Source organism: Lolium rigidum, chromosome 7, assembly GCF_022539505.1.
Source record: "Lolium rigidum isolate FL_2022 chromosome 7, APGP_CSIRO_Lrig_0.1, whole genome shotgun sequence".
NCBI lineage: Eukaryota > Viridiplantae > Streptophyta > Magnoliopsida > Poales > Poaceae > Lolium > Lolium rigidum.
The window spans coordinates 307,468,667-307,540,755 of record NC_061514.1 but is presented as its reverse complement, the minus strand read 5'-3'; the positions used below and the strand labels follow the sequence as shown (position 1 = coordinate 307,540,755).

The following is a 72,089-nucleotide window of genomic DNA, read 5'->3' as shown; positions in this document are numbered from 1 at the left end:
ATTGAGGGTTCGTGTAATCCTACGCAATGTGTTCATCATCCAACAAGAGTGTAGAGTATGCATTTATACGTTACGTTATGCGATCAATGTTGAGAGTGTCCACTAGTGAAAGTCTAATCCCTAGGCCTTGTTCCTAAATACTGCTATCACTGCTTGTTTCTTGTTTCTATCGTGTTACTATCTGCTGCAATATCACCACCATCAACTACACGCCGGCAAGCTATTTTTCGGCACCGTTGCTACTTGCTCATACTTATTCATACCACCTGTATTTCACTATCTCTTCGCCGAACTAGTGCACCTATTAGGTGTGTTGGGGACACAAGAGACTTCTTGCTTTGTGGTTGCAGGGTTGCATGAGAGGGATATCTTTGACCTCTTCCTCCCCTGAGTTCGATAAACCTTGGGTATCCACTTAAGGGAAAACTTGCTGCTGTTCTACAAACCTCTGCTCTTGGAGGCCCAACACTGTCTACAGGAAAGGGGGGGAACGTAGACATCAGACGCATACGGAGACAAGAGTAGAGCACATACCTACCAACCCTGGCAGTCGCATATTCCAGTCGCATCCTCCTCTCTCGTATTTCCTCTCTTACTACGGCGGTCGCGGCGGCGCGGATCTAACCGTGCTTGCGGTGGCGTGCGGCGGCGCGGATCTAACCGTGCGTGCGGCGGCGTGCGGCGGCGCGGATCTAACCGTGCGTGCGGCGGCGTGCGGCGGCGCGGATCTAACCGTGCATGCGGCGGCGCGGATCTAACCGTGCGTGCGCCGTGGATCTAAGAGTGCCGGTGAGGATCTAACTGTCAGAAATAGTTGAAATGTCTCTCTCTGTCTCACTTTCGATTCTATTCTCATATCTGTTGAATGATGAAGAACACCAAGACGGCGGCCGTGCCGACAGTGGTCATCGATGCCACGAACATTGAAGCCATCGCCTACAACATCGCTTCGACGGCACAGACCCAACCTTCAATATCGGAGCCTGTTGATGTCTCACTTCCGGTGCCGAGAGTGCGAATCGATGCCAAGACGATTGAAGTCATCGTCTACAACCGCGCTGCAAAGCCGCCGATCCAGCCCTCCGCAGATCCGTCGCTGATGAAGTACACCAAGACAGCGGCGGTTCCGACACTGGTCATCGATGCCACGAACATTGAAGCCATCGCCGATAACATCGCTTCAACGTTTGATGGCGCAGATGACCACCCCTCAGCCGCCCATCGTCCCGGCCTTTCTTTCCCATCGCTGCGCGGCCGTGTTCGACGCTGCAAATTGGGATAAATTATGATAAATTTGTATTTTTCAATTTCCAATTGGGATAAAATTGTTCGAACTACTACCTCCGTCTCAAAAAAAGCTTCTCCACGTTCTTGATGTGTCCATGTACATCCGTATGTATGATTTGAATTCTATCCCAACTTGATTGGGAAGATATTGATATGTATTTGATCCGGAGGCTGGTACATGCTTTCACTTTTGGGATCCCTTCACTTTTATAAAATGTTCATGCATGCTAAAATTATCGTGCGCATTACTTAGCACAAGTAGGAAATTGTACACCAAAATACGAGTGCTTAGAGCCACAACAAAATACGGTGGTTAGAGCCATCTACTGAATAACAATTCTATACTAAATCGTCTACCAGAACCACATAACTGCTAGGACAGGGATGACACCTAATAAAACTGCACAGATGAATTTACTTTTCTCCTCTCCCATCACTTTAAGTTCATGTTCTAGATTTTCTACCACTTGATCAAATACGGCAAGATCTGTCAACTCTCAACTTCTCCTTGCGAATAAGCTCTGAATTCTTCTTTTCTTCCTCCACAATACGCTTCAGCTCGAATATCATCAGGTTTTTACGGGCCAATTCATCACCTAAATTGGCCACCTTCTCCTCCAAATCCATCCTCCGGCTACACCACTCGGGTTGATTCATCTTGGTATGCAATGTACCATGGATCATCGGCTTGCACTGGCTAATCGTAACAATAATGGAAAAAAGAACAAGCTGAAATCACCCCAACGAGGCCATGACGGAACTTCAAATTCAACGGTAGTACAAAGAGCTGAAGCTAGATACCCGCACTTCCGACGAGGTAGGAGAAGTAGAACGTGGCCACGACATGATCGAATCCCCACCCTCGCCGGTGTACCCGCTACGACCGGACATTGAGGACTATTTCGTACCCGCAAACTCCAATAAATTACGGGAACCGAATCGATTAGGGGCGGAGGAGGCGGAAGCGGAGGTCTTACCAAGCTATACCAATTGGTGCGCGGAACAAATCCCGGTCGTCGTGGGCGGCGGATCCGCTTGCGGCGGACTTTCCTGCGGTGGGTACAATGCGTGCGGACGAAACAAGTCGCTGGAGCCGTGGTTGACGTGCAGCGCAGCGGTTCGTCCGACGCCGCCGGGAGACGAGCCGGCGGCGCGACGAGGCGCCGGCGATGGCCGCTCCGTCCGACGGTGGCGAACGAGCTGCCAGCGGTTCTCCGGTCTAGCTTAAGAATAATTAATTAGCGAACTTGTTGCTTCTCTCTATGATATTCTCTAAAGACATATATCAGAGCGGCAATATGTGTCTTTTCCTGAAAAATAGACGACCCCACTGGTCATTGGCTGCGGAGGCCCCACAGAGCGGCAATATATGATTTTCTCTAAATAAATAGACGACCCCACTGGTCATTGGCTGCGGCAGCCCCACAGAGCGGCAATATATGTCTTTTCCTGAAAAATAGACGACCCCACTGGGTCATTGGCTGCGGAGGCCCCACGGAGCGGCAATATATGAGTTTCTCTAAATAAATAGACGACCCCACTGGTCATTGGCTGCGACAGCCCCACAGAGCGGCAATATATGTCTTTTCCTGAAAAATATACGACCCCACTGATCATTGGCTGGGGCAGCCCTATAGAGCAGCCCCATTTGTCATTGGCAGCACCGCATATAAAATCATGAAATAAAATGGCCCACACGTCAGCGATATATGGATGGCTGCTCCGACGTGTCTCCTGACCCTACCCGTCAGCACGAGACGGTCAGGGAGGAGCTGCCCCTGTGCGGCCCCACCCGGTCAGACTAACGGTCAAGGCCTCTGACCTGACGGCTACCGGCCATTCCAGCACTTGTGCGTGTTTCAAACTAGAGGAGGGGAAAACTGAGGAAAAACTAAGAGATTGGGGAAAACTGAGTACAACTAACGAACCAGGGGCACGAAAATAGAAATCCCTAGTTTTTAAGGCTATTTTCCCATGAGCTATATATTGCAAAGACAAGGAATGAAATTTTAAAGGTAGCACTCAAGCAATTTACTTTGGAATGGCAGAGAAATACCACATAGTAGGTAGGTATGGTGGATGATACGCGTACAGCACGCGTCCGTTGGGAACCCCAAGTGGAAGGTGTGATGCGTACATCAGCAAGTTTCCCTCAGTAAGAAACCAAGGTTTATCGAACCAGTAGGAGATGAAGGCCACGTGAAGGTTGTTGGTGAAGGAGTGTAGTGCGGCGCAACACCAGGGATTCCGGCGCCAATGTGGAACCTGCACAACACAATCAAAATACTTTGCCCCAACTTAACAGTGAGGTTGTCAATCTCACCGCCTTGATGTAAACAAAGGATTAAATGTATAGTGTGGAGAATGATGTTTGTTTGCAAAGAATAGTAGAGAACAGTGATTGCAGTAGATTGTATTAAGATGTAAAAGAATAGACCGGGGTCCACAGTTCACTAGTGGTGTCTCTCCCATAAGATAAATAGCATGTTGGGTGAACAAATTGCAGTTGGGCAATTGACAAATAGAGAGGACATAACAATGCACATACATATCATGATGACTACTATGAGATTTAATCAGGGCATTACGACAAAGTACATAGACCGCTATCCAGCATGCATCTATGCCTAAAAGGTCCACCTTCGGGTTAGCATCCGCACCCCTTCCAGGTATTAAGTTGCAAACAACGAGACAATTGCATTAAGTATGGTGCGTAATGTAATCAACACAAATATCCTTAGACAAAGCATTGATGTTTTATCCCTAGTGGCAACAGCACATCCACAACCTTAGAACTTTCTCATCATCGTCCCAGATTCAATGGAGGCATGAACCCACTATCGAGCATAAATACTCCCTCTTGGAGTCACAAGTATCAACTTGGCAAGAGCCTCTACTAGCAACGGAGAGCATGCAAGAACATAAACAACACATATATGATAGATTGATAATCAACTTGACATAGTATTCAATATTCATCGGATCCCAACAAACACAACATGTAGCATTACAAATAGATGATCTTGATCATGATAGGCAGCTCACAAGATCTAAACATGATAGCACAATGAGGAGAATACAACCATCTAGCTACTGCTATGGACCCATAGTCCAAGGATGAACTACTCACGCATCAATCCAGAGGCGGGCATGGTGATGTAGAGCCCTCCGGTGATGATTCCCCTCTCCGGCAGGGTGCCGGAGGCGATCTCCTGAATCCCCCAAGATGGGATTGGCGGCGGCAGCGTCTCTGGAACTTTTTCCGTATCGTGGCTCTCGGTAATAGGGTTTTCGTGACGGAGAGTTTAAGTAGGCGGAAGGGCAGAGTCGGGGGGCGCTCGAGGGGCCCACACCATAGGGCGGCGCGGGCCCCTCCTTGGCCGCGTCGCCTTGTGGTGTGATACGTCTCCGACGTATCGATAATTTCTTATGTTCCATGCCACATTATTGATGATATCTACATGTGTGGTGACCCGGCATACCACTGCATGGTGTAGTATGCAAGTCTGATATAACACCAATGAAACACCGTTCCACTAGTATTATATCGCTCAGAGTGGTACAACAGAAACATATGCGGGTCCAAGGCATGTCTATAGAATTACAACATTGACTCTGTTACATAAGATCATCATAGCCTCCTACTTTACAATGAGGTAAAACTGCAAATAAACTCCAGAAGAACGACTCATAGTCTAGTCCTATCACGAACTCTATTTGTAGAGTATTTAACTATCTATAGGGGCTATGAATAGATTCTAGCTAAATAGGAGCTAGGTTTAGGAAGCTAGTTCCCTTCTATGGCTAAACTAGGTTTTCTCCTTGTTGGATGCGGTATTTGACTCCTCTGACAAGGTTCCAGTCTCTTGAAGTAGTTGTTGACTCCTCGGCCTTCGAGTTGAACTGTAGATCCTCCTTCGATGCCTCCATATCTAAGCAGGGGATTTAAGAGTGGGATGAGTACGAGCGTACTCAACAAGTTCATTATAGGAAAGAGGTGTTTAATGCACTAGCTACGGCATTAGACCAGAAAGTCTAATACCAATGCAGGTTTTCATAACCATTTCTTCAAAAGGTTGCTTTTATTCGGAAGAACTATGTCCGTCAGCCTTCACCGGTTTACTAGAACTTCATGGAGCTCCTTTCCGGCCGCGTTCGCAGTTCCATATCCCGGAACGGGGAGTGACGGAGTCACGGTTCTTTACACTCGCGGAGGTGTGTTGCTTTACCCATAAGAGATCTTAACCTTGGTGCCAACCGAGCTATAGTTCTCGTCCACACTTCCTTTGGTGTGAGGCCCGGTATAAGGTCTAGCCAATCATGTTCCTCCGCTACCTCGAACACCCACCCTTTGTTGCATGCCCCGACCCTGGGTCCTCGCCGGTCCCATTATTCCCGTAATTTCGGGGTGGACCCCGACCACGACGACGATCCGGGATCGAACCAAACTCCTTCGCCGGTAGCCGCAACCCATCATAGACCACATTACCGTGGGGAATTAGAATGGGATCCCCACCCTCAAGTTGTTCCGCAAGCGCAAGCTGCTACGGTATGCACGGCATAACCGTGGGGACTTAGAATGGGTTCCCCACCCTCAAGTTGCTCCGCAAGATACAAGCCGCTACGGTAAGCGCATCCGTTGATGAACGAGAGGTGGAAACACTTTTGACTACTACGTCCCACTCCGGATCTTATGGTTAACACGGATATTACGGCACAAGAATCACTGGCGACATTTGTTGTTTAATCCTAGATGGATATAAACCCTTGCAATGGAACCTCCACCATATCAACACAATCCATGGTTCCATTGCCCACCACATAGTCATATTCATAGTTATGAAAATAGTGGTTTTGGTTTTTATGCAATAGTGATAAACATAGTACTTTGCAAGTAATTTGATAGAAATACTCAAATGGCATGAGCAAGTGATGAACTTGCCTTTCTTGGCTGCAAGAATATGCAGACAAGGTCTTCGATACGCAATATCTCCAAATTCTGAAATAGCATCATCGTCTGGTAAGGACGATGTTTAAAAGATTGGCAATGATGCAATAATGCATAAGTATGAGATGCAATCGCTTTAAGCGTGACCTAATCCCGATGATTTAGGTTCGGTGAGTTGTAATGATTGGTTCAGGGTGTGTTGCACTTTTAGAGTGATTCACACACAAGGTTTTTATTCAGGTAGGATTACTTGGTATCATGGACAGATAGATAATAAAGCATAGTAATCAATTGAGCACACAAAGAATGATATTTGGCATAATGTTATCATGTAAAGAACAGTTGTCAGTTTTAGTACTAAATGGCATGGTTAATGATTAATTATCATATACTTCAAAAGAATAACTTTTTAAGAACATGTTCTTTAATAAAGAACAAGTATGATAATTAGATTGGTGGTGTTCTATGGTTGTCTATGGTTTCATTTAGTTTCTGGAGTAAGTATTAGATGGATCCCAACAAAGTTGGATTCATCAACATCTAGGGCTTGTAGGGTTAGGATAAGCCTAGACATCCTAAGCATTTCATTATACATGGTTGTTGTCTAGGTTGGTTTATCTTGCTAATGATAGCTGGCTAGGTTTTATAGGTCCTTATAAGTAGGGTTGATGATGATTTCTTATTTTCTTCAAAAGAATAACTTTTGAAGAACATACTTCTTAAGTAATAAGAAGTATATCAATTAGGGTTGAGGTGGTCTAGGTTTTACTGTTGGTTCTATTAAGTAAGGAATAATTGGCTCCATAAATAGGATGGTTCATAAGTATCTCACACTAGTAGGGTTTAGTGGAACAGGGTCATGTAAAGTAAAATAGTAGGTATGGTTGCTGTTAGGGTTCATCACAATGGTGTGATGCTAAATAGGAATGAATAAGGATGATGGTTTTGACAGTAGAGGCTAGGGTTTGAACTTGGTTGATCCTACTTGATCAACTAGGTTTATTGATCTGCATACATGGAATACTAATTTGCTAGTGATAGGGTTCTACATTTTATGTGGACACAGGTATGTCTTTTAGTTGCTAATGGTGGCTCTATGATTTGAATTAAAGTACCATGATCATCTGTTCTACCTTGGGTTTAGGTTAGAAGCAAATTAGGGTTCACATGTAATAATGGAACTAGGTTCTAAATGTATTTAGGGTTTAGGGTTTCACATGAAATGTTGAGTTCCTGGTTTTATTACTTATGAAATTAGGGTTTTCTAAATACCCTAAAGTTCTTGAATTAATAACTTCACTTTAGGGTTGAAGTTATTAATAACTTTGAAATAAAATTAATATTGGATTTGGCATTTTATTATTTTCAATGAATTAATAATTAGGTAATTATTATTTTAGGGTTTTTAATCCTCCTGATAAGGATTTAATAAGTTAATAGAAAAGGAAAATTAATTTTAATGTTTTCCTTATTTCCTTACTGGTTTTTATTTATTTTATGAATTTTTCCTGATTATTGAATTTTAATTGAATTTAGAATTAAAATTAAAGGCTTAAATAACAAGTATTAAATAATTGAATTTTTGTTAAAAATAAAAATTTCATATTATATTTTTATTAAATAGACTTTACTTTTATAAGAATTTTGATGTCTTATTTTTATTTTTCTAAGTTAATATGATTTTTCTATAATTATTGGAAGTTGCAGTAATTTCCTGGATTTAAAACTAAATGCTAAATGCTAAAGCTACCCGAGACAGAGTCTACCCACAACCACTGACCAGTGGGCCATTGCCACGGTGGCTGCCACATGGTGCCGATGTGGCAACCATGTGCATCACCGGCGGCCAGTGGTGGTCGCCGCCGGCGAGTCTGGGTTCGCGTGGGGCTGTGTTTAGGCTCAATCGAACAAGGGCTTCAAGATGAACAGACTGATGGTGGCGCCGCCCCCCAATGGTCGCCGGAGCGACGGCGGCGGTGATGCCCGACGGCGGCGCTCACAGGCGAACGGTGCTACGACGATGCAACGGAAATTAGGGGGAGCTAAGGTGCTCAGGAGACTCAGTGGCTCACCGCGAGCAGAGTGGAGGCGACGACATGGTCGGAGGAGCTCTGGATCGCCGGAATCGACTGCTCTGGCCGTCGGAGGGAATGAGCTCGACGGCGAGGCTATAGCTCGCCCCTGTCCGATTCCTTTTGCCCCGAGAGCATGTCGAGGACGGCGGAGACGATGGTGTGCTCAGCTTAGCTCGGGGGTGCTCCAATCGCCGGCGGTAATGGTGACCGGCGCAGCTAGGGTTTCGGGTGTGGGGAATTTTTTAGGAGAAGAGGAAGAATTCGGCGCTCGTTTTCGTCCTGGAGCTTTTATACTGCGTTGGGGAGGGCCTCGTCACGTCGTCGTTCAAGGAGAGATCGCCAGCGAGAGGAGAAGAACGAGCACGTCTTCGTGCTGGCGCCCATGCGAAGGAAGGGGATGAGGACGATCTCGTCCCCGAGATTTTTAGACGAAGGGGTATCGGGCTGGTTTGGGCCATGGTTTGGAGATGGGCCATGGGCTGCTCCTGGGCTGCCACGGCCAGGCTGCTGCTGGGCTCCTTCGGCTGACCAGGTCCAGGTAAGCTTCTCTCTTTTCTTTATTTATTTTCTGTTTTTCTTTTTCTTCTTATTTTCTGTTTTGTATTTGCCCATTTGAATTCATATTTGAATTCTGTTATTTTTTGCAGGTGTCTCAATTATGTTAATTCCATTTGGATGTTGTGAAATGACTATTACACCCATAATCCATTTGAAACAAGTATTTTATAAAGCATTATATTACATACTTGTGTTTTATTCAAAATAGCAAATGAGCATGACTTTATATCCTCATTTTATTTTTATGTTTTTCTTGTGGATCAATCTATTTGAAGTATTAGAGTTGGTAAGTCCAGCTCAAGGTATTTTAGAGTTTATCCTTAGGACTTGTTATTTTATTTAAGAAGTTGGTTGTACACATATGATTTTATGTGAGTATCAATCTGTTAGGGTTTTTATGATGTCTATTACAACCCCCTTATTAAAGATAATATTAACATTATATTTGAAAGGATCTAAGTAGATATTGGTTCCATCATAATTGATCTTGGTTACAAAGATAAATGGTTGTCAACCACACCTGGTTTTAATCATAGGACTTTAGCATTAGGTGGCTCTTATGTTTTATAATTGAGACATTGTATTTAATTAATGAACCATCAGGGTTCTAGTGATAATTACCTAATGGCAATTGGTTTGAATCTCAATTATGGTCTAGGTTTATATTGTGATCACCATAGTGATACTCAAACTAGGGTTGAGGTTTAATTTTAATTTGTAGAAGTGAGATGGCATCATATTGCAATTGCTATGGTTTAATCTCCCCTAACCATGATAATATGGTTACTTGCTTCATATTTTATGTGCTTCTCTAATCACTAAGGATTTGAGAATGTGCTCTATCTTATTCCATTGGATTTCTGTTATTAACCTCAATTCATCATTTAAGTAACTACATTGGTTATAGTTCTTTTTATAGTTAACTTTGGTCATATGGGTATATGGTTTCTCCACTATATAAGGTATGGAGTTTTACTCTAGGTATTTGTTAGGTACTTTATTTAAGGAATAAATGGAATATAGATGTGATAGAGTTCTACTTATCAATGATGATATAATCATCTGGTTATATGGATAGTTCTCTCCCTCAAATTCAAGTGTTGCCTCAACTAGCTTGAGTGTAACACCATAGCTTGAGCTCTCTTATATAGGAATGGATTATTCTAGGGTTTATGGTATGTTCACAAGATCTCTTTAGGTATCTAGGCTAAGATTCTATTTAACTAACTTAGTTGGATTAATCTCATTCTTACTTTATCAATTCATGGATATAATCTTGTTTCACTTGATATTAGGTTAGCTCACCACTCCAAGAGGAAATGGTTTGCAACCTAATACTTTAGTTTAAGATTTGTTCTTGATTCTTAATTAGGTAAATCTAGAATTGGTAAGAATGGTCTCTCTCATTTGGGAAGGTCTTTAATACTAACCTGAGGTTAGGCTCCATAGAGATTGATGTGATCATCAATATCTATGTTTAACATAAATGGTTCATCTCTCTAGGAATTGTCTTGGATAATATCCTAGGGTTTCTCTTAGAAATGATGATTTGAATACTTGGATGTATATCCAAGGTTTTGCTCCAGGTTTGTTAATGCTTCTCTAATAATTACTATAGAACACTCACCTCTCTAAGTTTGATGTGTAATAACTTGGAATGGAGAAGAATATCTATTTCTGGAGTGGATCTTCTTCCAATGTTGAGGTGGAGTGAATACCATGAGGTTTCATGGTAGGGTTATGGATTAGTTTAAGACATGGAAAAGATAAGTCAAGAATGGTTTCTCCATTTTATTGTTACTTGGTTTGTAATTGAATAGATATTCATATGCTATGGCAAGGATTACTATATTATATTCTTTTATAAGATCAAGCAATTATGAATTGAGTAAAGTGTTGTTGTGTTGATTATTAGTTCCATTTGATCTAACCCCTTAGATCAAATCATCTCTACCCAAAACAAGGTTTAACCAAAGTCACATTGAGGTTTATAGCGCTTGACTTGATGAGCTACTTCAATTCCACCAAGGTCAAGTGAAACTTCAGTTAGTGTGACTGTTTTACTTTAAAGCGCGAAAATTCCCCAGATTTTCTATGCATGAATGCAATGCACACATTTGTTTCCTCTATTTTTGTAACCCCATTACCTAGGATATTACAACATGTTTTATGCATACTTTATGTCATATTTATGCATTTTTCGGCACTAACCTATTAACGAGATGCCGAAGAGCCAGTTGCTGTTTTCTGCTGTTTTTGGTTTCAGAAATCCTAGTAAGGAAATATTCTCGGAATTGGACGAAATCAACGCCCAGGGGCCTATTTTTCCACGAAGCTTCCAGAAGACCGGAGGACTTACGAAGTGGGGCCACGAGGCGCCGCCACAACAGGGCGGCGCGGCCCAGGCCTTGGCCGCGTGGCCCTGGTGTGTGGGGCCCTCGTGTGGCCCCCTGACCTGCCCTTCCGCCTACATATAGTCTTCGTCGCGAAACCCCCAGTACCGAGAGCCACGATACGGAAAACCTTACTGAGACGCCGCCGCCAATCCCATCTCGGGGGATTCAGGAGATCGCCTCCGGTACCTCGTGGGAGAGGGGAATCATCTCCCGGGGGACTCTTCACCGCCATGATCGCCTCCGGAGTGATGAGTGAGTAGTTCACCCCTGGACTATGGGTCCATAGCGGTAGCTAGATGGTCGTCTTCTCCTTATGTGCTTCATTGTCGGATCTTGTGAGCTGCCTAACATGATCAAGATCATCTATCCGTAATGCTATATGTTGTGTTTGTCGGGATCCGATGGATAGAGAATACTATGTTATGTTGATTATCAATCTATTACCTATGTGTTGTTTATGATCTTGCATGCTCTCCGTTATTAGTAGAGGCTCGGCCAAGTTTTTACTCTTAACTCCAAGAGGGAGTATTTATGCTCGATAGTGGGTTCATGCCTCCATTAAATGCTGGGACGAGTGATAGAAAGTTCTAAGGTTGTGGATGTCTTGTTGCCACTAGGGATAAAACATTGATGCTATGTCCGAGGATGTAATTATTGATTACATTACGCACCATACTTAATGCAATTGTCTGTTGTTTGCAACTTAATACTGGAAGGGGTTCGGATGATAACCTGAAGGTGGACTTTTTAGGCATAGATGCATGCTGGATAGCGGTCTATGTACTTTGTCGTAATGCCCAATTAAATCTCACTATACTCATAATATCATAGATGTGCATGGTCATGCCCTCTCTATTTGTCAATTGCCCGACTGTAATTTGTTCACCCAACATGCTATTTATCTTATGGGAGAGACACCTCTAGTGAACTGTGGACCCCGGTCCTATTCTTTACATCTGAAATACAATCTACTGCAATACTTGTTCTACTGTTTTCTGCAAACAATCATCATCCACACTATACATCTAATCCTTTGTTACAGCAAGCCGGTGAGATTGACAACCTCACTGGTTTCGTTGGGGCAAAGTACTTTGGTTGTGTTGTGCGGGTTCCACGTTGGCGCCGGAATCCCGGTGTTGCGCCGCACTACATCCCGCCGCCATCAACCTTCGACGTGCTTCTTGGCTCCTACTGGTTCGATAAACCTTGGTTTCTTACTGAGGGAAAACTTGCTGCTGTGCGCATCATACCTTCCTCTTGGGGTTCCCAACGAACGTGTGTATTACACGCCATCAAGCTCTTTTTCTGGCGCCGTTGCCGGGGAGATCAAGACACGCTGCAAGGGGAGTCTCCACAATCCAATCTCTTTACTTTGTTTTTGTCTTGCTTTATTTTATTTACTTTCTTGTTTGCTGCATTATATCAAAACACAAAAAAATTAGTTGCTAGTTTTACTTTATTTATTGTCTTGTTCTCTATATCAAAAACACAAAAAAAATTAGTTACTTGCATTTACTTTATTTACTTTTTGTTTATTTCATCATGTTTCCTCCTAAGTACACTCTAAAAGACATACCGGTAGGACGTGGGTCTATAATTGGAAGAGATAATATAGAAGATTTTTTCACTCATGTTAGTACCACTCGAAGATTTTGAAGATAGACACTTGGTAGAACTTGCTCCTACTTATGAAATTGCTCGCTGCTTCTTTAGTTCACATGTTGGAAACTAAATTTGTTAATCTTAATCCTATAATCCAACACATGTTTCTCACACTTGGTGATATGGAAGAAGGGGAAAAGAAAGATTTTGTTTTAGAAACCCTTCTTAAAGAATTTGGTGGTGTAGCAAGAGAGGCTAGAAAGGTCTTTATCAAATACAATATGTTTGGCTCTTATACCAATTTTGTTAGTATCCTTGAAAAGATGGATATGGAGAGAGTAAGTTACACTAATAATATTAATGATGGTGGGGAGATTAAGACAACAATACCTTGTAAGCTCCTGGGAATGAATGACGCTCTAGAAAATAACTATGGTTGGCTTGTTCCTGAAAATTTGTTTGACGAGGATAGCAAGCCTAAGAATAATGAAAAGGGAGCCTCTGAAACTCACATAGATAAGATAAAATGCATAGTTGAGAAAACTCCCAACACCTATGTTGATGCTTCGTCTCTTGATAACACTTGATATACACTTTCTACGCCTAGCTGAAAGGCGTTAAAGAAAAGCGCTTATGGGAGACAACCCATGTTTTTACTACAGTACTTTTATTTTATATTTGAGTCTTGGAAGTTGTTACTACTGTAGCAACCTCTCCTTATCTTAGTTTTGTGCATTGTTGTGCCAAGTAAAGTCGTTGATAGTAAGGTTCATACTAGATTTGGATTACTGCGCAGAAACAGATTTCTTTGCTGTCACGAATTTCGACCTAATTCTCTGTAGGTAACTCCGAAAATTATGCCAATTTACGTGAGTGATCCTCAGATATGTACGCAACTTTCATTCAATTTCGGCATTTTCATTTGAGCAAGTCTGGTGCCACTTTAAAATTCGTCTTTACGAACTGTTCTGTTTTGACAGATTCTGCCTTTTATTTCGCATTGCCTCTTTTGCTATGTTGGATGAATTTCTTTGTTCCATTAATGTCCAGTATCTTTGTGCAATGTACAGAAGTGTTAAGAATGATTATGTCACCTCTGAAAATGTAATTTTTTACTGTGCACTAACCCTCTAATGAGTTGTTTCGAGTTTGGTGTGGAGGAAGTTTTCAAGGATCAAGAGAGGGAGATGATACAATATGATCAAGGAGAGTGAAAGCTCTAAGATTGGGGATGCCCGGTGGTTCACCCTCGCATATTTTAAGAAGACTCAAGCGTCTAAGCTTGGGGATGCCCAAGGCATCCCCTTCTTCATCGACAACATTATCAGGTTCCTCCCCTGAAACTATATTTTTATTCCATCACATCTTATGTGCTTTGCTTGGAGCGTCGGTTTGTTTTTGTTTTTGTTTTTGTTTTTATTTGAATAAAATGGATCCTAGCATTCATTGTGTGGGAGAGAGACACGCTCCGCTGTTGCATATGGACAAATATGTCCTTAGGCTTTACTCATAGTATTCATGGCGAAGGTTGAATCTTCTTCGTTAAATTGTTATATGGTTGGAATCGGGAAATGCTACATGTAGTAATTCTAAAATGTCTTGAATAATTTGATACTTGGCAATTTTTGTGCTCATGTTTAAGCTCTTGCATCATATACTTTGCACCTATTAATGAAGAAATACATAGAGCTTGCTAAAATTTGGTTTGCATAATTGGTCTCTCTAAAGTCTAGATAATTTCTAGAATTGAGTTTTGAACAACAAGGAAGACGGTGTAGAGTCTTATAATGTTTACAATATGTCTTTTATGTAAGTTTTGCTGCACCGGTTCATCCTTGTGTTTGTTTCAAATAACTTTGCTAGCCTAAACCTTGTATCGAGAGGGAATACTTCTCATGCATCCAAAATCCTTGAGCCAACCACTATGCCATTTGTGTCCACCATACCTACCTACTACATGGTATTTCTCCGCCATTCCAAAGTAAATTGCTTGAGTGATACCTTTAAAATTTCCATTCTTTACCTTTGCAATATATAGCTCATGGGACAAATAGCTTAAAAACTATTGTGGTATTGAATTTGTGCTTATGCATTTTATCTCTTATTAAGTTGCTTGCTGTGCGATAACCATGTTCCTGGGGACGCCATCAACTACTCTTTGTTGAATATCATGTGAGTTGCTATGCATGTCCGTCTTGTCTGAAGTAAGGGAGATTTACCACTCATTTAATGGTTAGAGCATGCATAATGTTAGAGAAGAACATTGGGCCGCTGACTAAAGCCATGAATCATGGTGGAAGTTTCAGTTTTGGACATACATCCTCAATCTCATATGAGAACATTAATTGTTGCTACATGCTTATGCATTAAAGAGGAGTCCATTATCTGTTGTCTATGTTGTCCGGTATGGATGTCTAAGTTGAGAATAATCAAAAGCGAGGAATCCAAATGCGAGCTTTCTCCTTAGACCTTTGTACAGGCGGCATAGAGGTACCCCTTTGTGACACTTGGTTAAAACATGTGTATTGCGATGATAATCCCGGTAATCCAAGCTAATTAGGACAAGGTGCGGGCACTATTAGTACACTATGCATGAGGCTTGCAACTTGTAAGATATAATTTACATAACACATATGCTTTATTACTACCGTTGACAAAATTGTTTCTTGTTTTCAAAACCAAAGCTCTAGCACAAATATAGCAATCAATGCTTCCTCTGCGAAGGGCCTTTCTTTTACTTTTATGTTGAGTCAGTTCACCTATCTCTTTCCACCTCAAGAAGCAAACACTTGTGTGAACTGTGCATTGATTCCTACATACTTGCATATTGCACTTGTTATATTACTTACATTGACAATATCCATGAGATATACATGTTATAAGTTGAAAGCAACCGCTGAAAGTCAATCTTCCTTTGTGTTGCTTCAATACCTTTACTTTGATTTATTGCTTTATGAGTTAACTCTTATGCAAGACTTATTGATGCTTGTCTTGAAAGTACTATTCATGAAAAGTCTTTGCTTTGTGATTCATTTGTTTACTCATGTCATTACCATTGTTTTGATCGTTGCATTCATTACATATGCTTACAATAGTATGATCAAGGTTATGATGGCATGTCACTCCAGAAATTATCTTTGTTATCGTTTACCTGCTCGGGACGAGCGAGAACTAAGCTTGGGGATGCTGATACGTCTCCGACGTATCGATAATTTCTTATGTTCCATGCCACATTATTGATGATATCTACATGTTTTATGCATACTTTATGTCATATTTATGCATTTTCCGGCACTAACCTATTAACGAGATGCCGAAGAGCCGATTCTTTGTTTTCTGCTGTTTTTGGTTTCGAAATCCTAGTAAGGAAATATTCTCGGAATTGGACGAAATCAACGCCCGAGGGCCTATTTTTCCACGAAGCTTCCGGAAGACCGGAGGACTTACGAAGTGGGGCCACGAGGCGCCGCCACAACAGGGCGGCGCGGCCCGGGCCTTGGCCGCGCGGCCCGGTGTGTGGGGCCCTCGTGTGCCCCCCGACCTGCCCTTCCGCCTACATATAGTCTTCGTCGCGAAACCCCCGGTACCGAGAGCCACGATACGGAAAACCTTGCGAGACGCCGCCGCCGCCAATCCCATCTCGGGGGATTCAGGAGATCGCCTCCGACACCCTGCCGGAGAGGGGAATCATCTCCCGGAGGACTCTTCACCGCCATGATCGCCTCCAGAGTGATGAGTGAGTAGTTCACCCCTGAACTATGGGTCCATAGCAGTAGCTAGATGGTCGTCTTCTCCTTATGTGCTTCATTGTCGGATCTTGTGAGCTGCCTAACATGATCAAGATCATCTATCTGTAATGCTATATGTTGTGTTTGTCGGGATCCGATGGATAGAGAATACTATGTTATGTTGATTATCAATCTATTACCTATGTGTTGTTTATGATCTTGCATGCTCTCCGTTATTAGTAGAGGCTCGGCCAAGTTTTTACTCTTAACTCCAAGAGGGAGTATTTATGCTCGATAGTGGGTTCATGCCTCCATTAAATGCGGGACGGTGATAGAAAGTTCTAAGGTTGTGGATGTCTTGTTGCCACTAGGGATAAAACATTGATGCTATGTCCGAGGATGTAGTTATTGATTACATTACGCACCATACTTAATGCAATTGTCTCGTTGTTTGCAACTTAATACTGGAAGGGGTTCGGATGATAACTCGAAGGTGGACTTTTTAGGCATAGATGCATGTCTGGATAGCGGTCTATGTACTTTGTCGTAATGCCCAATTAAATCTCACTATACTCATCATATCATGGATGTGCATGGTCATGCCCTCTCTATTTGTCAATTGCCCGACCGTAATTTGTTCACCCAACATGCTATTTATCTTATGGGAGAGACACCTCTAGTGAACTGTGGACCCCGGTCCTATTCTTTACATCCGAAATACAATCTATCGCAATACTTGTTCTACTCGTTTTACGCAAACAATCATCATCCACACTATACATCTAATCCTTTGTTACAGCAAGCCGGTGAGATTGACAACCTCACTTGTTTCGTTGGGGCAAAATACTTTGGTTGTGTTGTGCAGGTTCCACGTTGGCGCCGGAATCCCTGGTGTTGCGCCGCACTACATCCCGCCGCCATCAACCTTCGACGTGCTTCTTGGCTCCTACTGGTTCGATAAACCTTGGTTTCTTACTGAGGGAAAACTTGCTGCTGTGCGCATCATACCTTCCTCTTGGGGTTCCCAACGAACGTGTGTATTACACGCCATCATGGTGTCGCCACCTCGTGGCCCCACTTCGTATCTCCTTTGATCTTCTGGAAACTCCGTGGAAAAATAAGACCCTGGGCGTTAATTTCGTCCAATTCCGAGAATATTTTCTTTGTAGGATTTCTGAAACCAAAAACATCACAAAAACAGGAACTGGCGCTTCGGCATCTCGTTAGTAGGTTAGTGCCGGAAAATGCATATAAATGATGTAAAGTGTGTATAAAACATGTGAGTATTGTCATAAAACTAGCATGGAACATAAGAAATTATAGATACGTTTGAGACGTATCAAGCATCCCCAAGCTTAGTTCCTACTCGCCCTCGAGTAGGTAAACGATAACAAGGATAATTTCTGAAGTGACATGCTGCTATCATAATCTTGATCAATATTATTGTGTAAAGCATATGAGGTGAATGAAGTGATTCAAAGCAATGGTAAAGACAATGATTAAACAACTGAATCATATAGCAAAGACTTTTCATTAATAGTACTTTCAAGACAAGCATTAATAAGTCTTGCATAGGAGTTAACTCATGAAGCAATAAATTCTTAGTAGAAAGTTTTGAAGCAACACAAAGGAAGATATAAGTTTCAGCAGTTGCTCTCAACTTCAATATGTATATCTCATGGATAATTGTCAACACAAAGTAATATGATGAATGCAAATAAGCAAGTATGTAGGAATCAATGCACACAGTTGACACAAGTGTTTGCTTCTAAGATAGAAAGAAGTAGGTAAACCGACTCAACATAAAGTAAAAGAATGGCCCTTCGCAGAGGGAAGCATGGATTACTATTTTTGTGCTAGAGCTTTTATTTTGAAAACATAGAAACAATTTTGTCAACGGTAGTAATAATTCATATGTGTTATGCAGAAGACATCTTATAAGTTGCAAGCCTCATGCATAGAATACCAATAGTGCTCGCACCTTGTCCTAATTAGCTTGGATTTACATGGATTATCATTGCATAACATATGTTTCAACCAAGTGTCACAAAGGGGTACCTCTATGCCGCTCGTACAAAGGTCCAAGGAGATAGATCGCATTTGATTTCTCGTTTTTGATAGATCTCAACTAAGGACATCCATACCGGGACAACATAGAAAACAAATAATGGACTCCTCTTTAATGCATAAGCATTCAACAACAGATAATATTCTCATAAGAGATTGAGGATTAGTGTCCAAACTGAAACTTCCACCATGATTCATGGCTTTAGTTAGCGGCCCAATGTTCTTCTCTAACAATATGCATACTCAAACCATTTGATCATGATAAATCGCCCTTACTTCGGACAAGACGAACATGCATAGCAACTCACATGATATTCAACAAAGGTGTAACGAGTTGATGGCGTCCCCAGAAACATGGTTACCGCTCAACAAGCAACTTATAAGAAATAAGATACATAGCAACATATTCAATACCACAATAGTTTTTAAGCTATTTTCCCATGAGCTATATATTGCAAAGACAAAGAATGAAATTTTAAAGGTAGCACTCAAGCAATTTACTTTGGAATGACAGAGAAATACCACATAGTAGGTAGGTATGGTGGACACAAATGACATAGGTTTTGGCTCAAGGTTTTGGATGCACGAGAAGTAACCCCTCTCAGTACAAGGCTTTGGCTAGCAAGGTTGTTTGAAGCAAACACAAGTACGAACCGGTACAGCAAAACTTACATAAGAACATATTGCAAGCATTATAAGACTTTACACTATCTTCCTTGTTGTTCAAACACTTCACCAGAAAATATCTAGACTTTAGAGAGACCAATCATGCAAACCAAATTTCAACAAGCTCTATGGTAGTTCTTCATTAATAGGTGCAAAGTACATGATGCAAGAGCTTAAACATGATCTATTTGAGCACAACAATTGCCAAGTATCAAATTATTCAAGACAATATACCAATTACCACATGAAGCATTTTCTGTTTCCAACCAAATAACAATGAACGAAGCAGTTTCAACCTTCGCCATGAACATTAAAAGTAAAGCTAAGAACACCTGTGTTCATATGAAACAGCGGAGCGTGTATTCCTCCCACACAAAGAATGCTAGGATCCGATTTTATTTAAACAAAAACAAAAACAAAAGCAAATGGACGCTCCAAGCTAGTAAAGCACATAAGATGTGACTGAATAAAAATATAGTTTCACTAGAGGTGACCTGATAAGTTGTCGATGAAGAAGGGGATGCCTTGGGTATCCCCAAGCTTAGATGCTTGAGTCTTCTTGAAATATGCAGGGATGAACCACGGGGGCATCCCCAAGCTTAGACTTTTCACTCTTCTTGATCATATTGTATCATCCTCCTCTCTTGATCCTTGAAAACTTCCTCCACACCAAACTCAAAACAAACTCATTAGAGGGTTAGTGCATAATCAAAAATTCACATATTCAGGGGTGACATAATCATTCTTAACACTTCTGGACATTGCCCAAAGCTACTGAAAGTTAATGGAACAAAGAAATCCATTTAACATAGCAAAAGAGGCAATGCGAAATAAAAGGCAGAATCTGTCAAAACACAACGGTCGTAAAGACGAATTTTTAGGGGCACTTAACAGGCTCAGATGAAAAAGCTCAAATTGAATGAAAGTTGTGTACATATCCGAGGATCACGCATGTAAATTGGCAGATTTTTCCGAGTTACCTACGGAGAGTTCTACTCAAATTCGTGACAGATAGAAATACGTTTACGTGCAAGCAATCCAAATCTAGTATCAACCTTACTATCAAAGACTTTACTTGGCACAACAATGCAATAAAATAAAGATAAGGAGAGGTTGCTACAGTAGTAACAACTTCCAAGACTCAAATATAAAACAAAACAGTAATAAAAGCATACATGGGTTATCTCCCAAGAAGTGCTTTTCTTTAACGCCTTTCAGCTAGGCGCAGAAAGTGTGAATCAAGTATTATCGAGAGATGAAGCATCAACATCATAATTTGTTCTAATAATAGAATCAAAAGGTAACTTCATTCTCTTTCTAGGGAAGTGTTCCATACCTTTCTTAAGAGGAAATTGATACTTAATATTCCCTTCCTTCATATCAATAATAGCACCAACAGTTCGAAGAAAAGGTTTTCCCAAAATAATGGGACAAGATGCATTGCATTTAATATTCAAGACAACAAAATCAACAGGGACAAGGTTATTGTTAACCGTAATGCGAACATTATCAATCCTCCCCAAAGGTTTCTTTATAGAATTATCAGCAAGATTAACATCCAAATAACAATTTTTCAATGGTGGCATGTCAAGCATATTATAGAGTTTCTTAGGCATAACAGAAATACTTGCACCAAGATCACATAAAGCATTACAATCAAAATCATTAACCTTTATCTTAATGATGGGCTCCCAACCATCTTCCAACTTCCTAGGAGTAGAAGTTTCAAGTTTTAATTTCTCTTCTCTAGCTTTTATAAGAGCATTTGTAATATGTTTTGTAAAGGCCAAATTTATAGCACTAGCATTAGGACTTCTAGCAAGTTTTTGTAAGAACTTAATAACTTCAGAGATATGACAATCATCAAAATCTAACCATTATGATCTACAGCAATGGGATCATTGTCCCCAATATTTTGAAAAATTTCAGCAGTTTTGTCACAAACAGTTTCAGCAGTTTCAGCAGTTTCAGACAATTTTGCACGCTTTGCACTAGGAGTAGAAACATTGGCAACACCAATTATTTTACCATTGATAGTAGGAGGTTTAGCAACATGTGAAGCATCAACATTACTAGTGGTGGTAATAGTCCAAACTTTAGCTACATTATTCTCTTTAGCAAATTTTTCTTCTCTTTCCCACCTAGCATGCAATTCAGCCATCAATATAATATTTTCATTAATTCAAACTTGTATGGCGTTTGCTGTAGCAAATGACTTAATATCTTTATCTTCATTAGGCATAACTTTAAATTTTAAAAGATCAACATCAGCAGCAAGACTATCAACCTTAGAAGCAAGAATATCAATTTTACCAAGGTTTTCCTCAACGATTTGTTAAAAGCGGTTTGTGTACTAATAAATTCTTTAAGCATGGCTTCAAGACCAGAGGGTACACTCCTATTATTGTTGTAAGAATTACCATAAGAATTACCATAACCATTACCATTATTAGAAGGATATGGCCTGTAGTTGTTACCAGAATTATTCCTATAAGCATTGTTGTTGAAATTATTATTTTTAATGAAGTTCACATCAACATGTTCTTCTTGAGCAACCAATGAAGCTAAAGGAACATTATTTGGATCAACATTAGATCTACCATTCACAAGCATAGACATAATAGCATCAATCTTATCACTCAAGGAGGAGGTTTATTCAACATAATTTACCTTCTTACCTTGTGGAGCCCTCTCGGTGTGCCATTCAGAGTAGTTGATCATCATATTATCAAGAAGCTTTGTTGCCGCCCCCAAGGTGATGGACATAAAGGTACCTCCAGCAGCTGAATCCAATAGGTTCCGCGAAGAAAATTTTAATCCTGCATAGAAGGTTTGGATGATCATCCAAGTAGTTAGTCCATGGGTAGGGCAATTCTTTACCAAAGATTTCATTCTTTCCCATGCTTGAGCAACATGTTCATTATCCAATTGCTTAAAATTCATTATGCTACTTCTCAAAGATATAATTTTAGCAGGAGGATAATATCTACCAATGAAAGCATCTTTACATTTAGTCCATGAATCAATACTATTCTTAGGCAAAGATAGCAACCAATTTTTAGCTCTTCCCCTTAAGGAGAAAGGAAACAATTTCAATTTTATAATGTCACCATCTACATCCTTATACTTTTGCATTTCACAAAGTTCAACAAAATTATTAAGATGGGAAGCAGCATCATCAGAACTAACACCGAGAAAATTGCTCTCTCATAACAAGATTTAGTAAAGCGAGGTTTAATTTCAAAAAATTCTGCTGTAGTAGCAGGTGGAGCAATAGGTGTGCATAGGAAATCATTATTATTTGTGCTAGTGAAGTCACACAACTTAGTATTCTCAAGAGTACCCATTTTAGCAGTAGTAAATAAAGCAAACTAAATAAAGTAAATGCAAGTAACTATTTTTTTTTGTGTTTTTAATATAGAGAACGCAAACAAGACAGTAAATAAAGTAAAACTAGTAACTAATTTTTTTTGTATTTTTGATATAGAGAACAATCAAAGCAGTAAATAAAATAAAGTAAAGCAAGACAAAAACAAAATAAAGAGATTGGAAGTGGGAGACTCCCCTTGCAGCGTGTCTTGATCTCCTCGGCAACGACGCCACAAAAAATCCTTGCTGACGTGCAGTTGACACGCGTCCGTTGGGAACCCCAAGAGGAAGGTGTGATGCGTACAGCAGTAAGTTTTCCCTCATAAAGAAACCAAGGTTTATCGAACCAGTAGGAGTCAAGGAACACGTGAAGGTTGTTGGTGACGAAGTGTAGTGCGGCGCAACACTAGGGATTCCGGCGCCAACGTGGAACCTGCACAACACAATCACAATACTTTGCCCCAACGTAACAGTGAGGTTATCAATCTCACCGGCTTGCTGTAAACAAATGATTAAACGTATGGTGTGGAAAATGATGTTTGTTTGCGAAGAAGAGTAAAGAACAGAGTTTGCAGTAGATTGTATTTCGGATATAAAAGAATGGACCGGGGTCCACAGTTCACTAGTGGTGTCTCTCCCATAAGATAAATAGCATGTTGGGTGAACAAATTACAGTTGGGCAATTGACAAATAGAGAGGGCATAATAATGCACATACATATCACGATGATTACGATGAGATTTAATCAGGGCATTACGACAAAGTACATAGACCGCTATCCAGCATGCATCTATGCCTAAAAAGTCCACCTTCGAGTTAGCATCCGCACCCCTTCCGAGTATTAAGTTGCAAACAACGGACAATTGCATTAAGTATGGTGCGTAATGTAATGAACACAAATATCCCGAGACAAAGCATTGATGTTTTATCCCTAGTGGCAACAAGCACATCCACAACCTTAGAACTTTCCATCACTCGTCCCAGATTCAATGGAGGCATGAACCCACTATCGAGCATAAATACTCCCTCTTGGAGTTACAAGTATCAACTTGGCCAGAGCCTCTACTAGCAACGGAGAGCATGCAAGAACATAAACAACACATATATGATTGATAATCAACTTGACATAGTATTCCATATTCATCGGATCCCAACAAACACAACATGTAGCATTACATATAGATGATCTTGATCATGATAGGCAGCTCACAAGATCTAACATGATAGCACAATGAGGAGAAGACTACCATCTAGCTACTGCTATGGACCCATAGTCCAGGGGTGAACTACTCACACATCAATCCGGAGGCGATCATGGTGATGAAGAGTCCTCCGGGAGATGATTCCCCTCTCCGGCAAGGTGCCGGAGGCGATCTCCTGAATCCCCCGAGATGGGATTGGCGGCGGCGTCTCTGGAAGGTTTTCCGTATCGTGGCTCTCGGTACTGGGGTTTTCGCGATGAAGACTATAAATAGGCGGAAGGGCAGAGTCGGAGGGCTGACGAGGGGCCCACACCATAGGGCGGCGCGGGCCCCTCCTCGGCCGCGCCGGCCTATGGTCCGGCCACCTCGTGGCCCCACTTCGTATCCCCTTCGGTCTTCCGGAAGCTTCGTGGAAAAATAAGACCCCGGGCGTTGATTTCGTCCAATTCCGAAAATATTTCCTTTGTAGGATTTCTCGAAACCAAAAACGGCGAAAACAAGAATCGACTCTTCGGCATCTCGTCAATAGGTTAGTGCCGGAAAATGCATAATAATTACATAAAGTGTGTATAAAACATGTGAGTATCATCATAAAAGTAGCATGGAACATAAGAAATTATAGATACATTTGAGACGTATCAGGGTTATCTCCCAAGAAGTGCTTTCTTTATAACCATTAAGATGGGCTTAGTGATTTTAATGATGCTCGCGCAAGAAATAAGAGTTGAAGCAAAAGAGAGCATCAAAAGCAAATAAGAAACACTTTAAAGTCTAACCCACTTCCTATGAAAAGGAATCTTGTAAATAAACAAGTCATGTAAGCATAATGCAACAAGCATAGGAAGGCAACACAAGGGCAATTTCAAGATTCTCAACATAAAGAGGGGAAACTTAATATTATTAAGATGCATATAACCATGTTTCCCTCTCTCATAATAACTTTCAGTAGCATCATGAACAAACTCAACAATATATATAACTATCACATAAAGCATTCTTATTCACATGCATAAAAGTATCATTACTCTCCACATAAGCATAATCAATTTTATTAGTAATAGTGGGAGTAAAACTATCACAACCATCATTGTAATTATCATAAATTGCAGGCATGGTATAATCATAATAAACTTTATCCTCCATAGTAGGTGGCACCAAAATACCACTATCATTATAATCATCATAAATGGGAGGCAAAGTATCATCAAAGAAAATTTCTCCTCAAAACTTGGGGGACTAAAAATATCACAACCAGCTTCCCCAAGCTTAAATTCTTCCACAACATTAGCAATAATAGTATTCAAAGAGTTCATGCTAATAACATTGCTACAACTATTTTGCAAACAAATTTCCATGGGTTTTTTAATTCTCTCTTCAAACACATCATGTCCTAATTCAATATAAAGTTCATAAAGATCTCTAATTTTGTTGTTGTTTTCCATTAAGCCTAACTAGTGAAAATAAAAACAAGAAACAAAAAGATATAATTGCAGGATCTAAAGGAAATAGCTTCGAGCACTCACACACCAAGCAACGGTGATAGGAAATAGCTTAGTAGTCCGAGGATGTGAATACCTTTTACCTTACCTCCCAGCAACGGCGCCGGAAAATAGCTTGATGTCTACGCACGCTTCTATTCATGTAGACGAGTGTTGGGCCTCCAAGAGCGAGAGGTTTGTAGAACAGCATCAAGTTTCCCTTAAGTGAATCACCCAAGGTTTATCGAACTCAGGGAGGTAGAGGTCAGAGATATCCCTCTCAAGCAACCCTGCAATTAAGATACAAGAAGTCTCTTGTGTCTCCAACACCTAATACACTTGTCAGATGTATAGGTGCACTAGTTCGGCAAAGAGATAGTGAAATACAAGTATAATGTATGATGTAAGTAGTAATTGCAATCTGAAATAAAGATGGCAGCAAGCAAACATGTAACAGAACTTGTTGGAAACGGTGTTTCAATGCTTAGAAACAAGGCCTAGGGACCATACTTTCACTAGTGGACACTCTCAACATTGATCACATAACTGAATAAATAAATGCTACTTTCTACACTCTCTTGTTGGATAACAAACACCATTCATCGTGTAGGGCTACAAAAGCACACCTCAAGCCGGAGTAAACAAGCTCCACAACATCCGGAGTTCATATTAGAGTAACCACTAGAGTGCATAATAGACCGTTGCAATTTAGACCGAGTACTAACATAGCATACACACTCTGTCAACAATAGCTATGAAAGGGGGAATAGATCGCATCAATACTATCATAGTAATAGTTAACTTCATAATCTACAAGAGATTACAAGCATAACCTACGCCAAGTACTACATGATGCACACACTGTCAACATTACACCATGGAGGAGGAATAGACTACTTTAATAACATCACTAGAGTAGCACATAGATTAATAGTGATACAAAGCTCATGATCACATAAAGATCACACCATGGGAGAGAGAGATTAACCACATAGCTACCGGTAGAGCCCTCAGCCTCGGGGGAGAACTACTCCCTCCTCATCATGGGAGACAGCAACGGCGATGAACATGGCGGTGATGTCGATGGAGATGACTCCGGGGGCAATTCCCCGTCCCGGCGGCTTGCCGGAACAGAGACTTCTGTCCCCCGAAATAGAGTTTTGCGATGGCGGCGGCGCCCCTGGAGTCTTTCTGGAGTTTCATCAATTGTTGTAGGGTTTTCACGCCACGAGAGATTATATAGGCGAAGAGGCGGCGCAAGGGGGTGCCTGGAGGGCCCACCCCATAGGGTGGCGCGCCCCCCTCCTAGGCCGCGCCCCAGTGTGGTGTGGGGGCCCTGGGCCTCCTCTCCGGCTCTCCTTCGGTGTTCTGGTCCGTCTCGGTGAAATAAGATGTTTGGCTTTTGTTTCATCGAATTCCGAGAATATTGCCCGAACAGCCTTTCCGGAACCAAAAACAGCAGAAAACAGAAGCGGCACTTCGGTATCTTGTTAATAGGTTAGTTCCGGAAAATGCATCAAAACGATATAAAGTATGAATAAAACATGTAGGTATTGTCATAAAACTAGCATGGAACATAAGAAATTATAGATACGTTGGAGACGTATCAGACTACTCCGACGAACAAGAAGACGACGAAGAAGAAGAAGAAGAAGAAGAAGAAGAAGAAGAAAAGGAGGAGGAGGAGGAAGAACATGAAGAAGAAGATGATGAATATTATGATGAAGGAGAACAAGATCACGAGCACGTCACCAACGCTGAAGACAAGGGGAAGATTCCCCCACCTCTTATACCTCTAGCTGTTGTGAGAGTTGTGCTTCCTCCAAAGGGGATGAAGCGCAACACTCTCATAAGAAATGGTGGAAGTGTCCCTAGAAATTGCCTGGCCTCCATAAATCTTGTTGCTAATCTTCATCACAGGGAAAACTCGAGGGTTCCGGCCAAGGATCTTCTAGGAGAGGGCGATCATCATCTTCGCAAGAAAGAGAGAGGATCAACCTTGGAGTGTAAGCCTAGCAAGGAAAAAGATGGAAGGAAAGCTTTGGAAAGATCTTGCTAAGAGTTATGAGCGATTTAGGCAAGCTTACGATCTCATGATGAGCCTGCTTCAAGACCTTCAGAACCATCAGGACCCAAAGAAGGAAGAGAAGGAGAAAAATAAATAAGATCTACATCAACCTAAGCTTGGGGGAGTTTATCTAGTCGTTTATGCTTTTTTAGTTTATCATATTGCTCTTAGTCATTATCTTTAGTTCAGTTTTTCTTTCATCCAATAGGTATCGATTTTCTCATAGTTTGAAAAGCTCTTAGAGCATTATCATTTATCTTTGTTAAGTGCTTCTGAATGAAATATAAAGTATGGTTCTTTTGTTTGGATATTTATGGGTAACACTCATGCAGATGTGCGCCTCATATCTAGAAGTTTCAATTAGACCTTGTCTTGGACTAGAATAACTTGAGTATGTTGGACAAGCATAGAACTTTTCAATAAATAAAATTTGCAACAAATGAAAGATTGATGCATGTAAAATGCATACATGAACTTTGTAGTTTATTGCCACATATTACCACATATTACCACACATTTGCATCTTATATATTGTTTTTTTTGCATGTTTTATATAGTTTTCAGGGATTTTCTAAACAATCCCCTCTCCTCTGGTTCTAACTCCGTGTGACAAAAAACACCTTATGTTAGTATTTTTGACTTTCCAGAAGCTACATGACTCGAAAAGAAGCTACATGGCCACGTTTCGAAAATTTGGAGACGAACAAAATAAGCTAAAGTGGGACACCAAGAGGTCAATGGGCTGGGAAATGTAGGATAACGTAGCATAGAAAACAAAAATTTTCCTACCGCGAACACGAAATCCAAGCCAAGATGCAATCTAGAAGACGGTAGCAACGAGGGGATGATCAAGACTAACCCTTGAAGAGATTCCAAAACCTATAAGAGTAGGCTCTTATTGCTGCGGTAGACGATCACTTGCCGCTTGCAAAAGCGCGTAGAAGATCTTGATCATGATCGCTTCCGGCGCCACGAACGGGCAGCACCTCCGTACTCGGTCACACGTTCGGTTGTTGATGAAGACGACGTCCACCTCCCCGTTCCAGCGGGCAGCGGAAGTAGTAGCTCCTCTTGAATCCGACCGCACGACGGCGTGGTGTCGGTGGTGGTGGAGAAATCCGGCGAGCTTCGCTTAAGCGTGCGGGATGTGGTGGAGGAGAGAGACCGCTAGGGTTTGGGGAGAGAGGGGGTTGGGCGCCGGCCCTCTAAGGGGTGCGGCCAAGGCTGAGGCTTGAAGTGTTCAGCCCCCTCTCTATGCCCCTCATTATATAGGTGGAAGCCCCAAGAGTTCTAGTCCAAGTCTTCGAATAAGACCCCAACACTAAAACCTCCCATATGTGGGAAACCTACTCAAGGAGGGAGTCCCACCCAAGGTGGGATTCCCACCTTTCCTTGAGGTGGGTTGGCCGGCCACCCTAGGGGAGTCCACCTTGGACTCCTCCCCTTTAGGGTTGGCTGGTCATGCAAGTGGAGTCTCTTTGGGACTCCACTTTCCAAAGTGCCATTCTTTCGGACTTTTCTAGAACCTTCTAGAACCTGCCATAAATGCACCGGATCATTTCCAAACTTGGAATATGACTTCCTATATATGAATCTTATTCTCCGGACCATTCCGGAACTCCTCGTGATGTCCGGGATCTCATCCGGGACTCCGAACAAATATTCGAACTCCATTCCATATTCAAGTTCTACCATTTCAACATCCAACTTTAAGTGTGTCACCCTACGGTTCGTGAACTATGCGGACATGGTTGAGTACTCACTCCGACCAATAACCAATAGCGGGATCCGGAGATCCATAATGGCTCCCACATATTCAACGATGACTTTAGTGATCGAATGAACCATTCACATACGATACCAATTCCCTTTGTCACGCGATATTTTACTTGTCCGAGGTTTGATCTTCGGTATCACTCTATACCTTGTTCAACCTCGTCTCCCGACAAGTACTCTTTACTCGTACCGTGGTATGTGGTCTCTTATGAACTTATTCATATGCTTGCAAGACATTAGACGACATTCCACCGAGAGGGCCCGAGTATATCTATCCGTCATCGGGATGGACAAATCCCATCGTTGATCCATATGCTTCAACTCATACTTTCCGGATACTTAATCCCACCTTTATAACCACCCATTTACGCGATGGCGTTTGGTGTAATCAAAGTACCTTTCCAGTATAAGTGATTTACATGATCTCATGGTCATAAGGACTAGGTAACTATGTATCGAAAGCTTATAGCAAATAACTTAATGACGAGATCTTATGCTACGCTTAATTGGGTGTGTCCATTACATCATTCATACAATGACATAACCTTGTTATTAATAACATCCAATGTTCATGATTATGAAACTAATCATCCATTAATCAACAAGCTAGTTAAGAGGCATACTAGGGACTTCTTTGTTTGTCTACATATCACACATGTACTAATGTTTCGGTTAATACAATTATAGCATGATATATAAACATTTATTATAAACATAAAGATATAAATAATAACCACTTTATTATTGCCTCTAGGGCATATCTCCTTCAGTCTCCCACTTGCACTAGAGTCAATAATCTAGTTTACATTTGTAAAGATATAACACCTTGGCCTTATGGTGCTTTATCATGTATTACTCACGGGAGAGGTTTTTAGTCAACGGATCTGACATGCTCAGAAACGTATGTATTTTGTAATTCTTTTGCGTCTCAACGCATCACTCATTTCCAAATGAGTTGGCATTAAATATGTTTGATCTTATGGTGGAACCTTAATTCCGCGGTCTAAAATAAGTCACTAATATTGTCATATACAATATAGCTTCAAAGTTCTGACACTATCGGAACTACACCAAGTTCTCAAAGAACTTCTTGACTCAACATCCTCAGTCATTTGTCAAAACAAATGACATACTCTGCCTTCGTTTTGTAGAATCCATCACAATATTTAGAACTCTTCTAAATCTAACATAGACAACTTCTAGTTCATTGTGCTACCTTTAAAACAACACTTAGTCTAATTTGAGATTGAAATTCTATTTTGATATGTGACAAAATAAATATCGGTGTAACACCTTACAGCGATTTGTTTGTCATTTCTTCATACAAAAATATATATGTATATCCTTAGTTCTTCTAAAGTACTCAAGGATATTCTTCTTTGTCGTCCTATGATCATCTTATGAATCATTCCGGTATATGCTCATAACATTTTAGAGCACAAGATATCTGATTTTGTACATTTTATTTGTGATCTAAAATCACTCATGTATTTTTACTCATCGAGTGTCAGATACACTCAAGTCTTGTCAAACCTTCACATGACAAGAACATTTTCTTAATATTTCTATATTGAACTATTTCAATATCCATTCTATGTACTTTGACTTAAACTTATTATGTGTTTCAATCTATCTTCATAGATCTTGACACTAAATATGTTTTAGTCCATATCCTTTCATTGAAGTTAATTTTCAATGAAACCTTTTAATCAAGTATGTAATTACATTATTTATAACCAACTATATGTCTTCTACATAAGTATTATAAATATGTCTCAGCGCTCCCACTTAATTTCTTGCAAATGCAAGCCTCTTCATCGTCTCTGATGAAATCAAAAACTCTTTGACTATTTCATCCGGTGAAGATTCAAACTCCGCGATACTTACTTCATCCAATTGAAGTTCGTACCTATCTAGTATTTCATGGACCAGACAAAACTCTTGGTTTGTATCTAGTATACACCTTTAATATACACTTCTGTTAAGTAGTGTATTTTGCCATCCTACTAACATATCTCATAAAAGAAATATGTAGTGATTACTAGAATAATCCACATAGACTATAAGCATTGCTACGAAAGATCTAATCTTATCGTAGTCAACTCTTTGAACTTTGTCGTAAACAACTTTTCAATAAGTTGAGCTTCTTCAAGGATATTTCATCCAAGTCCATCAATTTCATAGATCCATTTACTTTCAAAAAGTATTCATCTATCTTGGATTTTATGGCGTATAGCCATTTTAACGAAGTCAGGGCCCATCATAACTTCTTTGTTTGTAGTTGGTTTATCATTGTTCAAAATCAATCCTTTGTCCACAAATCATTTATTTGATCACAAAGTAAACCATACCTACAAGGTTCAATATGTACTTCGATCTCCATGGCTAAAACACTTTGTAGTCATGAGAGCCATGATCGTCGTGGCCGCTTCCGAAACCAATTCCGATGCTCGCGCTACTCGATCATTATGCTTAGGTTCATAAACCTTATCAAATTATATTGTCCTCCCACTCAAATACTTCACTCGAAACAATTTCTCGGAAATAAGAAACATTGACAAACACTTTTGTCTTTGTCTCGTGGGAAGAATTCCCAATTAAATCTCTGGGATAACCAACAAAGACATTCATCCGATTTTGGTTGACTATTAGGGTTTATACCCATGCCATAACTTGTATGGTGTCATTTCAACGGATCATGATGATGCTCTATTCGAGTGTAAAAGCGGTAGTCACTAAAGCATAATCCACAAAAATATAATGGCATCAATATTTTATCTCATCATTGATCCAACAAAATTTGGATATATCTCTTGGATACTTCATCATCACTATGATACTCCAAGAAACGTAAGTTGTAGAACAATTTCATAACTCTCTTAGATGTTCGCTAAAACTCGTAATTCAAATATTTCCACCATGATCCAATCATAGATATTTGATTTCTATTACGATGATTTCCACTTCATACTGAAATTTATTTGAATCCATTCAAATGTTTCAAACTTCTTCCTTATTGAATATATCCACATATATATACTCAATTCATTGTTGAAAGTTTTCATGAAGTAGAAGAATCTCCCGCACACAACTATGCCCAGTGAACCACATACATCATCATGTATTTTTCCACTAAGTTAGTTGTCCGTTCTACTTTTGGCCTATGAACGGTATTTTAATCATTCTCTTTAGAAAAGATTTGCAAGCGCCAAATGATTCAAAAATCAAATGACTCCAAAAATCCATTTGCATGGAGTTCCTTCATGCGTTCCTTTCTAACATGACCTAAATGGCGGTTCCACAAATAAGTGGAATTCAAATCATTTGCCTTATGGCATTTTAGCGTCAGTGTTATGTATGTGTGTTTCACCATTAAGATTTATAATAATTTATCCATCATATATGGAGTAATGTCATAATTTGAACAACTCATTGTTTTTATTTGACCAGAGCAAAATAACAATTATTAAGTTCTTTATTATAAATTCTAAGGGCTAGATAGAATGCTAACGACGAACATAATAACACTTTATTTTGTTCCAGTGCGAACATTCTTATCATATTCCTTGTCGATCACTTAGGCCATTGTATTCTTGTATTGCGTTGTTTTGTATGACACTTCATACCAACCAATATAGTATTAATACCCAAGAATTTCATAGTGTGACTTAACTAGAAATACAACCATAACATGTATATCATTTATATACACCTGAGCTAGACTTTCTAGTCTTTTCTTTTTCTTTTTGCCAAAATATCTTTTGCAGTTTCTCTTTTAGCTTTCCTCATTATTCAGAGAAACATATCAACTTCAATAACTTCTCGGTTTGTTGGTCAAATACCAATAACCTTGAGGTTCTTACTTTGAAGTTGATCATCATATGACAAGTGTTCCGATTTCACTATTAGTAACTTTGTAATATGATGAACAATTTCACTCATAATTTTATCCATCATATCATGACGACTTTCCGAGACCATGTCCGTACATGCTAGGCTCGTAAAGTTTTAACCTTGGTATTTGCATGTGCAAATCTAGCTTGCACCGTTGTATGCACTCGTAGAATCTATCACACCCGATCATCACGTGATGCTTCGAAACGACGAGTCTTAATAACGGTGCATATTAAGGATGGTCACTTCATGGATATGCGAATATTGTTAGTGCCCCAATAGTTGGAGGATTGTGACGCCTTGGCGTCTTCAACCTTCATACATTCCCATAAAACTTATGAGTTTATGTAGTCTCACCAAATTATATTCTATTATCTTGTAATAAGGTCTTAGATATCACATATATCTCATACCTTGATTATTTCTGAAAACTAAATTTTCAGCTCCTTACTTTTCAAACAAATTTGAACTTCAAGTTTAACGGAGACAAGATAACTTTAGGTACTAATTGAAAACATAGCTCTTTGAATCAACAATGTGAGGTTTACTAAAAGTTTGCAATAGGACTTAATCAATTCTTGATTCTTTAACAATACGGTACCAATCCGTAAAGTTTCTTGTCGGATTTTAACGATATTTCTATCTCAATAACAAGACTAGCGCATGGTAGAAAACGGATGCCAATACTACAAAATTAATTCAAAATACTACTCAGACTATGTTTATGATAATTAGTTCATGTTTTAATCTAATTACTAATGAACTCCCACTTAATACAACATCCCTCATAGTTATTAAGTGGTACACGATCCAAATCCACTACACCAAAACCGATCATCACGTGAGATGATGTAGCTTCAATGGTGAACATCAACATGTTGATCATATCATCCATATGACTCGTGTTCAACCTTTCGGTTTCCGTTGTCCCGAGGCCATGTCCGTACATGCTAGGCTCGTCAAGCAAACCCAAGTATTCCGCGTGTGCAACATGGCTTACACCCGTTGTATGTGAATCGTTGAATCTATCACATCCGATCATCACGAGATGCTTTGAAACGACGAACTCGTTACAACGGTGCATACAAGGGGAGAACACTTTATTATCTTGATATTAATGTGAGGGATCATCTTATAATGCTACCGTCGCGATCTAAGCAAAATAAGATGCATAAAGGATTAACATCACATGCGGTTCATATGTGATATGATATGGCCCTTTTGTCTTTGCGCCTTTGATCTTCATCTCCAAAGCACGGACATGATCTCCATCATCAACGGGCATGATCTCCATCATTGTCGGCGTAGCGTCAAGGTTCATGGCGCCGTCTTCATGGTTGTTCACCTCATGTAGCAACTATTACAACTACTTTGAAATACTACTCAACATGAAAATTAAAGACAACCATAAGGCTCCCGCCGGTTGCCACAATACAATAATGATCATCTCATACATATTCATCATCATATCATGGCCATATCACATCACCAAACCCTGCAAAAACAAGTTAGACGTCTCTAATTTGGTTTGCATATTTTACGTGGTTTAGGGTTTTCGTGTAAGATCTAATCTACCTACGAACATGAACCACAATGGTGATACTAGTGTTGTCAATAGAAGAGTAAGTTGAATCTTCACTATAGTAGGAGAGACAGACACCCGCAAAGCCTCTTATGCAATACAAGTTGCATGTCGAACGAGGAACAAGTCTCATGAACGCGGTCATGTAAAGTTAGTCCGAGCCGCTTCATCCCACTATGCCACAAAGATGCAAAGTACTCAAACTAAAGACAACAAGAGCATCAACGCCCACAAAACCATTGTGTTCTACTCGTGCAACCATCTATGCATAGACACGGCTCGATACCACTGTAGGATAACGTAGCATAGAAAACAAAAATTTTCCTACCGCGAACACGAAATCCAAGCCAAGATGCAATCTAGAAGACGATAGCAACGAGGGGATGATCAAGACTAACCCTTGAAGAGATTCCAAAACCTATAAGAGTAGGCTCTTATTGCTGCGGTAGACGATCACTTGCCGCTTGCAAAAGCGCGTAGAAGATCTTGATCACGATCGCTTCGGCGCCACGAACGGGCGAGCACCTCCGTACTCGGTCACACGTTCGGTTGTTGATGAAGACGACGTCCACCTCCCCGTTCCGGCGGGCGGCGGAAGTAGTAGCTCCTCTTGAATCCGACGGCGACGACGGCGTGGTGTCGGTGGTGGTGGAGAAATCCGGCGGAGCTTCGCTTAAGCGTGCGGGATGTGGTGGGGGAGAGAGACCGCTAGGGTTTGGGGAGAGAGGGGGGTTGGGCGCCGGCCCTCTAAGGGGTGCGGCCAAGGCTGAGGCTTGAAGTGTTCAGCCCCCTCTCTATGCCCCTCATTATATAGGTGGAAGCCCCAAGAGTTCTAGTCCAAGTCTTCGAATAAGACCCCAACACTAAAACCTCCCATATGTGGGAAACCTACTCAAGGAGGAGTCCCACCCAAGGTGGGATTCCCACCTTTCCTTGAGGTGGGTTGGCCGGCCACCCTAGGGAGTCCACCTTGGACTCCTCCCCTTTAGGGTTGGCTGGTCATGCAAGTGGAGTCTCTTTGGGACTCCACTTTCCAAAGTGCCATTCTTCGGACTTTTCTAGAACCTTCTAGAACCTGCCATAAATGCACCGGATCATTTCCAAACTTGGAATATGACTTCCTATATATGAATCTTATTCTCCGGACCATTCGGAACTCCTCGTGATGTCCGGGATCTCATCGGGACTCAGAACAAATATTCGAACTCCATTCCATATTCAAGTTCTACCATTTCAACATCCAACTTTAAGTGTGTCACCCTACGGTTCGTGAACTATGCGGACATGGTTGAGTACTCACTCCGACCAATAACCAATAGCGGGATCCGGAGATCCATAATGGCTCCCACATATTCAACGATGACTTTAGTGATCGAATGAACCATTCACATACGATACCAATTCCCTTTGTCACGCGATATTTTACTTGTCCGAGGTTTGATCTTCGGTATCACTCTATACCTTGTTCAACCTCGTCTCTCGACAAGTACTCTTTACTCGTACCGTGGTATGTGGTCTCTTATGAACTTATTCATATGCTTGCAAGACATTAGACGACATTCCACCGAGAGGGCCCGAGTATATCTATCCAGTCATCGGGATGGACAAATCCCATTGTTGATCCATATGCTTCAACTCATACTTTCCGGATACTTAATCCCACCTTTATAACCACCCATTTACGCGGTGGCGTTTGGTGTAATCAAAGTACCTTTCCAGGTATAAGTGATTTACATGATCTCATGGTCATAAGGACTAGGTAACTATGTATCGAAAGCTTATAGCAAATAACTTAATGACGAGATCTTATGCTACACTTAATTGGGTGTGTCCATTACATCATTCATACAATGACATAACCTTGTTATTAATAACATCCAATGTTCATGATTATGAAACTAATCATCCATTAATCAACAAGCTAGTTAAGAGGCATACTAGGGACTTCTTTGTTTGTCTACATATCACACATGTACTAATGTTTCGGTTAATACAATTATAGCATGATATATAAACATTTATTATAAACATAAAGATATAAATAATAACCACTTTATTATTGCCTCTAGGGCATATCTCCTTCAGGAAAGTGGGACACCAGGAGGTCAATGGGCTAGGAAAGAGGTCAGTGCTCTTTTCCCCTCGTCCGTCCGATTCGTCTCAATCTCGTGCCCATAGACTTTGTTTGACCTAAAACCCCCTATATATATGACCCAGGGTTTCATCGAGGCTACGACGACAGAGATAAAAAAACACATAAATACAGAGTCAGCAGGCCACTGCCGACGAAGATCAGAGGGGGAAACACTGCCGGAATCGCCCCCGGTGGACTCCACCCTCCTTCGGTGTGGTCATCATCATCATCTTCATCAACATCATCAACAACATCTTCATCTACCCCATTGTAATCTCTTGGAAAACATGATGTGTATTGCAATTTATCACTTTCCCATGGTATCTTGTGTCTCCATGTCTTTGTTTGAGTAGTGACTTATTAATGACAATTGTGAGATAATTTGTGATGGTTGCATATAACTATTTGTTATCTTCTATGATGATCTCTTGTACTGATATATGAGTGCACACATATGTTGGGGAATGCATGAGGTTGCCACCGTTGCATGACAATAGGAGGAGGGACAACTAGAGCTTGACAAAAACCATATCCCAATTCTTAGATTCATGTTGTATTAATTCATGGGCAAGATCCACCCCGCACCTTTAGGAAAGGGGGCAATGTCCCAAACTGGAAAATCCAACTAGCTCCGAGAGTGTTCGGTTGTTATTCTTCGATGCGCAGGAAGAACATACAGAAACCTACATTATTGACTTCAATTGGCCAGCGGCCATCTTCGCTGCAAAGAAAAAACACTTGCTATGTTCAATCATTGTCTTCTTCGTTGTCGCTGTGGTAGTGCCGACGGCAGGACATGTCATTAAACACCTTCACGCTCATCTCCTCGCCGCCTTGGTAGTAGAAGGTGAGCACGCAACCGGCTTGAAGGTCGTGGGAGCGTGCGAACTTTTCCCAGCCGTTGTTGAGGTACATCTTGCCGCGCCCGTCGAAGAGCACGTCCATCGGCAAAAGCTGCAGCTAGCCTCCCACACCGATAGCGCGGCCGTCTCGTTGCCGGCGACGAACTCGGCGAACTTGTCCGGCAGCCTCTGGATGCCAAGTGAGTCGCCATGAAGGACGACAATGAACCTGAACTCCCCCCTCGGAAGACGACGACGAGCAGACAACGACGACCGTGCATGCGTTGCTGCTCTACCTCGACCACGACCACAACCTCGACCTCTACCAGCCATGGAATGACCCTCGACTCCTGAGATGGTGGCGGCTAGGATTGGGTATTGAGGCGTTAGGGTTTGTGTGAGGCACCTTCGAAGCGCTCGACTAAGACCGTTTAAATGTTCGACGCGACTCGAGATGCTTTTACACGTGGAAAACCATTTCGAGTTTATCTTGTCTTTGTGGGTTTTTATGCATAGCACGGCTGGTGGACAGAGCCGAAGTTCCCAGAGAGCCCCGGGTCGCCACGCAGACGCAGACGCAGCGAAGTCCCCACCGCCTCCTTCCCTCAACAAATCCCCACCCAGATCTCCTCCGATCGCCAATCCATCGATGCCCTCTCCTCCGCCGCCCATCCACTGCTAGCCGCCGCCGCCGCCGCCGCCCTCGCCGCCGCCTCGCTCGAGGCGGCCGCCGCCTCCCCGCCTCCCTTCGTGTATGGAAACGCGCAGCCGCAAGCGGGCGGAAGCCTCCTCGTCTTCCACCTCCTCCTCCACCCGCTCCTCCAAGCGCGCCCGACCCAACCCTAACCCTAGCCCCACCACAACTCCACGCGCCCGCCGCTCCGCCGCCACCCCCACCCCTCCCACCCCTCAGCCCCCCATGGACTCCCCGGCCGACAACAACCCCCCGCCCCGCCGCCGCGGCCGCGCCTCCAACGCCGACAAAGGCAAGGAGCAGCAACAACAACAGGAGCCCTCCGAGAGCTCCCGCCTGCGCGAGGCCGAGCGGATGCTGGGCCTCAGCTTCGACGGCATGGACGACGACGACGACGCCGCCGCGGGGGCCTTCCCGCACGGCTTCACCTCCGCCAGCAGCGCGCTGCAGGGCCTGCTGCGGAAGCTCGGGGCGGGCCTGGACGACATGCTCCCGGCCTCCGCGCTCTCCGCGGCCGCAGCCGCCGCCTCCTCCTCCTCCATGACCGGGCCGCAGGGCGCGCGGATGAAGGGCATGCTCGCGGGCCTCCGCGCCGACGGCGAGGAGGGGCGGCAGGTGGAGGCGCTCACGCAGCTCTGCGAGATGCTCTCCATCGGCACCGAGGACTCGCTCGCCGGCTTCTCGGTCGACTCCTTCGTGCCCGTCCTCGTCGGGCTGCTCAACCACGAGAGCAACCCCGACATCATGCTGCTGGCCGCGCGGGCGCTCACCCACCTCTGCGACGTGCTCCCGTCCTCGTGCTCTTCCGTCGTGCATTACGGCGCCGTCGCGTGCTTCTGCGCCCGCCTCCTCACCATCGAATACATGGACCTTGCGGAGCAGGTGGGCATTTGCGCACTATTGGCTTTCTAATAGTACATGCTTCTTCGTTGTCGTGTTGCCTGGTCCATATCGTTGCTTAGCGAACCTTCCTTGTTTGTTGTATGCATGATTATTTTGTCTGTAGAGTGAATCTTAACATCCACATCACATAACTCAAATCTATACAAGGGCATCGATTTCTTAAGAGGTAGGCTTGGTTGAGCAATGGAAGACCTCATTCGCCGCTTGGAAGACCTTCTAGGCACGAATCGCGGCAGAGTCCTCCTGTTGTCCGTGTAGGTCACCACCTAGATCGTCCTTCAGATCAGTGCCATCTAGCATTGTTTTGCTATGCCAATTCAGCTATTTGTGCATGATGAGTTTAGCTATCTGTACATTTTGTTCATCTGAATTATTTTGTGTCATGGTCCAATTTCACAGCTATGGAAGACTACAAAAGTGGGTGGAAATCAGAAGCTAAGATTCCTGTATCCGGTTTCTGGCTTTTTTTTTTTTGCCTTCCTATCATGTTGATATGGTATGGCCAGACGATAGTCTTCTTGGGTCTAATTCAAAACTGTGCCATTTAACTCAATATCATTTGCTTGGAAGTGTTTCAAATCCTCTGTGATCTCTTTGTGCTATTGAAGTTAGTTGAGGTTCTGCAATAGGTAACTGATCAGTCTACCACTATCAGTACTATCACCTAGGACGCTTGAATTACTTTGTTTGCTTTTGATATTGGAATGCTTTGGTGGCGCTTTAGATTCATGAGTTTCCCTGTCTCGTACTGTTGTTTTAAATACTTCACAAATATTCTACTCCCTCCAGGCCATATACTATGTCTAGTACAAATGTACTCCTCAGCTGCGCCAATTAATTCGGGCCAGAGGGGGTATCATTCTTTGAAATATACTACACATGCCTTTTGCATATTTTGTATGAATGATTTTGATGACTTGATGCACTAACATTTACTTCTTTTCTTGTTTGTTTAGTCCTTACAAGCTCTTAAGAAGATATCCCAGGAGCATCCAACTGCCTGTTTGCGCGCTGGTGCACTAATGGCAGTGCTATCATATCTCGACTTCTTCTCCACGGGTGTTCAAGTAATTTTTCTGAATATTTTTAAGTTCTTCCAGCATTTAATATTTTCAACACTTCAGTTTCTTTGCAGCATTTAAAACTTGAGAAATGATATTTTGTGACATCACATCCTTCTGTTGTACATCATTTATTTTTATTACTCTCTATGACAGAGTGTTCTACTTTTTAAAAATAATAATATTACTCACTGTTGTTTCTTTGGTGGAATGTATACAGAGAGTTGCGTTATCTACAGCTGCTAATATGTGTAGGAAGCTTCCTTCCGATGCCTCAGATTTTGTAATGGAAGCTGTTCCACTGTTAACAAATCTTCTGAACTACCATGATGCAAAAGTACGATTGATGTTTCCAACCCTGACTTTACCAAGATGCCATCTGTTCTTAAGGTGCTGATATTCCGTCTCGGTTAATTCCAGGTGCTGGAACATGCTTCCGTTTGCCTGACTCGTATAGCAGAAGCGTTTGCCTCATCTCCAGAAAAACTAGATGAGTTGTGCAATCATGGGTTGGTTGCGCAAGCTGCTGGCTTAGTATCTGTTAGCAACTCAGCGGGCCAAGCATCACTGAGCACATTGACATATACAGTATGCTTCAATTTTTTCCTTTTATTACTATACTATATTATTTATGATATATGATAAGTTTGCTAACTTTGGATCATATCCTTGAAGGGAGTAATTCGTCTTCTTTCAATATGCGCAAGTGGATCTCCATTGGCAGCTAAAACACTCCTCCTCCATGGAATTAGCGGCACACTTAAAGATATCCTTTCAGGTTCTGGGTTGGTTGCTGGTACAACTGTGTCCCCCACTTTAACAAGGCCAGCTGATCAGGTGAATATTGCTTTATGAAAATTACATTACGTTTCCACTATCAACCCCAAAAAACCTAACTCTGAGCTAGATTATAGCTACTTACTATTTAATTTTAACGACGTCTGCTGATTGGTAAATTCGTTCCATCATTGTTTTTACTGGCTAAGTTTTCAAGTGATCCATTTCTTTTGAATTTTAAATTCACTCAAGTATGAATACATTTCAGGTTTGTATTCTATCAATCTATGGAACATTGATGGCATGAAACTTAAACGTTTTTTTTTATAATTTAGAAGGAATTTCCATGCTGGATGCTCATAGGCTGTAGCTCTTACGGTGCAGTTAAAAGTTAAGATTTTCACCAAGTTCAGAACATAGATAGTGCACGCAAACAAGATTTTTAACAGAATAGGCAAGAATAGTTTGACCAGTGTTTATGTGTTCCTGCTGTCTATGAAGTCCTGCAAGCTAGCAGTCAACAAACATGGCAGATTGAGCTAGGGGCTCGTCTTGAACTCTTGGAATTCACAATGATCAATTTGATCTTGACCAAGGTTTTGAAAAGTGCTATGTGCTAGGCAAGTGCTGGGTTGTCCGCCAAACACATAGCCCACTTGGAGCATGGCTGCTTCAGGGTGTGGCTAGAGATGCTGGGATCGAGGGTGAGAGAGTAACTCAACATTGAAGTTGGTGGGGAAGCTTGAGAGTGATGCTGTGGCTCCAGGGAAGCTAGAGGATGAAGCTGCATTGGTGGGGGACCTTGATGACGGTGTCTAGCTCGCCTTTGTGCACCATCACTTAGAGGCCGGGATGACTCGTATCTGTACCTGTTAAGTTGTGGGCTGGTCCCCATGGAGCCATAGCATCAGACACAGCTGAACCCAAGGCTCCACTCTGTTTTCTTCCTTCTACTTGTCACATTTGCTTCTGTGGCAGTGGCCAGCCTTCCCTTACTCTTCTGTTTATGAGGCTCTTACTTCGCGATTTTTTCATCCTCCATTTCGCTCCCTTCTCCCCTCTCTTGTCCGCGCAGACATGGCGGACAACCTTGCAGCGGCGGAGAACCTCCGGCAGTTGTAGACACTGCCTAAGCCTCTGCTTAGGGTAGAAACACTGTGTTTGGCCTCCACAATCACATAGGCAGCACCCAGCTACTATTTGCTGACCTTGATGTTGGTATTATACATATACAAGTGTTTTCTTTTTCTTTTTCTTTTTGTGTATAATGCCTGTCTAGATTCTATATTTATCAGCTTATTCAGAAAATATAAGGACCAAGTCATTGGAAACCAAAAATATATGCTCTCATTTTGCAAACAGTGGTTATTTTATCTGTGTGGGTAACAGCTAGTCTGTACTCAGCTGCACTAGCATTTTTACTTAAAAAAGCTGCAAAATATTTTATAATTGTTATTACATGTTAATTCACAGGCCCATTCCATACGCAAATTGTGCTAACATATTCTATTGTAACACAGATGTATGAGATTGTGAACCTTGCTGATGCATTGCTTCCTCCTCTACCTGCTGGAATCATTTCTTTACCAGCACATTCCCATGTTTTTATGAAAGGCTCTTCTGTAAGGAGACCTGCTTCTAGCAAGCAAGGTGAGTCTGGTTCGATAGACATCGCAGTGTCAGGTAGGGAGAAGTTATTGCGTGATCAGCCTGAACTTCTGCAGCAATTTGGTATGGACATATTACCTACAATGACACAGGTCAGTCCCTTGGCTTGCTGATGCATTGTTCGATTTTGGTTGTTGGTGATGACAATATTGAATCGTGCTATTTGACACATTATTGTTTGCCCCTTACCAGGTGTATGGCTCCAGCGTAAATGGATCAGTACGCCATAAATGCTTATCCATCATTGCAAAACTAATGTATTATAGCTCAGCTGAAATGATCGAAATTCTCCTTGGCACAACAAACATATCCAGGTTCTAATACAAAATTGCCTTTCTTGCTTCTATGTATGTATGCTTATGTGTAACTTTGGTTTCCTCTAACGTGCATATTGATCATTGCAGCTTTTTAGCTGGTATTTTATCCTGGAAAGATCCACAGGTGTTGATCCCTGCTCTCCAGATAGCGGAAATTCTGATGGAAAAGCTTCCTGGAACATTTTCGAAGATGTTTGTGAGGGAAGGAGTTGTTCATGCTGTAGAGTCACTTATATGCCTGGAAATCTCAAGTCCTATGCTTTCTCAAGTATCACCACGTGAAAAGGATATTGATTCTGGTACATGTACATCTTCTCGTTCAAGACGGAGCCGCCGTCGCAGTAGTACTGTGAACACTGATAATAATTCCTTGGATGAACCAAAGGGTTCCAATCCTGTTATTGCCAATTCACCACCAAGCACGCTAGAGGGTCCAAATACTAGTCTTCGTGCTTCAGTTAGTGATCGTGCAAAGTCATTCAAAGATAAGTACTTCCCTTCAGACCCCAACTCAACTGATATTGCTGTTACTGATGACCTTCTGAAGCTGAGGAGTCTCTGTACGAAATTAAATACCACTGTGGACACTGTCAAAACAAAAGCTAAAGGGAAATCAAAGTCTCCAGGGGGTGATGATTTTGATGTCTTATGCAGTGTTGAAGAACAGTTAGACAGCATTATAGCGGAAATATTGTCTGAGCTTAGCAGGGGCGATGGAGTTTCCACGTTTGAGTTCATTGGTAGTGGAATTATTGCAGCATTGCTTAATTATTTGTCTTGTGGAACCTTTGAAAGGGAAAAGGTCTCCGAAGCAAACCTACCCAAGCTGCGTCAGCAGGCACTCAGGCGATATAAAGCATTTATATGTGTTGCCCTTCCAAATGACGCAATAGGGAATAAAACTCCAATGTCATTCTTAGTTCAGAAACTGCAAAGTGCACTGTCTTCGTTGGAACGCTTCCCGGTTGTGCTTAGCCATTCTGGAAGGACATCCAGTTCTGGAGGATCTCGTCCGTCCTCTGGATTAAGTGCTCTATCCCAGCCCTTGAAGTTGCGTCTATGTCGAGCACATGGTGAAAAAACACTTAAGGATTATTCATCCAATATTGTTCTCATTGATCCATTGGCAAGTCTAGCAGCGGTTGAAGATTTCCTCTGGCCTAGAATCCAGCGTACAGAGTCAGTATCTTATCCTGCAGTGTCATCTGGAAAAAATTCTGAATCTGTGGCACCTAGTGCAACAACACCAGTCCCTTCGTCAACTCAATCTGTTCGGCGGCCCTCAACTAGGTCAAAATCATTGGCTACCGTAGATTGTGCAGCTAAGAAGGACACTCAGGAGGGGAGCAGAAACACATCGAAGGGAAAAGGTAAAGCTGTTGTTAAATCGCCGCCGGATGAACCAAAAGGTCCACATACTAGGACTGCCGCTCGCCGGAAAGTTGCTTCTGAGAAAGATGCAGAAGTCAAACCACCAGATGATCAAAGTAGCTCAGAGGTTTGATTATCATTTGGCATTATTACCTTTATTTACAGAATTCAGTAGTAATTGTTTTGAAAATTTGCCTGTTCCTCAAATTTAATACACATCCTTGACCGCAAATGCTTCGTTTAGTAATATGCCTCCCCACTACTCAACGATCACGTAGATTTTAGTGATTCAACTGTCCTACATGTGTTGATTGCCGTTTCATGATTGTTTGTAATCCGTTATTTAATTCTATGTTCAAGCGTCAAGGGAGATCGACACAATCAATAAGGTTATGAAATTATTATTTAATGCCAATTGCATTGCAGATACCCTTTGTGGATTTAATAAAATTACATCTTAGCTAAAGCTGGCTACAAAATAACCTCAAGGAGAGCTCACGTCAATCTTTTTGTCCTGCAAGTCGACATATATTTCCTTCATGTTCTACAGTATCAAATGATTCACTTGATAATGCAATGTCTAGGTAAAACCAATGTAGGGAAAACACGGTTAGGTGCTCCTACTATCTTAATAATTGAATGTGCCATGAGATCTGTAGAGGCTCTCATCATATGCAGTAAATAATATTTAGATAATGGCACATACCTCAAGGAGTTATGGTACATTCCATGGGCTGAGTACTTTAGATAATGGAAGCACCCACCAATACAACTCATTTCACTTTTAAAGTTCGGTGCATGCTTTCCCAATTGTATAAAAATCAAGCATTGTAATTTTGTTGTTATATGTTAGGTTGTCAATTTGGATATATCTGTGTAATTAGGTGTAAGTACCACATACAAGTACTCACATGCATTGGAAACTAGATTACATTTTCAGTAATTCCCTCAATAGAGTGCTTTTCAAATTCTTGATACTCCCTCCGTCCCACGAAATTTGTCTAGATTTGGATGTACCTAGACACTAAATAGCATCTAGTTACATCCAAATTTTGACATACCTCAGACAAGTTCCATGGGACGGCGCGAGTACATGATATGTCGTGTAATATGTTATAATTTATGATACCATTTACGCCGATGTGCATGACACATCCTGTCTTCTACATGTAGGACGAAGAGCTTGATGCATCTCCCTTCGAGGCTGACGATGGTTTGATGATTGGTGATGACGATGATGATGTTTCAGACGACGAAGATGATGATCACGAGGTAGTATTCTCAATTTACTTGTATTGATCTCTCGTTTTCTGCAAGAGCAAGTCTAGGATAGTGGACATTGATTGGAAACTGAATATTTTGTTGAAAATCATCAGGTTCTACCTGGGAGTCTTCCTGTCTGTGTTCCAGAGAATGTGCATGATGTAAAACTGGCAGATGCTGATGAATCTAGTATTGCCTCAGTAGCAAATGATAACCAGACACAGCTCTCGTCTGGTTCCAGCATAAGAGATACATTTAGCAGGGGAGCAGGTTCTGCTGAACTTAGAAAACCAAGCTCCCGGGGCGCGATGTCGTTTGCTGCAGCTGCCATGGCTGGGCTTGCTTCTGTAGGTAGTCATGGTATCAGAGGTAGTCGAGATAGACGTGGCCTGTCATTGGGAGCTAGTGCACATGAACGTTCAAACAAATTGGTATTTACAACTGGTGGCAAGCAGCTAAGCAAGCATTTGACCGTATATCAAGCTATGCAACAGCAAGTAGTTCATGATGAGGATGATGAAGAAAGCTTAGGTGGTGCTGATTTACCTAATGATGATGGAAGCCATTTCTGGGGTGATATATTCACGATAACATATCAGAAGGCTGATAACGAAGTGGATAAGGGCTCAGTCAGAGGTTCAGCTTCGGCGCTGAAATCCTCCAACTCCGATTCTTGCAGAGCTACATCTGAAGTGCAACGTACTTCTCTTCTTGATAGCATTTTGCAAGGGGAACTTCCTTGTGATTTTGAAAAGTCAACTGAAACTTACAATATTTTAGCACTGCTGCGTGTATTGGAGGGCTTGAATCAGTTATCTCCTCGCCTGAGATTACAGGCAATCTGTGATAATTTTGCAGAGGGAAAAGTTTCCACACTGGATGGGCTATATGGAACTGGAGTTAAGGTACCCTCTGAGGAGTTTGTCAGCAGTAAGTTGACACCGAAGCTTGCTCGTCAAATTCAGGATGTTCTTGCACTCTGTAGTGGTAGCTTACCTTCTTGGTGTTATCAGATGACCAAAGCTTGTCCATTTCTGTTTCCTTTTGAAACTAGAAGGCAACACTTTTACTCCACAGCTTTTGGGTTATCGCGGGCATTGAATCGTCTTCAGCAACAGCAGGGTGATAATAATTCAGCAACTGAAAGAGAAGTCCGGGTTGGTAGATTGCAGCGTCAGAAAGTTCGTGTTTCTCGTAACCGTATCTTGGATTCTGCCGCCAAAGTTATGGAAATGTTCTCCACTCAGAAGGCTGTTCTTGAAGTTGAATACTTCGGTGAAGTTGGAACTGGGCTTGGCCCAACTTTGGAGTTCTATACCCTCTTAAGTCATGACCTGCAAAGGGTTGGCTTGGGATTATGGAGATCTGATTCTCCACATGGTTCTGATACTTTAGAAGCTAAGAAGCTTGATTCAAATTCACCTGGTGGTGCCAGAAACTTGATACAAGCACCTCTTGGCTTGTTTCCTCGGCCTTGGCTACCTAGTACTGCTTCTTCAGAGGGTAGTAAATTCTTCAAAGTTATTGAGTATTTCCGTTTAGTTGGCCGAGTCATGGCAAAAGCATTGCAAGATGGAAGGCTTCTCGATTTGCCTTTGTCAACAGCATTTTATAAACTAATACTTGGACAAGTAAGCACAAGAACCTGCTAGCACTAGATCCATCCTAATTTCCGCTTCCACCTTCTGACTAAGCTTAGCATTTTCAGATGTTTTCTCTTTTTATATATTGACAGAAAATATATATTTTTGCTTGACTAGGAACTTGATTTGTACGACATATTATCTTTTGATGCTGAGTTCGGAAAAATATTGCAAGAGCTTCAAATTCTTGTTGAGCGCAAGCGGTTTCTGGAGTCCTGCTCTAGTAACAATCAGCAAATAGAAGATTTATGTTTCCGTGGTGCTTCTGTTGAAGATTTATGTTTAGATTTCACTCTTCCTGGCTATCCTGATTATGTTCTGAAGGAAGGAGAAGAAAATACAGTGGTACGTGACGGAGCAGATTAGGTTCTCGCTTCAGCTATTCCTTCTAATTCTGTTGTTGATTTCTCTTTGTTCTCTCAACTTTCTGTAGGTCAGCATTTACAACTTAGAAGAGTACATTTCATTGGTGGTGGACGCTACTGTTAAGGCTGGAATAATGCGTCAAGTAGATGCATTCAAAACTGGTTTTAATCAGGTCATCTCATTTCTCTAAGATTTCTGATTCTGATTTGCTGGCAAGTGCTGTTCATTAGATTCCTGACAAGATCTTTTTTTCCAATTAGGTATTTGACATATCATCCCTCCAAATATTTTCTCCTCAAGAGCTTGATTATCTTATTTGTGGTCGTCGGGAACTTTGGGAGGTAATGTTCTCTTTAACTTTCTTCCTTCCAGGCATATCTTTTCTTTTCTATTCTTCTAAACATATCACGTTATGCAGCCGGACACACTGGTTGACCATATAAAGTTTGATCATGGTTATACCTCGAAGAGTCCGGCCATTGTCAATGTGAGTACATCTCTTCTTCGCAGTCTTAATGCTGAATTTTGGAAATTAATCTGATGTTTCTGCTGTTGGTTTGTAGCTACTTGAGATCATGACAGAATTTACCCCGGAGCAACAGCATGCTTTCTGCCAGTTTGTGACTGGTGCTCCTCGGCTTCCTCCTGGTGGTCTGTCTGCCTTAAATCCTAAGCTGACTATCGTTAGGAAGGTACGCATGTTGTTGTGTTGCAGAATCACAGTATTCCTGTGATCATGTTATTTGAGCTTTGCATTTTGTAATTATGGCAGCACTCTTCCACTGCGGCGAATACTTCGAATGCAGCTGGAGCGACGGAGACTGCAGATGATGATTTACCCAGTGTCATGACTTGTGCTAATTATCTTAAACTTCCCCCGTACTCGACCAAGGTTTGGTTCTTTTGCTTGGAGTATCTTCTTATTACCTTCTGTATTGTCTCTTGATCTTACTTTTGCTATGACCGGAACATTGTTGCAGGAGGTTATGCACAAGAAATTGCTTTATGCTATCAACGAAGGGCAGGGTTCATTTGATCTTTCATAGGTTCAAAACTGACATATAGATATCGGTGCACCTGTAAATGTGCACTAAATTTTATCCAGTTTGTTCGTTGCCATGTGTAACTTAGGCTTAAGTCTTCTCTTTTGTGGGAGGTTTAGAGCCTGGATCCTGGGGTGCCTGCCTAAATCTTCTCTTTTTTCCGGCTCTTATTGTCTCCCCATTGTATATTCTAAAGTTTATACTGATCTCTATAGTGACTAAGACAATTCTCTTTTGTTCGTTCTGTGTACTCCTTCAAATAGATATGTCTGTTTTGAGTTACTTGCGGTCGTAATTACCTCCCTTGCTCTTGTCAAATGTGGTCATCGGCTTCATTCCTGAGCCTGCACAATGATACTCGTCAGTTTTGAAGCTCCACATTCTAACCTGCTGTGTGTGTACTCATCAGTTTTGAAGCTCCACATTGTAACCTGCCGTGTGTGTAGACCGAGGGTATGCGCTTCTTTAATTGTTGCACCTCTAGTAACCAGGAGGGTGTGCATTGCAACATCAATATTGTTTGTTTTGATAGAAAGATGGAAAGGAAGGAGCCTTTAGTTCAACTGTGAGAAACATTATTTAAACCCCTGTTGGGAGGAGCCAGACACTCACAGCAACACAGCATCAAGAAATGGTTCTATGGTTTAGGGCGAATGTCAAGAGAGGCCTTTGATGGCACACCCATGCATTAATCTGGTACAAAAGGAACTTTATCACTCCTGTCGATCTAAAGTAAGTGCTGATGACTTGGTACAAACTTTGTACCAGAATCGTATAAAACTCTCGACACTATATAGATCGGAGGGAGTAGTATATTACATGTCACGTCCAAGCGTGAATAGAGAACATGGATGACCAAACCTAAAACTAATACAGTTCCATTTGTCCTCTTACTCTTAGCCTAAATCCTACTACATTACCTCTTGTGTCTGTTTTACATTCTTCTATCTTGCTGCTGCTTAATTTTATTCAACAAGATCTCTTGTCCTCGGTGAGAGCGGAGTTCCAAGCTTCTTCTTACATGGCATGATGCCCTGCCAGCTGCGTGGACGTATCTCTCCCGACTCTTTAGTCCTCATTAGAGGCTCTTCACCCCCGGCGGCCTGCCCACTACCGGAAAGCACAATTTTTGCCGTGTTTTATTTTTGCCGAGTGTAAGAAAAACACTAGTGAAACGGCCCTTCTTTGCCGAGTATAAAAAAAAGAACACTCGGCAAACCGCCCATGCCGTGTTTTATTTTTGTACGCAAGTTCGGTACAATTGCAGAGAAGTTTGATCCAATTTTGAAACCAATCAAATGAGATTCACTTTTTTTTATAAAATGAAACCTACTCATGGAGCCACCCCGTGCCATGTAGTTCCTTGTAAAAATACCAAACAAGTTATACAAAGTTTCAGATGAAGCCCGGTAACCAGGGGGGTACGTGAGCACCCCCTGGCTACTCGACACGTGTCTAACGGCATCCGCTAATCCGTTAACACTCTCCAATGCGTGTGCCCAGTCTCTGCTTGCTGACAGCTTAGATTCTTATTCAAACAAGAGAGTGGATTTGGTGCGCGTGTATACGTCTTGGCTTCAGAGCTTCGCCGCGCCTGGACGCTAAACGCCACCTCTGGTCGCTAAACGCCGGCCGTGCTGGACCCTAAACACAGCCGACGCCTCTTCCGATTCGCATCGGCTCGATTCGTGGCGCTCCAGCTTGGGGCCGGCCTGAGGTTCGGACGCCCGGCCGGATCCGGTCAGATTCTTCATTGCTGGACAGCCGCTCCTTCTACGAGCGCTGAGCTCCGTTGACTCGATTTGGGCGTCGTGGGAGGCCGCTGCCGCCAGGCACGCGCTGGGGAACGCGCCTAGGGATGCCGCTGCCGCCGGGCACGCGCCGGTGCCGCCGCCGCCGTCGGGAACGCTCCTGGGAAGGCTGCCGCTGTCGGGCTAGCGCCGAGGCTGCCGCCGCCCACCGCGCGCCCTACACCCGCCCGTCCCGAGCTGCTCCAGGAAGGGCGCCAACGGGGGACCTTGGGCGCGGCCATGGCGGCCCAAATCGCACTCGTATTCTGCTCGGCCTCGCCGCGGACCACCGCGCCGTCCCCGAGCCGGCTTCCCGTCGATCCCCTCGTCCGCCATGCCCCCATCGAGCGTCCGCTCGCCTGCAGCTACGCCCTCCCGACCCCAACCACAACTCCTCCGCTTTATCCCCGACCACCGTGCTCAAACGCGCGCCCCCACGTGCGAGCCGTAGCCACGGTGGAGGAGGGCGCCGAGATGCGGGGAGGGAGACATCAGCAAAACGATAAGGGTGCGCCCTCCATCGCTTTCTCTCCGTGGGCGCGTGGCTGGATGCAGATTTGACGCCGTTTCGTTGCCGTTTGTAAAGTCACAATCTTGGAACAAATCCAACGGTAGAGAGAGGGTGCGCACGTACCCACCTGAACACCAAATCCACTCTCTACAAAGTTTTAGGTGAAGAGTCATTCACAAAATTTGGTAACATGCATGTATAACTTTGTTGCTAGTCTTTCTAACCCATTGATCAGAGATCCAGAGACACCGATTTCGCTGAAACCTCACCTCCGGACGAGATCTGAAGGGGGAACAAGCATGGGGGGCATTGATCCTCGAAAGTACAAAGATTCTTGGAAGATTGGGCATCATCTCCACTATCATAACAACATCTTCATCGTCATCACATTTCATCTCACTCCTTCATCCATCTTGTTGTGATCACCTATAGTGGATTTACACAAGGATTCATCTATTAGTTGTATCAACATTCATACCATTATGATGATGTTCATTGCCTCTATGTGTGAGTAGTTCCTTTGTTCTTGGGAATCATGGGGAAACCTTAGCAATAACTATAACTACTATATTAAAGAGCAACCAACATAATTTTTCTTAGAATTTTGAGCCTATTGAGGAATTAACGTGGATGTTTTGTTTCCCGCAGGGATTCTCCTTGTACATTTTGATGCTGCGTAGCGATTTGGCCAAACGTGTTTTTCTTCCTGGATATTTGGTGGTTAGCTGTCCTGGTACGTTACTTAGATGGATGTAGCGAAATAGTGGGTTGAGCGCAATGAGCGGCGGTGCCCACCAACAACGTTTCTAAATGCCATATGGGAGAAGACCGGCTTCTACGACCGATCCTGGACCCCCGGGGAAACTAACTTCATCAATGGAGATGGCTTGACTCCCGGCCGGTGATGACCACCTTGCAGGAGTAGGACGAGCCAACGAGCCGGAGCTGGAACTATTGCTCGTCGTGGGCACCAATATTTGCTTACGAGACGGGAGAGGGAACTACTCTTGGCTAGAGGGTGTTGTTGAACTACTCTTGGAATGAGAGAAATGATGGTGTTGAGCTAGAGGGAAGACATAATGTGGGTTTGAAATGCACACCCGTTGAAAGATAATGCGTATCAACTCTGAGCAACATTGGTCCGTTTACAAGGAGACGGTGGCTGAGTCACAAGACAAGGCTCCGGAGTTGTTTGCAACCAAGACGGGTTGATGCTCATATCGAGCTTGACCTTAACCCAACGCTCCTCCCCCGTTGATGCTACGAGTCCACCACCCATGAGCCAAGAAGAAGCCACCGAATCTCCCATTGTCCAATCTCCCATTGACCAAGATGCACCATTGGAGAATGAGTATGACGAGCATGATTGACATGGACCACTCCATGTCGGTGATTTGGATGAATTACAACAATGTCGGTGATTTGGATGCATATTTGACGCAAGAGGACATGGACCACTCCATTCCGTATTCCCGATGTTATGCATCGGACTCGGATGATGATGGACCCGATGAAGAAGTTGATGAGGATGGCTTGACGACTAAGGAAGCCAAAAGAGCCCACATCTTCAAGAAGGTAACCGAACGGGTTATTCGGATACCATTGTTCCGTGATGTTAGTCTCGCGGATGGAGCCGTGGTTGATGGTGGCAAAAGTTTAATTCTTATAGCTAGGCCAATTTCCAAGAGAGATGTGGATGCGAGGACGAATATGATCTTTAAAGGGCTCACATTTGATACCTTCTTGGAATTAAAGATATGGTTGAAGGAGTTCTCGATTAAGCATCATCACTCTTACACCATTGTTCACTTGGACTTGAACACGCGGTACACGCTAAAATGTGCCCATGGGTTGTCCGTGCAAGAACTTTCAAAAAGGGCCCTCTTGGCACATAACAAATTGTGTGGCCACTCATATGTGCCGGGGGCGGAAGCTTGATGGCGCAGATGCGCAGCCGGACCACCGTCAACTCACATCCGAGTTCATTGCATACAAGCTCTCGGCTGAGATATCATCACTTACAACCATGAGCATTAGGTTCGTGCAAGATAATACACAAATTAAAGATTGCAGAAGCCTCCAAATAATTATTCACACACATGGGTGGAAGAACCTCGCGAAGATAAGCTCCAGTGAGTTTAATGAGCATCCACACGACCAGAACCCGCCCGTATCGCTGCCCGTATGACCTGTCGGTGTCTTCACCGCGTCAAATAGTTCCGCCCCATGAAGACGGATCACACATCACAGATCCAGAGACACCATAATTCACATAAACCTCACCTATGGAAGGGATCTGGAGGGGGAACAAGCACGAGGGCATCGATCCTCGAAATATACAAAGATTCTTGGAAGATTGGGCGTCATCTCCATTGTCATAACAACATTTCATCGTCATCCCCATTTCATCTCACTCCTTCATCCATCTAGCTTGTTGTGATCTCTAAACCTATAGTGGATTTACACAAGGATTCATCTAGTAGTTGTATCAACATTCATACCATTATGATGATGTTCATTGCCTCTATGTGTGACTAGTTTCCTTTGTTCTTGGGGAGTCATGGGGAAACCCATCAATATTATGTCTTGAATAAAGATGATCTGTACTTTTCATTCATGATTGTATGCATTAGTTATCTCTCTTGATGTTATGTGTTGTGCACCATGTAACATTTGCCTACAGGACGGGAGAGAGAAGTACTCTTGGCTAGAGGGTGATCTTGAAGGTGCTAATTTAGTGACATGTCGCATTGGATCTTCACTTACCTAGTCAAGGGGGTATGAGAGAACTCACCGAATATATCCATAAGCAGGGGAAACCCTCAATTATAGTCGGATTGAAGTGGTTCACTATCAATCGTTATGATGGATGACAATTGATGGTTGATCCGTTGTCATCCAGTTATGGAGCTCCACCCTATACATACACATGAAGGAAGAGCTAGATTATCTTAATCATAATTAATAGATGTTAGTGGTGAAACTAGCACTCCCCGAGAACTCTTTTGCCCTATTGCAGGGATCATGCTTTTATATTACAAGTTCTACTCTCTATTTGTTGTTTCTAATTTACTTATTGCTTAGTTGGCAAACACAACTAAAACAACCAAACTCTTTTCACCATTTATGCATTGCCTAGACTTTAGAACAATTACTAAATACTCTCTTTAATAAATAGTGATAAAAGGTATTAAGACCGTCTGAACTCTACCTCTCCTGGTTCGATGCTCTTAGTTCGAAATTAGCTATAAACGAACTGTGCACTTGCAGTCATCAGCCATTCAGCCATCGAGGAGGAAGAAGAGACGTGGGAGGAAGAAGAAGACAGGGGACCGTAGAGGAAGAAGAACACCACACGAGCACTCGCCGAAGACGGGGACGACACAGATGGTCGCGGTGTCGCCGGCGTAGGCGAGGAATGGAACTTAGGGTGTGGTAGCTCACCGGCGACTTAGGGCTTAGGGTTTGGGGTGCGGGGTGCTCACCAGGGTCGAAGTCGAGGGAGGCTTTGGAGGGAGGTATGGGCGGCGGTGGACCGGTAGGGGGGGGGGAGGTGTTCGTGGAGGTCGGTGCAGCGAGTCGACGCGGGAGCAGTGCCGACCGCAGGTGGTGGAGGCAGGCGGTCCGATCGGCGACTGCGTCGGTGGGACGACGACTAGCTACCATAGTAATGGGGATGGAACGACGATGTAGACGGGGAGGTGGGCCACAGCCTACGTGATGGATCGTGTAGGCGTTTCGGTGCTGGCCGAAGCTAAACGTGCCGAATAGGACCCACCGGCCTGCACGAAGTAATTGGTGCCGCCTCGGGCCATGTTGCGCTGGGCCGTACTTTGCGGGCCGGCCCGATGGCCACTACTAATCCGGTCCGCCTGGCGAGCTCAGACCTACCGCTTCGTCTCATGAGCGAGCCAAGCCGCGCTCAGCAACTCGACGCAACCTGAGATACCCGGCGGCGGCGGCGGCGGCGGCGGCGGCGGCTCTGGTAAGCCTCCTTGCCCCTTCCCCGCCCTCCTCCGAGGCTCGCCCTCCTCTCCGCGTCCCCGCCCTCCTCCGAGCCCGCCCCTAACAGTAGATGCGCCCTTGCTGGAGGCGGACCGGCGGCGAGAGGGGAACGACGCCCTCCCCAAGCCGGCCTCTTCCCCGGCTTCATCTTCAACTTCGTTGGAGACAGATTTCTCAAATTTTCTGGTGCCTAATAAATGTTCATCTTTTACTACCTGCAGAATCCCAGGAAAAATTAGCAGCACCTGAGTCCAACTGAAGGTATAAACTCCGTATTCTCTACTCCTGCTTTTGATGTGTGCCTGCCGTGATACGAATTCGTGAGATACATATGTGTTATTCCATCACATGATTGTTTGAACTTGATTATCAAGTATACTGGCGGCAAGGCGAGGACAGATGGCTTCTGCGGCGCTGCGCGCGTCCGCCTTCCGCCGTGCGGTCCCAGCCGCGCGCGCCGCTACGCGGTCATGGGCAGAGGGAGCGGCGGTTGTGCTCCGGCCTGCGCACCGCCTTTGCCAGTTGCATTGCTCTGCTCGACCCAACTCTTCACTAAAGGAGGTAATTTTCTAGCCTCGCCTCTTGGATCTGCCGCGTGGTGCTCCCTTTTCTGCTTGTTAATCTACGGTATTAATCTTGATTCCCCGACATAGGTTCCAGCAGGATTTTTGCGTCCCAGTTATGATTGTGCGCATGTAATGTCCACAATTACACTAAAGGGAATAAATACAGTACGTATTATTTTAGAAACAAGCAGTCTAAGCATTCTACTGGATAAAAAACATGATTGCCCGCCCGTAAATTTCACTCATGCTAAACAGTCAAAATGAAGCTAAATCATAAATCCATCAAAACTTGTGTTTTTTTGTGGGTAGGCTATCGACTAGTTGTTTCAGGAAGGAAGGTAAAACTAGGCTGGTGTAGAGATCGATATGGAACATCGCAAAGCGACCAACCACGCTATGCATAGACCAAATTACTAGTATCCGGTCCCCGGTGAAGGCTTTGAGGCACTGCTTTCCCTCTACCTTCTGCACAGCAGATTGACGGGGGCAGCACTTGGAGGGCAGCCAGATTCAGTCGAATCTACAATGCAATAATAAAACAAATAAACAGAGCATGTGTCTACAAACAGTCCAGGAGTCAATAGGTTAGAGGCTAGCACTCTTAGGCCTCGTTCTTTTTGTTGGAAATCAATCCAAGGATGTAACCAATCCAGGTTTGTATTGGGTTGATCCCGTACCATCACCCAATCCATGTCGAACTAAATTCTGTTTAACCCCTCCAAAAGTTACGTGTTCGTTTAAGCCACCTGGATCAGCGTCTCTGTCTTCGCCGTTCCTTTCGCTCGCGTCTCAGCTTGTGGAAAATTGTCTAGACGGTGGGTGGGGGTAGTTTTTTCCCAGACCATCTCAGTACAGCTGGACAGGATAAGTTGGGATAAATATTCCCGTCGGGAGCAAACGAAGACACAATTCTGTTGGGCTGGAAAAAATACCTCGTCGGGCTGGCAAACCAGAACAGAGCGACGATCCAAATCAATCCCTGGCTCCCAGGGAATAAACGAACAGAGCCTTATTGTGGAAGTGAATTATATAAAGTGAAAGTAGATCAATAAATTATACTCTGTAAACATGATACATAGTCCAACAAGGAGCCTGGATAGGAAAAGTTCATTTTGCTCAGGATAGATCTGGATTTTAATTATATTTTTTTTCTATCTTTGGGCTGTTTTTGTGTTTCTGCTATCATTTTCCTTATACGACTTTGTATACTTCTCTTATAAGCAGGTCCCATATACGTTGAATCAGCCATTGAGATACTCAACAACTATCTTTCAAAGGTTTGGCTTTTCATCTTCTACCCCACAAAAGAATGATAAGGAAGTAAACCAACCCAAAGACCAGGAAACTACTGCACAGGAAATAAATGCTGAAACTTCAAAGGAAGACAGTGGTTCATCTGGAGGTAAGTTTGGAAGACTTCAATCCCAGTCTAGTGAAAGGAGGATCTAGTGAAGTTAGTTCTTGAGAAGGATGCACTAAATGACCTGCATTTTTTGATTCAGGTGCAGAAGACCTTGATCTGTCAAAGGAGGATCTAGTGAAGCTAGTTCTTGAGAAGGATGAATTACTGACCTCGAAAGATGAAGAAATCAAAGATATGAAGGACAAGGTTTTGCGCAGCTATGCAGAAATGGAAAATGTAATCGCACGGACAAAGCGTGAATCTGAGAACTCGAAAAAATTTGCAGTACAGGTTTGTTGTTATTAAATCTGATTTGGAATTTTAATAACATAAATGATGTTTATAAGCATTTCGATCAATTATATTAAATTTTCTCTCTTACAGCGTCTTAATCGTTTATGCAGAACTTCTCTAAGAGTTTGTTAGATGTTGCTGACAATTTGGCTAGAGCATCATCTGCTGTGAAGGAGAGCTTCTCAAAATTAGATACTTCTGAAGATTCTAGTGGAGCCGTACCGTTACTAAAAACCCTACTGGAGGGTGTAGACATGACAGATAAGCAACTCGGCGAGGTACTTTGTTTATCTAGTATTCCCTCTGTCCCAAAATAAGTGACTCAACTTTATGTAGAAACGGAGGTATCTACACACTAAAATGCGTCTAGATACATCCGTATCTAGACAAAGCCGAGTCACTTATTTTGGGATGGAGGTAGTACATATTATCAATTAAAATTTGATTTTGTTCGTGTGCATTGTTTTTTATATCTGAATATTTCTCTACTACACATATTGCTTTCTGGGTGGCAGTATTGCCTAAAGTGGGATTTCCCTCAATTTTGAATAGGTTTTTAAGAAGTTTGGAGTAGAAAAGTTTGATCCATTGAATGAGAAATTCGATCCTGAGAGGCATTATGCAATTTTCCAAATGCCTGATACTTCAAAACCGTCAGGAACTGTTACTGCGGTTGTAAAGGTACATATCATCATCAAGATTCTGATATGTATGTTTGTGTGTATTCCAATAAATTTTAAAATGTTGGTGTTTAGAGTTTTATTTTGATCTATGGTTGTATTCATCTATAAATTGTGTGTATTCAAAGTAATCTTGATAATCATGCTTATAGAAACTTTTGACAAAAAATATACGAAAAAAATTAGCGAAACAGAATATATACTTTAACTCTAAATTTATTAAAATCCAGTTCTGCTCTACTTGGCTGCCATACATATACTTCGCCTGCCTACATATTTTGGCCATTTTGGCAACTCACAATAATTTAGCTGTGATAAATGAACTTTAACTTTGTATTGTTCGCCCAATCTTTGTATCAACCAGCAATAACGGATAGGCTAGAGATGTATATCATGACAAATGAAGCGTTTTGAATTTGTAAGTTAATGTTTGGAATCCTTAATAATAAGTATTAGACATTTGTGTGGCATCTTGCAAGAGCTCTGAGCACTTGCAACCTCAAATTATGTGGTGTAACTTGAATCTCTTGATAAGTTTCGGATTGTGATTATGATTGAAATGCCTATATACCATTAAAATAGAATGTGCATCTAAATGCTATGAGATTAGCTGTCTGATTATATCTGAAACCTCTCCGATAAAATGATGTTTTATTCGTTACACATTTGTGGTTTTAGGTGGGCTACATGTTACATGATCGCGTTCTCCGCCCAGCAGAAGTTGGTGTTACAGAGGGAGGTCCCTCTGAAGAAGAGCCTGAGCACAAATCAGGCGGAGATTAGATTAAATTGATTTAGGAGGTAGCTGTTCCTCATCAGCAAAGGAGCTCGGCGATAGCAGCGTTTGGGATGTTTTTTTTCATGGTAAAAACAAAGTTTTCTTGTTGAAATGCTGTTTGTATGGGTTTACGGTATACCATTCCTCGGCAGCCCAGCGTTTTTTAGAATTTTGGAAGGGCTGTCTTGGAGTCTTCAATCTTTATCACTTGATGATGTGATCCCTTGGAAGAACGAGCTACCTGGCTCGTGCGGCTGTCAGTTTAGGTTTAGGCTTTGGTAGAGCGTTTTGAGGGTAGATTTCACACGTCTCCAGCTTAGTTGCCATGAATAGTTGTCGCTGTAGAAGCACATTGCGAAACCACGCCCTAATCGACGCAATGCACTGAACTGGGACATCGACATCAACATCGGGAGGTTCCTCTGCGATCGCGGGTAGCGGTGGTGCACCGCGTGTGGATTGCTCAGTCTTTCTCTGCTTTGGTCTAAAAAATTTGAACAATAAACCTGAAATGGGCAAGAGGCCGAATATTAGTGGGACTGATTGGATCAACCTCTCGGACTCGGTCTTCTGAAGGTGTTCATACGCTGCATGGGTGTATCTATAGGAGAGTGTGCGTATTTACGAGCATCTACGTATTTTTTTGTTAGGCCTTTTCTTTGACATAATCTAAAGATACAACTCTAGAGTTTTTAAATTTTCAGACTACTTAGTCTTTACTAAATCTCAGTCATGCGATGTTATCTAAGTTCCAGTTACAATCTAGTTGCAACTTATGTGCAACTCGTATGCCAACACGAATCTTGAAGCTAATCTAACGGTATGAATATTTGTCTCAATTACAACCTATGTGTAATTTGGAAAATCTCAGTTGCAGTTCACTTGCAAATAGGAAAATCTCACTTGCAATCCACCTGCAACTGAAGAGATCAGTTGCAAGCCACTTGTACGTGTCATATTAGACAACAACACGTACGAGAAAATTTATCCAATGACTAAGAAGTTGACTTATACATAGTAACAAAAACATGAGACACCTGATTTCTACTAAATAAATCCGTTAGATGTCATAGTTTAAGAGAGAGCCGGTATTGATTTTTCAATCAAGGAAGCTCGTCAAAAGCTTGCAAGAGCATTCCGTTTTCATTGTTAAACTGTTAAGATGAACAATCGTCACCAGCAAAAGTGAATACCACAAATCCCTTCATCTCCATCTCAAGCCCAAATTGAATCAATGTAGTAAAGGCGCCGTGTCGCTCCCAGTGATTCCAAATCCCAGCGCCGGCGCTGCCATCTTCCTCGGCCGCGGCGGTAGCGGACCCCATTATTCAAAAGAAAGGGAGGGGACCTCCGGCCGCAGCGATGGGCACGGCGAATCTTGGCACTGGGTCGGCGGCCCCAGACCTGTTCATGGCGGCGGAAGCTCCATCCAACAGCTGCTTGGGTGGGTGGCGCCCGCAGTGGAAAAGTGATGGCTAGCCCTGCAGGGAAACTTGACGGCCCCGTCAAGGCACGGTATATTTATTGGCGATTTTGTGAGTCCTCGACTCATCCTCCCCAATCCCGTCTGGTAGTCGTCCCCAGAGTTGAGTTGCAGGTCCGATTTGGCCCTTTTTCCGGTGAGGATCATCTGTTGTTGGACTTTCGGAATTGGGGATAGCTACCCTTCTCTACTTTGTTCAAGTTACTAACTTAATCTTCATTCTTCCTTTTTGCTTCCTATCTATCTAGCTAGGTCACCGCACTACCGACTGAGGAGACAACTCGTGCTACGCTTCCACCACCATGGGAGACGACGAGGCCTCCACTTCGGCCTCTCCGCAGCCACACGAACCTGCACCGCCGCCGGTGAGTATCGGATTGCCCGCTGTTTTGTTTTCCCCGTACCACCAACTTGATGCTAATTAATCTCATGTTACGCCCTGCAGGGAGCAGCAGGGAGCGTCAAGCAGCACATCTCCAGCTTGGTGGCGTCATCGCTCCGTGCGACGGCGCCTCAAGTGGATGTACAACCCATGGTTGAGGTTTGCCCGCAAAACTTTGGCGACTACCAGTGGTAATGTTGTTGCATTTCGTTGCCTGCTCAGCTCAGCTGTGTGTGTGTGTCCGTTTCATCTGAGTATCTTAGTTAGTATCCCTTCAATGAGCAAATACGCCGCGATTGTATCTAAAAACCATAATATATGCAGCAACAACGCAATGGGATTGTGGCCAAGAGTTCAAGGATCAGCCGGGACGAGTTTCAGAAACCCCAATGCTATCGGGCAGGTTTGAGCGACCATATATCCTTTTATAATTTATTTATTACTTCAGCAATATCTCAATTCTTTCATCGGCGCCGCCACCAATAATTGTTTCCTTGTTCGCTCATCATTCCCTTTAATTTCATGCATGCATGCTGGATTTTTCTCTTCACAGGCCATCGCCGAGAACCTGCCTGCCTGTGATGCTATTGAATCAACCTCTGTCGCTGGTCCTGGTTTTGTGAATATCGTACTATCCAACACCTGGATTGCAAAGGTCTGGCTTAGTTGTTTCACCTGCAAAGCATCTTTGCATCTATTGCTGCTGCTACTACACTTCTTTCATGCTAATTAAGCGCCAATACTGGAGGTGGCGTTTTCGCTCGTAGGAGCAAATGCTCCCATTATACAAAATAAATAAAATTAATTTTAAAAATGTCAAAAAAATTGACATAAATTTTTTGGTGCATATTGTGACATTCTATGTTCGTGCACAAGTTTTTATGGAAAAACAACATTTTGTGTGGTGTGTATAAAAAAGATAAAAAATGTGCTGTACGTAGTCGTGTTACAACATCAAAATTTGTCTTTTTAACAGGAGCCATATATAAAATTTTATTTTTTTTGAAAATTTGTGTACCAACATAAAATGTCTAGATGTACATGTAAAAAATTTGTTTAGAATTTTTTGACACTTCGAAATGTGAATTCACACAATGGGAGCAAATGCTCCTATGAGCCAAAGTGCATTTCTCGCCAATACTGAACTACTCTGTTTTTTTTTAACCTTACTGAACTACTCTGTTGTTGCAGAGAATACAAGATATGCTTGTAAATGGTATCAAAACGTGGGCACCCATTGTTCCAGTCAAGAGGGTAGTGCTTGATTTCTCATCCCCTAACATCGCAAAGGAAATGCATGTTGGGCACCTTCGGTCAACAATCATTGGAGAGACACTGGCGCGCATACTTCAGTTCTTAAATGTCTATGTTCTCCGCCGCAATCATGTCGGAGACTGGGGTACACAGGTAACAGACTCTTGAATCTTGATGCTGAAATTACTGGTACAATAATCTTTCTACCCTTTTTGGTTCATAGACAATGTGGTTATGCACTCAGACTCATCCTTCTTTTTCCCTCACTGGGGTTATCTCTTTTTTTTTTGCCTGCATCCGTTATCGGCTTCGTGTACCTTATTTTGTGGAACACGTTAGTGCATTAAGTTTGGTTCACTTCTTTGCGACAGGATCTGTGGATGCTATTTTGCATCTGTACATGCTACATAGTAACCTATGATCTGCTTTATTGCACTGTTTTCTGTGCTTTGATAGTCTGATAAAATAGAGCTTGTTTCGGCTTCACAATACAGTCTAGTTTGTTTATCCAGTCACTATCTGTGTTTTCCTATAGCTCTTTGACCGCTTCTTATAGCTTTGTAGGTATGCTGTACTTAGTATCTGGTGTGTCCTGTGTACTGTTTCTTGTACTCCTGCTTGTGCTATGCTGGAGAAATTGGTGCTTTGGTACATTGCATTAGCAGAAATATCTGCTTCTGTTTGTTCTGTAGAGTAACTGCTAAAATGTTTGCCAATGTGGAGGCATTATATGTTAAACCGATGTTTTCCTTGCGCACTAAACTATGTTCACCTTTATTAATGCAGTTTGGAATGCTCATAGAATTTCTATTCGAAAAGTTTCCGAATTGGGAGGAACTTGGCAGTCAGGCCATTGGTGACCTACAGGTAAGGTGTTTCCATGCATTGTTGGTACTATTGTACTCTCTCTGTCCCTAATTAGATGTCACTGATATGTCTAGATTCGCATGTATCTATTATACACTAAAACGCGTCTAGATACGTGCGTATCTAGACAAATCTGCGACCAGTAATTCGGGACATAGTGAGTAGTATAATGTGTCATAAAAATCTTATACACACAATCAACATATTCAATTTGGAATATAAGCATGCATGGAGTCTGGTACCAGATATCCATATAATAAGCTTTATGGTTGAAAAAGACCCTAATTATGAGTTCAGGGTAATTTGTTGTGCTGAAAAATAAATCATACTATTTAATTGTTTCTGTTTTTCTTGGTGGCATTCATATAAATTTTTATGCCCAGATAGCTGCATCACTTGTTTGTTATCCTTAAAATTGCTTAATCTATGCATCAGTATCATCAATATAGTGGTTTATGCCTTAACTAATTCCAGTAACATTGATTTTAGCCAGACATGTGATGCTATTGTTTTGATTGATGTACTAAATTACATCGCTTTATTATTTATTTTATCTCTTAGCTTGGGAAGTAAGGGCTACGGTGATTGATTTCATATCACTGCCCATTGGATTTTCCTTTTGGTTGCTTGTTCTTAATTACCCAATTACTTGCTTACCTTCCTTATAGTCCTTAACAGTACATTTCTGACATTTAATTAGTTGGAGCCCATAAGCTATGCAGAGAAGAAAATCTTAATTGGTTGTCGTTAGCATACAGTCAGGATGAAATAGCTGTAAATAATTATCTATATATGTGATGCCTCTGACTTCCGGTTGATCTATATGCTTATCTTGCCAAGGTCGAACGAAGTGCTTAATTTTCTTTTGTGTTAGAATTTCTGATTCGGTAAACAAATGATCATGTTTCATTTTGGTTTTATGCTGCAGCTTTTCTATAAAGCATCCAAAGAAAGATTCGATAATGATGAAGAATTTAAGGTCAGGGCTCAGCAAGCTGTGGTTCGGTTGCAGGTAAGTTGACCTTTTCTGTATGCGGGAGAATTGCAGGATCATGGTCTTCTCATTCTCTTCTAAGCTATATATACACTGTAGGGAGGGGGTGAGAAATATCGTACAGCTTGGAAAAGGATATGTCAGATCAGCAGGAACGAGTTCGACGAGGTTTACAAGCTCTTAGATGTACAACTTGAAGAAAAGGTAGTATCACTTTCTCCTGATATTATACTTACTATTCAAACAAGTTACCCAGCAGAAGCCCGGTGCATGAAGCTCCCGCTTTGCACGGGGTCCGGGGAGGGGTCGGACCACATTGGGTCATTGTACGCAGCAGCCTTTCCTTGCAAATTTTTGCAAGAGGCTGTTTCCACGACTTGAACCCGTGACCTAGTGGTCACAAGGCAGCAGCTTTTACCCAGCAGAAGCATCAACAAAATATAGCTGCAATCTGAAAATAATTATGCAAATTGGACTTTAGATGAACTCGAACACATCTGTATCTAGGATGTTTGCCCTCTTGCCCTATGCAAAACGAACTATTGTACTTTGTAAAATTGAAATATGTGCAATGCTTGTTGACTAGCAATTTTTGCTAAAAGGCTCAGTATTTTCTTTCCCTCATTTGAACCATAATGAAGAAGATTTTCTCAAACAGACAAGTTGATTCACCTTGGAGTATTTTCTCATTGTCATAATATTGACAAGATTTACAACTACTAACAAAATTTTACATTTTAGCTTCACTTATTAATTGGTATTGCCAGATAAGTGTATTGAACTCCTGATTTACTCAGCTAATATTTGTGGAGATATTTACAAGACTTGAGAAATATCTTTTTCTTGGCCAAAGTCATTTTTGTAAAAAAAAATCTGCTGTAGCTCATCTAAAAGCATTCTGATCAAGGCATTTGTATCTCCTTCTGTTAAGTCAGTTGCCATTGAATGCTTATATATATGTTATCTGTCTCTTCCCCGGAGCAACCCAGCGTGGTTATTAGTTTATGTTGACCGTGAGAATCAAAGCTAATTACTCTTTTAATACTCACTTTTCAGGGCGAGAGCTTTTATAATCCTTATATCCCACAAGTTTTGGAGGAATTGAGTAACCAAGGTTTGATAGAAGAAAGCAAGGGTGCTCGCGTAATTTTCATTGAAGGTCATAAAAGCCCTTTGATTGTGGTTAAAACAGATGGTGGCTACAACTATGCCTCAACAGACTTAGCTGCTCTTTGGTTAGTTACTGAATAATGTTCACCTGTCTTTTCTGTACCTTATATTTCTGGGTGCTTCAAGTTCATTCAAAAAAATCTTTCTGGGTGCTTATTTAGAATTTTTCTGTAATCTAAGTCTACATATATCATATTTGATGCAGCTGGTTTGTTACAGTGACAGTGTTTGTGAGCTTAAACTCCTTTTCTCTTTGCCTTGCTGAAGGTACCGGCTGAATGTTGAGAAAGCAGAATGGATAATATATGTAACAGATGTTGGTCAGCAGCAACACTTTGATATGATTTTCAAGGCAGGAACAGAGAGAGTATCATTCATATTTACAAGAAATATGTTATTGTAGTATTGACACTAGTTCATTCTTTATATGAAGAGAACCATTTTAGATCTTATTGCCCATATTAGATAATAAATCTTTATTTTATTTTGTTTTCTGTTGCAGGCTGCCAAGATGGCTGGTTGGCTCCCAGATCCAAATGAGAAGAAGTTTCCGAAAACAAGTCATGTTGGGTTTGGCCTTGTTCTTGGTGCAGATGGTAAGCGATTTCGAACTCGTAGCACCGAGGTTGTTCGGTTACGGGACCTACTTGATGAGGCTAAATCTCGAAGTAAATCAGTACTTGTCGAACTTCTCGATAAAAAAGGTAAGCAGTACAATTGTGGATTTTTGTTTGCGTTTTTAATAACCTTTCAGGTAAAATATGAAGTGAGGTTTTGTTCAGGTAAACTTGTTGACTGGACTGATGAGGAATTAGATAAAACTTCAAAGGAGCTAGGATATGGTGCTGTCAAGTATGTACCAGTTTTATCTTTTTGAAGGCAAATTTGTTGGACTGAAAATAGTTTTTTCTTTTGTGAGGGATGGGCTGAAATTAGTTAACTAAGCTTTTTTTTAGTCCTAATCTGATTAGTATTCTCATGTGTTTCTACCTTCAATATAGGTACGCAGATTTGAAGAACAATAGACTCACTAATTACACATTTAGCTTTGATCAGATGCTAAGTGTTAAGGTACTCCCGGACTCCATTATTTATTTACTGAATTATTTGGCAATCTTTACATTCTTCACCATGTTATTTACATCCTAATTTGCTTTGTGAACAGGGAAATACTGCTGTATATCTTCAGTATGCTCATGCTCGTATTTGCTCCATTATAGGGAAATCTAATATGGATGTAGAAGACCTAAAAATGGTACTACTTGATAAATTTATGTGTTAATGCTGTTAAAGTTTGAGCATGAATAATTTTGGCCATCAGGATTAAATTGTGACTTTTTTGTTCTTAGAATGCGAGCATTTCTCTTGGCCATCCAGATGAGCGTGCCTTGGGACTGCATCTTATCCGTTTTTCAGAGGTATGTGTGATTGATACTACTAACTAAATTTATTCATTCGATTGATGGACTGAGAATCAGCTGAAAACTTTAATCTGGTTGCTGAGCAGTGAGTGACCACAGCGATTAGAAAACATTTTGGTCATGGGCTAGGATTTTGAGTAGCTTTCTGGGTTCAGATAAGGCGTATGTCACTTGATATGATACTGTCTGTATTGATTTATGTGCCGCCATCTGTGTCAGGCTGTTGAAGAGGCATGCAATGAACTCCTTCCGAGCGTTCTATGTGACTACTTATACAACTTATCTGAAATGTTCACAAGGTTCTACACCAGTTGCCAGGTACACTTGTCTCTGATTCCATCGTTAAATTCATTCAGAGTGAGAAAATGGCAAAGGTCTTTCAGCTGCTAGGGGAAGCCTTCCACCCGCCTAGCTCACCAGGTTTAACCGCTGTCGCAGGTGGTAGGATCAGAGGAGGAGCCGAGCCGGGTGTTGCTCTGCGAAGCGACTGGGATCGTCATGAGACAGATCTTCCAATTTCTCGGAATCACACCCGTTTACAAGCTGTGATTGGCCGATGTTTAGCCTTCACCTCATGTACATATATACATCTATGTTCCCACAGGTCCCTTCTCCATGCTTTCTGTTTTCGTCCTTGTGTAGCCTGGTTGGCACCGGCCGTCCGGCCCTTGACATATTTGGGTCGATTGCCCCATTTGGGAATTCAAGCATGTTGAAACTCCGTAGCAAACGATGGTCGAAACATGTTTTTTTGTCATGTACGCCCTCCTAACGTTCTGGGCTTAGTTGTCTTGGGCCCTGTGTGCACGAAACTGACGAAACTTATAAGGAAAGGAAGCAGCTGCTGGCAGGGGATCGAAGAAAATGAATCAAGGCAGTTGCCTTCTCCTCGTCTAGCTCGTCTCGTTCCCCACCTCGTGCTTTGCTTCTCCCATCCCATATTCTGATTTCTCTTGTATCCATGGTTTGATTGTAACCACATACAATCATTATCCTGCAATATCTGGTTGTTCCCACATCTCTGTGATTGGGTTGTGACAATTTGGTACCAGAGCTTTGTACGATCTATCTGCGCTTTTGTAATCTCCCGATCAACTAGTAACATCGACGGGGAAGGTTGTTGGTCGCCCTTGGTGTTAGTCTGGCCTAATGTCTTGACCCGCATCTGGTTGATTTGGAGGAAGGTAGCAACAGACCTTTCAAAGTAGGTACAGTCCAGAAGTCGCCCACCACCTGTTTGAGAAAATGTCTGTGTGGCAGACTGCAACTACCAGTTGCTTTCTGCACGTCACCACCAATGAGCTGGTCTACCCGGTGACAGAGGAGATACTTCATCACTTGTTTGATGCTTATGGAGTGAACGAGTTGTGCATGCTGCGGAGATCCACTTATCTGGAGGTGTTTGTGGAGTTTCAGTCAGGTTCGAGGCAAGCCAAGTTCGAGGCGCTCTGCATGGACGGTGCATCTATGATGGGTGTTGCCTCCTGGACATCCAACATGCATCACCGGCCATCTCCGTCTTCACACCGAACAACTCGAGTCCAATCGTTATTGACTGGGATCAGGTGGAGGTGGCACAACTCGGCTCTGAATCGGTAATGCTTAATTTGGCAACGCCAACACCCCTTAATGGGCATTCCGGCAACGCCAAGGAGTCTACACATGTGGTCCCTGGTGTTGTTGGTTCCAAGCACCATTCTGTAGCTCTATTACCAGCAGCCACCAGCCAGGTGCTCGATAGAATGTTAGTCATGTTGGATGAGAAGGAGAAAGTGCAAGTGCAGGTAAAAGATGAGCTATCTGGTGGACCAAAGTTATCTGACGAAATGACTGCGAGGATAAGGAATGGTAATAAACTTCACCAATCTGTCAAGTGGGAATCTCGAGTCCGTATTGCTCGGCGTCCTATGCGCTGGGTCTTGAGGAGGAAGTTCTGAAACTCTGCGACCACGCTATCACAGCCTACAATGTCGCCACGCCCACCTGATCATCCGGTCCACCAGTCGGACCCTTGTTTAACCCCTCCAAAACCTACTCCACCTCGGCCTCCAGATTCACTCTCAGGTATTGGGTTTGTGACTACAGACATGTTGCTTGATTCTCATACTGCTCAAGTGGCACAACTTAGTTTTGAGCAGCAAAAATGTGGAAATGTGCATGGAGACAATTATGTACTGGAGCAACTACTGGGATCAGCTTCACATGTCTTGGCTGTTGATGAAATGTGTTCCATCCAAGAGGAGTTGTTCCAGGTTGATTTTCTGCAAGGAACTATGTGCATAACCTTCATGGCAAGGTCATTCTTCTGCAACCGGGACAAACAGACATTTGGAAAAACATATCTTGTTCCTTCAGTCCAAGATTATTGTCCTAAGTCTGATCATACTTTTGTTGCAAGTGGATGTTTATATCAGACACATGCTCCTATCCAGTTATTTTATACACTAGGAGCTACAACTTGTGGCATTGGTTGTCTGGTTGAATGCCTCATATGCAGTATGGGAAAACTGAATTACATAACCGGTATGTGTTCCTTTGGCTGAAAAAGGGAAGGATAATTTTTGCAGTGTTGTTTGAAGTTTGAACAATACGATCCAGGGATCAATCGTGCCTTCAGCAGTTTAGTATATCTACTGTAGAAGAGATTCAGAATGGCGGTAAACAATGTCGATATGAAAAAGAGATGGTAACTTGGCAGCAAACTGCCTATCTCTGAAGCAATAGGTAGTGTTGTACACACTAGGGTGCATGGGTGCAGATACAATGCGCTTATGTTCATCCATCTTCTTCTTCCTGATGACGTGTGCATTAGCTATGTGCAAACTTATCTTAGGAAGCTATCGAGGTATGACAAGATAATTGAAGATCAAACAAAGTTGACAGCTACACATATAAATCTACAGGAACAGGCATACAACTGGCTCCGAGTGGTATACTTCTTTTTGTGCCGTTGCTGCCTGTATATTGGTACTGCACATTGACAGATACAACGAGGAAGGGTATGGAAATTGCAGCACATTACTATTTGTCACTGCAGTCTGATGATCCCACTACTAGGAAAAGGCCTATAGGTGGAGGCAAGTGGTGCCGGCGCACCACCATAGGCATGCGCCGGTGGAACTTGTTGCCGGCGCACCAAATAAGCGCCGCGCCGGCGATGGACCTATACTGCCGGCGCACAAAAAAAATTAGTGCGCCGGGATAAAATTCGAAGAGATCTGGCCGGAACCAAAAATTATGGGCAGCTTACCCCCGGCGCACCTCTATGGTGGTGCGCCGGTGGTAGACAATTTACCACCAGCGCACCACCATAGAGGTGCGCCGGGGTAAGCTCCCTAGATTTTTCTCTCCACCCCCTCCCCCCCCGGAATCGCCTTTTCAGTTTTCGAAAAAATAATAGAAAATGATAGAAAATTCAAAAAATAAAATCCTTTGAAATGCCCATGTAATATGTGATCTAGTTTTAGTAAAAATTTGAAAATTTGAATTTCGATGTATTATGCAAAATGGCATCATCTTTCGGTAAAACGGGATTTCTGGTTGCATACGACCTCCGATGAAAAACTTTTTTATATCAAAATCGATCTACTCGAAATTTCCTATTCGAATTCAACAGCCTACGACCGTTTCGAGAAAAAATGGATTCGTCAAATTCAAAACAGAAACAGGACTTTTTTCAGATTTAAGATTTGGGAGAAAAAAAGAAAAAAAATACCCCCGGCGCACCACCTTACTTGGTATATATATACTCCACACCTGCCTGTGCTCCTCACTTTCACATTTTCCTTCTCTTTTCCTCCTCCTCCTCCTCCTCATCTACTACATCGAGCTACTGCGGCGAGCTACTCCGGCGACCTTTACTGCACCGACGGCCACGATGGCCACCGACGACCACAACGTCCTCCGGCCTCCTCCAACACCTCCGGCCTCCTCCACCACGTCCGGCCTCCGCCACCACGTCCAGCCTCCTCCACCATCTCCGGCCTCCTCCACCAACTCCGGCCACCTCCATCAACTCCGGGCTCCCCCACCTACTCCGGGCTCCTCCACCTCCGGCCTACTCCTCCTCCTCCTACACCGACGCGATGACCTCGGGAGCTTCCGCCATCATCCTGCACCTCCTGTACCTCCTACACCGGCGCAGAGACGACAACCACTGATTAGCTAGATCTAGATTTGATTTTTTTTTGTTTTCTTGTATAACCTACCGCCGGCGAACAAGACAGGTGCGCCGGGGATAACGCGAGTTACCACCGGCGCACCAACTGGTGCGCCGGCAATAAGCGATTATCACCGGCCTATTCCCACCGGCGGGCTCTAAGTGCGCCGGCAATAGGCTTTTTTGGTGCGCCGGCAATAGGCCTTTTCCTTGTAGTGTCCACCTCAAGATATATGTTGCCTAGTGAAAATTTGTGAGATTATATTGGCAAGCACTATTACACACACTGTCTGGGAAGCTGGCTATAGCAGTATATGGTTACACAACATCAAGATTTCAGTTCATATTTACATGCGCTTCTCAACTATTGACTGCTGGTTCAGATTCTCTACTTTGCTGATATTATTGAGCGGTTCTTGGCTAAATGTACGACCTCATTATTCTCTACAACAGCTGCCTGGTCACACCTTGAGCTTGACTGAAGAATCACCACTTCACATGACAGGTCCAACCCCGATGATTTCTACCGATGGCTTAATTCAGCGTGCCGAACAGTCATGGACACATCCTGTTCTTTTTCATGCGGTCATTCTTGGTAATCTCAGAATGCTCCAGAACTATTTCTTACATACTAAGTGGTGCAGCATTGGTGTGGATACATATCTGAATGAGCAAAGAGGGGTTTTGGCATATCTTTTTCCTTTTTTTTTGACATGGAACACTATATTCCATTAAACTGTGGGAGTAGCGAACTCGCTAGCCACCAAACCCATTACATCAGTGGGAACAACGTCTGGCCAGGTCTGGCCTGCACCATAAACACCCGAGGCACCTAGCGCCGCTATCGCATGCGCCACCTTATTACAATCACGCTTGGAAAAAACAAAGGAACTAGAAACAAAGTTCAATCTAGCCAACATTCTTGTGTCCCGTACTAACACACCAATAGGCGATATGTCGTAGTTGGCTTTGTTCAGGGCATTCACCAGCACTTGGCAGTCTGATTCCACTAGAACACGTGTCATCCCCTAGTTCGCCGCCGTCGTCAGAGCCTGTATGCATGCTTCAACTTCAGTGTGGACAGCACTCTGAGGAAACTCGAGTCGGCCTGCTCCCGCCCCCGCCACTTGGCCCCTGCTATCTCTAATGACAAAACCCCAGCCCCCCCTTTTTGGGTTGTCCGAGAAAGCTCCATCGACATTGATCTTTAGCATATCGTGATCCGTCGGTGGGGTCCATCTTCTTTCCTCCACTGGTTGTCTAGCCTTGACCCCTCTTTGTGCATAAAATTCAGCAAACTCCTTCGCCCATCTCCTCGACTGGAACGCAATCTCCTCCATTGACTGCAGCTAGTGGTGGATGTTATGCATGTTGAAAATGAGTGCCTGAATCGGATTACATACTTGGAGGTTGGATACAACGGTTTTTCTGTAAAGGCCAAGCATTTTCAGCATCAGCATGTGCATGGGACAGACTCCATTGATCATGTTGTTGGATAAGCGCTACTTAATGTTAAAAAAGAATTTCACTTGCTTGGACATTACAGAGAGAAGAG

General features: G+C 42.6%; 3 protein-coding genes and 1 long non-coding RNA gene across 4 annotated transcripts; all 4 read left to right on the top strand.

Moving 5' to 3' along the window:
* The first annotated feature begins 38,390 nt into the window (after nt 1-38,390).
* On the top strand, nt 38,391-49,060 carry LOC124673826 (E3 ubiquitin-protein ligase UPL3-like). Its single transcript, XM_047209864.1, has 17 exons — nt 38,391-39,248; nt 40,226-40,336; nt 40,551-40,667; nt 40,751-40,918; nt 41,006-41,167; nt 42,628-42,867; nt 42,968-43,089; nt 43,180-44,590; nt 45,637-45,735; nt 45,840-47,357; nt 47,487-47,714; nt 47,803-47,907; nt 47,996-48,076; nt 48,154-48,222; nt 48,299-48,427; nt 48,508-48,627; nt 48,716-49,060. Exons 1-17 carry the CDS (start codon nt 38,427-38,429, stop codon nt 48,779-48,781), a joined length of 5,568 nt encoding a protein of 1,855 aa, XP_047065820.1. The 5' UTR covers nt 38,391-38,426; the 3' UTR covers nt 48,782-49,060.
* Nucleotides 49,061-54,978: 5,918 nt separating this feature from the next.
* Nucleotides 54,979-55,521, top strand: LOC124676281. Its single transcript, XR_006993565.1, has 3 exons — nt 54,979-55,064; nt 55,306-55,345; nt 55,459-55,521. It is a non-coding gene; the product is annotated as an uncharacterized LOC124676281 (long non-coding RNA).
* A 7-nt stretch (nt 55,522-55,528) lies between these two features.
* LOC124673130 (grpE protein homolog 2, mitochondrial-like) lies at nt 55,529-58,985 on the top strand (the record flags this gene model as incomplete). Its single annotated transcript, XM_047209260.1, has 6 exons — nt 55,529-55,645; nt 56,875-57,052; nt 57,153-57,343; nt 57,457-57,624; nt 57,899-58,027; nt 58,705-58,985. Coding segments are annotated over 6 exons (888 nt in total), but the record flags the coding sequence as incomplete, so codon positions are not given.
* A 1,735-nt stretch (nt 58,986-60,720) lies between these two features.
* On the top strand, nt 60,721-67,027 carry LOC124675483 (arginine--tRNA ligase, cytoplasmic-like; the record flags this gene model as incomplete). The annotated part of the gene is made up of 16 exons (XM_047211560.1): nt 60,721-60,860; nt 60,994-61,072; nt 61,223-61,324; nt 61,861-62,076; nt 62,710-62,790; nt 63,719-63,802; nt 63,884-63,988; nt 64,841-65,019; nt 65,222-65,306; nt 65,457-65,658; nt 65,737-65,806; nt 65,956-66,025; nt 66,120-66,209; nt 66,304-66,372; nt 66,595-66,693; nt 66,814-67,027. Coding segments are annotated over 16 exons (1,782 nt in total), but the record flags the coding sequence as incomplete, so codon positions are not given.
* Between the last annotated feature and the right edge of the window lie 5,062 nt (nt 67,028-72,089).

Excerpts from the sequence above, each read along its gene's own strand:
- LOC124673826 (XM_047209864.1), top strand. The coding sequence starts at position 38,427 with ATGGAAACGCGCAGCCGCAAGCGGGCGGAAGCCTCCTCGTCTTCCACC. Across the intron at positions 40,668-40,750 it reads TGAACTACCATGATGCAAAA|GTGCTGGAACATGCTTCCGT; the intron begins GTACGATTGATG and ends GGTTAATTCCAG. Across the intron at positions 40,919-41,005 it reads TGAGCACATTGACATATACA|GGAGTAATTCGTCTTCTTTC; the intron begins GTATGCTTCAAT and ends ATATCCTTGAAG.